Source organism: Anser cygnoides, chromosome 1 (genome assembly GCF_040182565.1).
Source record: "Anser cygnoides isolate HZ-2024a breed goose chromosome 1, Taihu_goose_T2T_genome, whole genome shotgun sequence".
Lineage (NCBI taxonomy): Eukaryota > Metazoa > Chordata > Aves > Anseriformes > Anatidae > Anser > Anser cygnoides.
The window spans coordinates 49,715,898-49,787,986 of record NC_089873.1 but is presented as its reverse complement, the minus strand read 5'-3'; the positions used below and the strand labels follow the sequence as shown (position 1 = coordinate 49,787,986).

Here is a 72,089-nt window from a genome sequence, read left to right as displayed (position 1 = left end):
GTTCCCCATTTTGGTTTCCTGAAGTAAGAAGTCTTTTATGCTTTTAAGCTGTCACTTCTGTGTTACCTGCTTCCATTCAGATCCTAAATTGAGGTGATTAGGGTTTTATTTTGCATGCCCAGTGCACACCTGGGAGTTGTAGAACTGAGCTTATTTTCAGGTACATGCAGATTACATTTTCTCCTCTTCTGGTCTGCAATCTTAGCACAGTTACATGAAGCACAGCACAACATGATCATTTCTGAGCATCCAGACCTTGGAAAAGTTCTCTCTCTATATATATTTTTGTTTTTTTTTTTTTTCCCCACAAAATGGAAGAAATACAGCCTCTGCATCATGAGAACTAAACGCACTTCAGCTGGAAGCTGGACCAGCTAGGTGGCACTAGAGATGGAGGAGCAGACACACAGGAGCACAGGTGCCTTACCACTGGGGAGGACAACCCTAGCACAGGAAACCTCTGTGAGGCTGAGAAGTAAATATTGGACGTGTCGGTTAGAAATCTCTTTACAGCTCTTTTCTGTACCTATCTCTGTGTTAGGGGTGCACTGGGAACCTAGTTTGCGTAAACAGCCATTGGGAAGAATTAGTGTGGGGGGGAAAAAAAAAAAAAAGCTTTGTATCCACTACTTCATTGACGTGGATTAAATAAATAAATAAATAAATAAAAAGGATTGTTTCCCTCAAACACTGTTTTGCAGATACCTGAGCCCATGTTCACTTCCGCTAACTCCAGGGTCTTATAGAAGTTGAATCAGGTTTTAAGTACTATCTTATTTCTGTTGGCTGCAGAAAGAGCTAAAGTCAATTATGTTTTACATTTAGGTGCCATGTTTGGTGCCCCTGCCCAGATGTCCTGCTCAATGCAGCGGGAGGCTGTATTGCTACCAGCACCTCAAATGGCTAGAAAGTAAGAGAGAACAAGAATATTTTGAAATAGTTGTAAGTGTGAAATTAATATGAAACTGCGACCTAAAGATATATATACATATATTTTGTAACTGTTAAATGCACTCAGAACAGGTCTAGAATAGTTCCTACTATAACATTTCTCTGCTATTTTTATATATATATGTATATTGTAGTGGAAAATCTGAAGTATTATGTAGAAAATAGCAGTAAAAACAATAATCTCATGAATCTGTGCAATAACATACTACAGCATGGAGCTTATCAGTGACTTTAAGTCTGGGTATGCTGGGAATTCTCTTTTTTGTATGCTTAGGAATTAAAAAAAAATAAAATAAGAAAAAATGAAAACAGAAGATGTTTTAACTGCAAATATGCAAACTGTCAATTGCATAACATGGATTGTAATCATGATGGAGGTCTTATTTCACTGAGCAATGAAAAGATCATGATATTTTAACTTTAGGTACCTCGCAGAGACTCTGGATATAGAGATTTTTTAAAAGCACTACAACTAAATACTTTAAAATAAATCTGGTGTTCTCTTACTCTTGTGAATGTGATTAACTTCACATATTTGGTTGTGACTGAGATCAGGCTTTTCTAGCTCTGACCGCTCACGGAAGACATCAGTAGGAATTACTGATATTTTGCTGGCTGTTAAATATGATTTCTTAAGGGAGAGGGGCAATACTGTGGGAATGATCCTCAGCTAATTGAAGTTCACCTTCATTATGTGCAAAGACATTAGGAAGAGAAACACCTCTTTGGGGAAGGATCAGTGGCTTAACTGGTTAGCAGGGAGGTTCAGTACCACAGGTTCCTGCACTGAGTCCAAGTCTGCTCCGCTGTCACTACTTACCTCCAGCTCCAGGAAGATAGCGGGTTCATCTCCTAAGATTATTGTTCTCCATGTGAAGATGCATGAGACTTTGCAAGCCTTCAAATGCTTATTTTATATGTGCATCACTGAACTTACTGTTCTTCAGGACCAAAACTTCTGGTGTCATATATTCACCTGGAGACTCACCTGGATGAAATTTGTACTGTTATTCTTAAGCAGTAAATATCTGGCACTAGAGAAGATTCCTTCTGGGATATCTGATAGCCCTTTGCCAGAGCACTGGACCACTTTGAAAAAAGATGAGAAAAATGAAACTGCCATTGTTATCAGCAAAATAAGAGCTTCATAACTATGTGTGTAAATTCCTTTCTAATATCCACATTAGCTGTAACAGATATATTGTCATTTTCTTCTCTGTACCAGTAGTACATACATAAAATTTCTACTATTTACAGCTAGAGCACCAGCCATTTCTCCAAAAATATCTTTTGTGGACAAGGTTCTCTGGGGTTACATTTTTTTTTTTTTTCTGAAGCTGATTTTCTCCTCTTTTTAGAGCAGATATTATGTATGTTCTGAAACAGATATCCCTCTTTAATGCTCTTTCTGAGCAACTGGATACTACATTTTTGCAATTTTTTTGAAGAAAGGGAAAATTATTATACCATGTTTTGACATATGATGCGTATCTGATTTGTTCATTTGGTAATCGCATGCATGCGATGTATAACCACACAGGAACTTCATACTAACGTGGCTTTGATAATTTATATCCTATGGAACAACCATTACTTTGACTTTCCACCATACATCATCAACGTGTGTAGTCACATTCCTTATGACAACTATTTTTAAACAGCTTACTATCAGAATGTAACTAGGCTGTTTTATCTGGAGGGCTCAACTGCCAGAGCAAGCACACTCTGGACAGCAGAAGTGGTCCTCAAAAACTGTTGATAATCTGATTGTTTTATCTTCCACTTCCATATAACATGATTACTTTTCTTTATAATCTTCTGCCTTTCACTCCCTTTGGTAGCTTGCTTCTAGTTTCTAACCTAATTCTCTTTGCTTTTCCTGTTTTAATTATTAGTTCTTGAATCATAACTCCTTTCCCCCTTCCCTTCCCTTCCCTTCCCTTCCCTTCCCCCTTCCCTTCCCTTCCCCCTTCCCTTCCCTTCCCTTCCCTTCCCTTCCCTTCCCTTCCCTTCCCTTCCCTTCCCTTCCCTTCCCTTCCCCCTTCCCTTCCCTTCCCTTCCCTTCCCTTCCCCCTTCCCTTCCCTTCCCTTCCCTTCCCTTCCCTTCCCTTCCCTTCCCTTCCCTTCCCTTCCCTTCCCTTCCCTTCCCTTCCCTTCCCTTCCCTTCCCTTCCCTTCCCTTCCCTTCCCTCCTTTCCTTTTGCCTTCTTTCATTTTCCCTTCTTTTCCCTTCTGTTCCCTTCTGTTCCCTTCTTTTCCTTTCCTTTCTTTTCCCTTCCTTTCCCTTCTTTTCTTTTTTTTTTTTCCTTCTTTTCTTTTCCCTTTTCTCTTCCCTTTTCCCTTTGGTAGGAGGAACGTTAATGACCCTTCTCCTGCCATTTCTCTCTGGACTAAAAGCCTGACTCTCTGGCATGAAAACATGCATCTTGACTTCGTTTGTGACTTACGCCTCTGACAGACTGGAAGGAACCTCCTTCTGTCCATGGGGGTGCTGGGAGAGAAGGCCTGCTCGGCTGTGCTTGGATGTCGGTAACCCCAAGGGGCTGTCCTTGATCTCTGCAGGGGCACGAGGCAGCAAACAGATCACTCAGCCACGCACACTCTGTATCCTTGCATTCTCCCACAGCTGCTGTGTCACTCGTGCATTTGAAGACTGAGCTAGCGCTATTGTGTTTCAAAGGCAAAACTGTTTTTAAATTTCTCGTTGAACTTATGAACTGATTGGAATGTCTTCGATGTCCTTTTTTCCTGTTTTCAGGATTTTTCCCATTCCTTCTCCAGTTGTCTCTATTAAGGAAAAGAAACAAACAGTTCTGGAAAAGACAGGAACAGATAAAACCATACAGCCTATTAACATAAAAGCCTGTGGATTAAATTTTTAAATTGTATAAATTAAGAAAAAAATTGCTTGGTGTCTCTGGGTCTTTTCTAATTTATACCAGCTATGGGACCTGGAACCTCTGGTAATGGAGAATGCAATTTCTCTTCCATGATAAATGCTAGTGGATTCTTAAGCTAGTAAATATATTTGTATTTCAACATGGATCAGAATAACATGGCTCTTTAAATTGCAAATTGTATTTAATCCACCTTTTAACATAGCTTCAAATCATTTCAAGAGCTTTGGATATATTGCACGTGACTTCTTGAGTGACAGATTTCCAGGGGAGGTGTAGAATTAATAAAACCTTGTCAGACCAAAATAGTTTATCCATACCTGCTGGAACTCTGTTTTTTTTTTTTTTAATATATATATATATATATACACACACACACATATTTATATTCTGCCTACCTCAGAAAATTAAAAAGATTAACTTATGACAGCTAATTATTTACATAAATATGATTATAGTTAAGAAATTAATTTCTGGAATTGACCCATTATTTCCTATCTCTATTTGTCTAACCATCCATCCACCCATGATTCACCAACACAGTTGGTGAATGACAGTTCACTAGGTTATACTTACCTTTAGCATTCTGCATGTCTAACAAAAGTTACTTTGCTTTAACACCTTGTCCCCTTGTAATTTCTGAAAGCACCCTCAACCCAGGTATTCAGACAGAAAATCTAAGCTTAATTACATTTAAAAACACAGTCTTGTGTGCAGCTGAGAGAAAGAGGTGTGAGATAGCCATAACGATCATTGATGTCTTTGTCCACAGTAGGTCAAGGAAAGTACCTACTTTTTGCTGAAGTGGATAGTCAAGAAAAGAGTTAATATATCTTAGAATAAAATTTGAAAACGGAACGACAAATTTTCTTACAACCTTTTCCTTTAGTTTTATTCTTATATCCTGTGAGTATAATCTCCCTCAGGCTTTCACTTGAACATGGAAGTCAGCCAAATCCATGCTGAAGACTGCTGCCTGGCACTGCCCCTTGTCCCACATGCAGGCAGCAAAGGCCTGTTGCATGTTACCCTGGGCTACCCTGCTCACATGGGGTGTTCGCCTGGAATTGTCTCACGTTGATGTTGACTCGTGTCCTGGTTTTGGCTGGGATAGAGTTAATTCTCTTTCTAATAGCTGGATTGGCACTGTGGTTTAGATTTAGGAGAAATATAATGCTGATAACACAGGGAAGGTTTCAGTTGTTGCGGAGCAGTGCTCGCACAGAGCCAAGGCCGTTCCTGCTCCTCGCGCTGCCCTGCCAGCGAGGGGCTGGGGGTGCACCAGGAGCTGGGAGGGGACACAGCCAGGACAGCTGGCCCAGGCTGACCAGAGGGATGTCCCATATTTTATGCTCAGCAATAAAATTTGGGGAGAGTTGTCCAGGATGAGGGAGAGGAGAAGACTGCCACTGCATGGGGACTGGTTGGGCATTGGTCATCAGGTGGTGAGAAACTGCACTGCATCACTTGTTTTGTATATTCTTTTATCATTATGATTATTATTATTTTCCATTCCTTTTCTGTCCTATTACACTGTCTTTATCTCAACCCATGAGTTTTTACTTTGTTTTTCCCAATTCTCTCCCACATCCCACTGGGGGTTTGGGGCAGGGAGTGAGCGATGGTGCTTAGCCGCCTGCTGGGTTAAAACACAATAACTTAAATTTAGAAGTCAGTTCAAGAAGGGTTAGAGACCGAATAAAGGGACGTGGCTGATGATGCCACCACCTCTGTAAGGGATATGTTTGATGCAGTGGTTTCCATTGCGGCAACAAGGCAGTAGTTACTGCAGACTCAGAAAAGAATTAAAAAAACAAAACAAAACAAAACAAAAACCACCACCACAATTGTCTATGCAATTTTATCATGAATGGAGAAAATCAAATTCTTCTAAGTACATTAATTAACCTTCGCAAACACACACACACACACACAAAAAAGGTATTTAAAACAGATCAGGACATAGGATTTCCAACCAAACAGAGCATGAACTGTAAAATTTTCCTCTTGGAACCCATGATTTTGTTTTGAAAACTCTTTTCCCTAACTACAGTTAAGGTATGGTTAGGTTTTCTCACACCTTATAATGTTACTAAGTTATATTGATTCCAAGGAAATTCAAGATTACTCAAAGAACTTATTGGGAAAAAAAAAAAAAAAGAAAAGAAAAAAAAAGAAAAAACAACTTTCTGAATGGATTGATTGTAATATCCTTATTTGTAAGTAAGGAGGGTGTTCATTTTGTTAGTCAGTATGAAGGTTAGAAGGATTTTCACAGATTGTTTTCACTCTTTTAGTCTAACAAACCCATTGCTGGGTACACAGTAACTGCCTAATGGTTATGACAAATACATATGGTTGCATTTCATAGAGATATTTCCCCAGCCTGCACCAAAGTGCAGCTCTGCTTCATGTATCAAACTCCTGCAGCATCCCACAGTACTGCCAGAGCCCATGCCCATTGCATACCCCAGCAGCCTCCCGTCTGTGCTGCCAAGAACGTGGAAGAGAAAAATGATAATTCTTGTGGCGGGGACAAGAGCACAGAGAAGCACTCCAGGTTGTCTCTGTACCATCCCCAGAGTACCCCATCTCTAACAGGGAGTCAGTGGGGGATGGGTCTTGATTTGACATCTCTCTCCAGCTTTTACAGGATTTCAGTAAGTCTGTTAAGGGCAATGTTTTGTCAGGGAGGCTACCACTTACATTCAACATCTTCATGTTTGTATTAAGAGGGGGCGAAGGTGGTTTTGTGGCAAAAATAGCAGCTGAGGAGCAAGGCCAAGATGCTGTTACAACCCTGACAGGGACTTTCTGTGTTACAGGACACTGTAACATGAGCATCCTGGCCTGGAGCAAGACCTCTGCAAATGGCTGTGGGCAGTGCTACAGACGTACAGACAGCAGTGCGGCTGGGTATGGGAGCAAAATCCCATGGGGTTTTGGCCAGCTGCAAACCAAGGGTCAACAGCATGTGATTTGGCACTTAGCGCCCTTAACCCTAAAACAGAATTTTCTTTAGTACTTGTAAGCTGTTCTGGGATCACTGCTCTGAAGGTCTGTGTAAGTGGAAAATACTACAGATTTTATCTGTACAAGGGCTTTGATTTCGGAGCCTTCTTTGCACATGCTGTCATTGAATTTAAGAAAGGAAAGTTCATATTTTTATCAGTTGCGTGTCTCCATTAAAAAAAAAAAAAGATTGACTGAAATAATTTTAAAGTAATTATATCTCTGCCTAAACAATTTTGATTTCAGGCAGGTAAAATGAAAATCCAGCAGTCATTTTCCTCCTGAATGCTTGAAATAGGAAGGATTGCCTCAAGGCTTTACACTGCAATTATTCCACTGGGTATTACTTTCATAATCATTTCCACTCCAACTATGTGCTGACATTTACATATTATGTTATAGGTTTCAGCATGTTCTGAGCTCTGCCTGTGTTTTGCACTGTAGGCTAAATTCTTCTGTTATTACTGGTGTTATTTTTCTAATGTCTCCGCCTCAGCTGTCCACATGGAAGATGTTCTGGTCTGATTATATGTTTTGTTGGGATTAAAACTGCCTCAAGTAAGAATATTTAGTGATCAGAAACACCTCTCAGTTAGGTGGCATAGTTTAGCATGACAGCACAATTCTTCTTCTGTCTTTAACACATCACCTGTCCCCAAAATAACATATATAAATGATATTATTAGAGGAAATAAATAAATATATATTTTGATAATGGTACCATTAAGTAAACATACTTAAATCCCACTAGAGTCTTATCTATTACCTCACACAATAGCACATTAATGTCTGAAGAAGTGCCAGATGTGAAAAACAGAGTGGAAATTAAATGACCACCCTTTAGCGTATTAAAAAAGAATATCCCACTTAGTATTCCCCTATGGCTGAAATATGCGTTTTTACAGTACCATTTTCACACGGGGCTCTGTGAAATGCTATTGATCTATGCATCATGGGATGCTCACACATCTATGCTCTTTCTCAGAAAAGTTTCTGCTAAGGTACAGATTCTCAAGCCACCATGTCTACAGAAACATATGTTAAGCTAGAATAGGACCAAATTTGGAAGCCTCTTCAGAGCTCACTTGCAGATGGATGGAAATTTTGGTGCATCGTCAGGGTACATCAGAAGTCTGACTTCATATTTAATAGCACTGGAGGATCTTCAGTGTTATTCATCATAAAACTCTGTATTTCAGTGCTTGAAGTCTTTCCTTTTAAGGTCTCTTTCTCTGAGATCAGTATCATTTTAGCTTCCATTGTAGATCTTCTGAATCACAGAGAAAATGGGCTATGTTACTAGGTTTGGGGGCTAAGGTTAGTTTTGTAGTGGGTAATAAGCCTACTAAAGAAATGTTGTATACAGAGCTGATATTCACATGTCAAGGCGGGGATTTGAAAGCTAGAGAAGTCTGAGAAAACTTGAGAGAATAAATGAAGGATTTGAATATGTTTTTTTATGGTAACAAAAGGGTCAATCTGGTGAGACATATTTTGTTACATGATCACAAATGAGTCATAGAGATGGAGCAAAAAAAATGTGCTAAAAGAACATTTTACCATCTAGCAAACAAGGTCAGACAAGGTTAAATGGCCCAAAGTTACTAACTTTTACTAACTCTTAATTTTCACTGACTTAGTTTTGCAAGTAATTATGTATTTTTTCTCATTCCAAGTTTTCCCATGCATATTTTATGAAAGCGGAGTGGAAAGATCTTTGCCTTAGAAGATGGCACAGCCTGTTAACATCAATACAGAGATCAGCAGAGTGATTGATGGGTCTACAATGAAGTTTTGTCTATTTGGTGTATTCGCTAAGGTTGTTCACACAGCTGGATTAAGCAATAGCACTTTCCTATCACATGTGAAAAGCTGTTTCTTTAAATGTAGAGGTAGAGCTGCAGAGAGGATCTTGAGTTGCTGGTCCATGCCCGTACAAAGCATGACTGAGTTTGGCACACATGGAAGGTGCTGTGTCACTTGAGGAACACTGCCAACAAACAGTGCCAGAGCAAGATATTCTACTCTTACTTGCAAATGCACTCTCTTGCTGCATCTCCCAAGGCTCATGACCATATTCTCTAATAAGGTTTCCTTGTTTAGATTGCCTTAGTCAACCCTTATAATTGGTAAATATGCCCAAGAGTGCCCATGATTATCAGGCCAACAGTCGTGGAAAGCACCCACACTATTTACATTTTCTTATCTTTCAAAACAGGTAAGACACCCTTCTCCAACTAGATTGCCTGGAGGGAATGGGTCCTGGACCCAGCAATTGCCAGGGCTGGGAATCATAGGATACAGTGTGAGTTGGCCTTGGCCAAAACTGTGCCAGGAACTGCTCGCATTATTTACAAATATAGTTTACAGTCTAATTTAATCTGAGAATTCAGAAAAGAAAAGCAATGAGGCTGAAGATGAAAAAAAAAATATCTCAGAAAGGTGAGGAAATTAGGTAACTAATGTTTTGGGAGCTTTTGCACAGCTTAGGAGGGGGCCTGCTATATGCTGGGAATGGAGGAAGGAGGCCAAGGATCAGCAACCAGCAACCATGATAAGTTCATCTTGAGCCAGGCTCTGTATCAGGAAGCTTTAGGAGGATGCCTCCCATAAAACACATAAGAAAGCTTAGCAAAATTTACATGAACTGAACTATACTACTGAAAAGGGACTCAGAAAAAATATTTCTGACCCAGTAGTTCCTGTGTATGTATGGAGCATCGTGTTTCCAGCGAGACTAGTGTGGTGGGAGGCACAGATTTTCTATTGATTTTCCCCAAAACTTAATTTTTGGCTCAGGTCAAAATGCAGTTGAATGAATCAAAGATTAGTCATCATGTGTATCTCGGTGTTGTCATTTCTAGAGCATTCCTTCTAAAAACAGCTTTTCATAAATTTGTTTATTTGGATAAAGTGCCAAGGTAGCTTATATAGTTAAAAATTAAGCCAACCATTTGAGGCTTACTGGTTGAATAAAAGGTTGGAAAAATAGCCAAAACCTAACACTTACTTGCTCAGTTGTTCTTGTGTCAGCCATTTGTTGCCTCAAAAATCTGAATCATTTACCCTTAATAGTTAAAGCACGTCTATATTAAATACCCAGTGCATGCATAGACCCAGAGGTGACTTCTCACAAAATGAACAGATGCTGCTCTGAAGGTGTTACAAGTGTGTGGGAGAGCTGCGAAGGTGATTTTGCCTGGAGAGATAATGAACATTTTGGGGAGTTAGAGATGCTAACAGTAGTAGGGCAGTGCTACTGAAGGCTGGCAGTCGCTTGTGATACCTAAAGTACACTCAGCTGCTAGAAGCTCTTGTGCCTGAGTCTCTACTTCAGGTCACCAAGGAGGTGTGGGAGGCCACGAGTCATTACAAAGGGCAGGCTCTCATGTCACCACCAAAGCACTCTGTTCATCAGGCTAATAGTGCTTCCAGTCCCCAGATAACAAATGCCTGCTGTTTTACCACCCAGCAACACAGAGGTTTTTGTGGTGCTCTTTCTCAGCCAAAGATGGGCCTGGGAGTCAGACAGTCATCATCCAAAGCATGGGAGTGTTGAGTAAAGCTCTGATTGCAGCCCACTTGTTGCTGTATCAATTAGGGAAAATCTCCCCATGTTCTCAGACCTGATCCAAATGCACTAACAGAGCCACAGTGAAAAGCAACGATTTCTGTTCAAAAGCAGTTGCAAAGTTTCCACCCTGCCTGCCAGGAAGATAGTACTGCACTGTAAAGGGGGAGTGCTGTAAGATTTTCTAAGCTGTGAAAAAAAAGTTCAAGTTTCCAAAAAGGACATGACTTTCCTATTACTTGGGTGAACTTTTAAGCACAGCTATATACCTTCTTGAGTATGAAAAATAAAGCAAAAATATTAAGATCCCCAGAGTGTTCATTCCCTGAGCTAAGGGGCATTACTATTCCCATGTGTCTTGTTATCAGTCTTACTACAGTGACAGTAAGAAGTTCCATTTCCAGCCATGTCTTTTTATCTTTTGAAGCTTTTTACGCCTATCCACAAAGAACAGAGAGGTAAGGAACCCCACGGTTTCCATCCCTTTCCCCATGTCAGTACACAGCGGTCTTTCTCACATGCTGCCTTTGGACTCTCTGCTGCCAACTCAAGTTCATCTCATTTGAAATTCTCTCCTCCCCTTATAAATCCTTCTCCTTATTTCTTCACTGCTGTTGATGACTGCACCCTTTCCTCTCTCTCAGACTCACATTTCTTTTAATCTTTGATCCTGCTTCCCCCAGCTTCTATCCTACATATAAATTCTGGCAAAATATTTATCAGATGCCATTGGGCTTTTGTTGTGCTGCATTATTTTTGTTGTTGTTGTTGTTGTTGCTGTTGTTGCTGTTGTTTGTTTTGTTTTGTTTTTAACATTACAAAAAAAAAAAAGTGACTCTTCTTTGAAATCTTAGGATAATAAAATGCTTGCATTTTGACAGCTCTGGCTCTACATATTGCAACTTTCACCAGTTTTGTTTTGACTATATTGATGCCACAGCCCTCCAAATAGTGCAGGAGGTCAAACTTCAATCTTATCCTTTCAAACAGGTGAAGTTACCCTGCCCAGTAGCCTCTGTAGCCAGTCTTTTATGTTACTCCATGCAATAAGTTTAAATTTCTTAAACTTGAAGTTTGTTTTTTTTTTTTTTTATAAGTACATTACAGATCAGCTGCAGAGAATGTAACCAGTTCCTTCAGTTCACTCATGCTAGCTCCAAATCTTCTCTTAGTTTCTAAGCATGGAATTCGTTTTCACCTTGTTTTCCAGGAGATGGTAAGGGCTCACAGTAAAATCATATCTTACTATTTACTTACAACGCACAGAATTCTCTCTGACTTTTAAAATGGGACCTCTGAGACAGATGCAAGTCTTCTGCTTTTGCACACTGTGAATAGTTGTGAATAGCTTTAGATTGCATAGAAAAGATTTAAGACCAAAACTAGGAGAGAAACCCATCTGCCAGCCTAGAGGCTCCAAAACCCTGGAGAGATCTAGCTGAAGTCATCAGCACTCAGACCCAGCTCCCCCACTGACCAGTCCACAGAGAAGAAATTTTAAGCCTTTGCTTGCTCACTTTCCTCTCAACACTGACTACATCATCCTTGTGGGTCACTCATGGAAATGAAAATAAATAGAGTCCATGGCAACTCCTCCTATATCATTCTGTGTCTGCGTTCTGCATTGCAAATGGTGTGTTATACAGCTGTCTTGCCATAGCTGTCTTTTCCAGCTCCGAATGCTTTATCACTGCATCTATTCTTTCCCACTCGACCAAAATTTACTTCCAACTGATAAATCTCAAAAAAGATTTTCTGGGATTTAACACCTCCTCAAGAGCGAGCTTTGGAGAGATCTACTGCTGACAGAAAGACAGAGATACCCCAGTGCAATTTCATGGGGACATTTGAGCAGACCACCACCTGTATTCCATGTTTGGTTACTCACTCTCCTCTTTTTTTGAGCCAAAGAATTGTGTAATCATGCACATCTGTGCAAATATAGCATGCAAATAGCTCACAGTAGTCTGTGTCAGCTCTCTCTCTCCTCCTTGTGGTTTTGGCTGGAATGGAGTCTGATGAAGGACAGATCCAGCTTCAGATAGAAGAGGTCTATCTGACAGTTTTGCATGGAAAGTCTACGCTGTCCGTGGGCTTTCAACCATCCAGCTGGATACACACCTCATTTTGTTTTCACTTCCAAACCAAAAATAGTTGTGGAGGTCACACAAGTGTCTTCCATTCTTTTTTTCACAGCCGCAAAGACACGGTGGACAAAAAAAAATATTATGGATGTCTCAATGACTCATTATGAAGAAGTACAGAAACCTATCCAAAAAACTTAGGATTAGTTTACTTTAACTATTTCTCTTCTAGGGCTTATGCATCTGTAAGCAGTCATGTGTGATGGGGAATAGGGAGGAGGAGGACAGTATAATGTTCATGAATGAGTGAATCTACCAGGAGGTACCTGTAGAAAGTTATTTTTCCAATATGGAAAGAAAATTCCTGGAAAATTCCATTCATAGTACATGCAGGTGACTGTGGGCAGAAGTGATGCAGAAGTATATTCTCATAACTTGTGATGCTGGTATTTGTAAGGGAAGATGAACTTCCAGAAGCTGTGTGTGTTTGTTTTTTGTTTGTTTGTTTGTTTGTTTTTGTTGTTTCGTTGGTTGGTTGGTTGGTTTGGTTTGGTTATTTTTTTGTTTTCTGGGGACTGGAAATGTTCTTTCTTCTGCAGTCTGAAGGTCCAGGAAGACTTCTGGGGTGTTTGTGTAGGAATGGATTATCCCTAGGACCTCTGTAGGACTGTGACAGGTGACTCATAAACCACAAATCTCCAAACATCAACTACAAGCATTGGGTGAGTTTGACAAAAGTTCATACAACCACCCACATTCTTAAATCAGGAGACACTTGATTGCTTTAAACATTAAATCTGAGTAGTTCAAATGAATTAATCAAGCTGTTTTTTCTCTTGAAGCCCCTAATGGCTTATCTCCATTCAATCCAAACCTTTGCCACTTCATCATTCTTTCATTTCGGTCAATATCCACTACCCTGCTTGAAATTTTTCAAGCCAGAATTTTCAGTTTTCTCCTATCCTGATCCTCATCCTTGGGAAGAGTGTCCAGTAATTACACATAAATCTACATCATTTTCCTTCCTCCTCAAAGCCTGCCTCTGCTTCAAAACCAGTTCAGGTATTGTGAATGGTTGCTTGTGTGCTGAGGCCACTACATATCACATTACCAGGCAAGGTAACCTTATTTCATTCCTATAAAAGAATTTATATTTTTATCTTGACTATAAATGTATTAGTGCAGGGACTTTCTTTTTGCTCAGTGTGTGCTGTGCTCATTGCCTGGTCCAGGACCAGGCTTTCAGGCAACAGAGAAACAGAAATAACTATAAAGAAAAGTGTGAGTGTGCATGTGTGAGAGTAGGGGAGCACACTTCCCCACATTTGTTGAGTGAAGAGCAGTAAAATATATCAATATAGCAAAATATGCTAATTTAAATTTAATTTAGTTTTGTTTTTATCTGTCAGATAAAGAAACTATCTGGAGTTCAAATTTATTCCATTTTCCCAGTGTCTGTCAATGCCTTGCAAACAGTAGAAAAAATGATAAAGATTTTATTTTTCCTCTTTCAGGTATAATAAAATTGCTCTCCAACAAGTAAGAACCTAGAATTTACTTCAGTTTCTTCCATAGAAGGCAGCTCATTAAGCTTCCTGACAGCAGAAAGCAGTCTGTTAAATGTTGCTCAACAGCATGCCAGAGCTTCAAAGAGATAGCACTTTCCTTCTCAGAGGGGCCTTATTCTTAAAGTATGCACTCATAAAAAATGAGGATTTAACACAATGAACTGCTGAAGCTTTAGAGTTGATTTGAGCTACAAAATGTAAATAAAACCTATCTGCTAGACTTTGCAATCAGTTGATCAGTACACTCACCATTGAGATCATGTTTAAAGCTTCTCTTTTTATCAGGCAAACAGTGATCAGAGATACCCTGTTTGCTGAAGTTAGAAAACAATAATCCTATAATGGGTTTCCTTGCATCTATTAACTTCAAAGTAAAAATAAATAAAAAATAAATAAATAAATAAACAAATAAACAACAAAACAACCTGCATCATGAACAAAAACACAAACTCCAGGTTGACTAACGAATGGATGCATAGAAACTCATCTGTTAACAGCATTAGCTTAAAAATCAACAGGTTCAGTGCATGTGAAAACATGTAGGAAGGATCATACACCAGCAGAGCTATTAAGATTAGAAAAAACCTTGTGCTTCTAACAGAGGAGTTTTTGATCTATGACAAAATATATATATATATATATAGGCTATAATAGAACTTCCTCTGCTATCAGATCTCATCTCTGCTGACACATTATATCATCTCTCTTGTACGTATTAGACATGGAGCAAAACCAGCCCCAAAGCGTTAATCCAAACTTTGAGAAACTTAGTTGGAGATGCAGACCTTTCAATTTCATCACTTCTAACTGTTCGTTTTCAGGTTCTGGCTTTAGTTTTTACTATCTGTAACAAGAAAGTCTGATTTCTACTAAGTCCATGACCTGGGCTATTAAGCCTGTCCTAGAGCAGTGATTGAGGACCACTAAGCTAATTCACTCTGCCTTCCCCTTCAACCTTCTGCTTGATCTGACGTACTCTCATTTTCCTTCACTTGTTTTATTCTCCTCTGCTTCTTACCACAGGAAAAGATTTGTGGTTGTCTTACAGAGCTGTATTTACATGACCAGTGCAACTTTTGTGGTGACATCCTGAAGCTTCCCTCTAGGCAGTAAATTCAGGTATGAGTCATTATGTACAATCTGAAGGGCCATCCTAACTCATCCCTCCATTTCTCTTCCTTTTTCATGTCTGTCAGCTGAACAGTACAAACGGTCCATCAAATCATTCCCTTGTTTTCGTCTACTCTTTGCAAATATCAGAGCATAACTTTGGATTGTGCCTACAGTTCCAAAGTTGTCCAAATCTTTTCCCATACAATAACTAGAGAAGACTTTTAAGCAGACCTGCCTGAAACTGCCTTTGAACTACTCACATGTTCATGGATTTGCCAGACATCTTTCTTTCTTTGGCCATACCTGTTCTGAAAGCTGAACAAAACACCACAGCTTTCCAAACATGCCTGGAATGGCACCTCCTTCATACTCAAATACCTGAACCAGCTTCTGCAACTGGAACTGCAATAAAACGCTACCGAGGGGGTTGTGTCAGTAAGGCATTTTGACTCTCAGAAGCACCGTGCTATTTTTCAGTCAAGGTCAAGCAAAGAAATTAAGGAATCTATAGAAAAATTGATAAAAACCCCATCTTTCTGGAGAATACCATGAGAAGTTATGGGGAAGCTGTAGGAAAGTCATTTCAACTAGTCATTTTGTTTAGGTCAGCGCCTTTATTCTCTTTTTCAGTGACATTTTCTAAGAGCTATGGTTGGATTTGTAATGCCATACATTGTTGTTCTTTTCTTTGAAGTTTGGGTAAAAACTTTCAGCAGTTTTCCATCACTCTGGTTTTAACCTTATATTGTCTTTTCTTGAACAAAACATTAATTTTGCAGAACATGATTCATTTTTCCCTTTTGCAAGAGTAAGTAGTGTGTTAGTGCCAAACAAAAGGTGATGAAAGGTCTGCCTCCAGATGGCATTGTAAAAGCTATAAGCGTTGCTTTCTTGAAGACAAGCTCAGTTTGCTAAATCCAGCAGCTGTACCTGATGAAGTGCTGTTGTACCAGTCTTCTGGAACTGGTAGAATGTTCCATGGTGGGAAGGATATATTTATATAGACTGTTTCAGTCTGTTTTTCTGTTCATCCAACTAATGAAAGCACGCATCGTATTTTTCATGAAAAGTATCATAAATACAACACTTCTCTGGCCCAGAGAAGCATCATGTGCTTTTTTTTGTGTATTATATTCTACCAAATCTTCACATTATACCCTTTTTGGAGACTGGTAAGTTCAGGACCCTCTTTGAACATGGCTGACACCATCACATACTTGTGCATGCCATATCCTTTTTCAGTGTTTGTGATCCAACTTTTAGGAGGCTGTTTCTAATGAACCACACAAAAGTAAGTTAAAGAATATGTAACTCCTGCTTATGTTAAGAGAGCCAGAGGCTACCTGTTTCCCTGGACTATTTTCATGGCCTCTGTCTGTATGTCAGAGCAAGGTAGCTTTGTTCTAAATCTCTTAAGAAATCAGTTACCTCTCTTCCCAGGTCAATTTTAGATGTGATGTTCTTGTATGTCTTGATACAAATTGTTCCAACCTGTTCAGGTGCGAAATCTGGGTTGGACAATAACCTGAATCTTTAGTACAGAAACTTCAGGTAACAAGACAAGCAAATGTAAGAAATATGACAGATCATTTTTCTGGTCTGGCAAATATATTTAAAAGGTTTTTTTTTTCTTCTATTTCTTCTATATGCTTCTGTTAGACTTAGACTTTCTCAGTTGTCCACAGTAGCTTCAGCTTCTCAAGCGATAACTACTGTGGAAGAATTTCTGTAAGTACATTCATCTTTTAACAATACCTGTGCAAATTTGCTTTGAGCAGCACTGCTTAAAGGTAAAGCCATCAAGTAAGAAATTGGTTCCACTGTGTCTTGGTTCATATAACAGGCTGTAAAGAATAGAAGAGAGGGAGCTGGTGTTAGATGGAGATTCCACTGATTTCCTTGCCAATGTTTTGGTCTTGTCAGTTACACTGCACCGCAGGTGTATAAAATGATAGCCAAAGTGTGGAGCCACTTCAGTGTTACCAGATCCATCACTACACCCTTGGAAATGTGAAGATGTCACTAAAATATGTAAATATATATCAGTGGAAAATTACCTACAATATCCATCCAACTCTGACAAGAGAATTCAAATGTTTTTGTATTAAAGGTATATAATGAACTGAACATACCCAATACAGACAGATGGAAAATTAATGAATAACAAAGCATACATATTCTTAAGGTGGTCTTGAAGTCTCTCCAACATAAAATGAACTTCCCAGGAGTGAACTCTATCTTTTTGTCGTCTGTGAATAGCATACCCAGGTACTAAATCAAGTCCAAGTTTCCAGTTTGTGATGGTCAGAGCTTTAAAGAATTTGACTTCAACTGTTTTTGTTTCTGTTCTAAGCTTGGGGGCAACATTTCAGTCATTATGAATTTGGACTTAATTTCTATCTTGTTTTCAATAAATTGATTTCCAAGAATTGTATTATGGCTGCAGTGCACAGGTATGACTCCTGTGTGGTAAAGATACTTGTAAAATTCTTGAGCAAGAAATTCAAGGTCAGGGTTACTGATCCAGTAGGAAATCCCCTCTTCAACAGTTTTCTTCCTCCTAATGCTTTCCAATAATGTCATTTTACAGATATACAAGCAAACTACAGACAATATGGAAACCAAGTCCTCTGCGGGATACTTTTCACATGGAAAATTATTCCTATGTATAAGTTTAAAATATTCCTTGAAAACGATAAAGTAATTATTTTGACTTTCATATACATGGTATGTCACAATTCAAAAGATGATTCTCATCTTTAGCTCAGTGACAGATACACCTTTAGCGGACTCTAAGAACTGGAAATGGAATTAAAACAAACAAACAAAAACAACAACAGCAACAAACATATCGTCTGTATTTAAGTGCTCTTGTGGCTCTCAGAATAAAATACTGTATTTTCTTTTCAGCTGGTGAATCCTATCTTCTCCTGATTTAAAGAGTATAATTTTCTTACTATGCCATACAATTTGCTTCAGCTTCTGTGCACAAGTCACAGTTCTTCTTCACATCATTCCAGGCCAAATGCAATGGTTGGTCAGTGGTAGAGCTACACAAATTAAATGAACTATAAGAAACGTGTTGTGATGTGGGGAACACAGAACAGGGGAAAGGAAAGCAGGGGATCAAGGAAATGCTATTTTTGGTGAAGTGTAGCATGTAGAGGAATGTTATGTCATGGATCTAATTTCAGAAGGAACAGGGGATGTAGAAGTTCAGTTGAAGTATGTCAACATTTGAGACGTTCATGTTAAGTAACTTTCCTAAGCCAATGGATTCGTTTACACACTACAGGATGGATATTCTAGAAGACAGTTAATTGGTGGCCTTCACTTACTGAGTCCCATCCTCCCTTTCCAATGGCACAGAATATTAATTCCACTGTGACTTTCCTTTCTGCATCTTCCTTCTCTTCTTAATGTTTTACCTTTAATTAATTGTGTTGATTTTTCAATTCACTCACATACCATTTTCACAGCATCTTGCAATTCTAGGGAGTACAACAAAGACTTTGCACAGATAGCATGTGGGCTATGATATTTCCCATTGCATCATGCATGCAGGAACATGCAGCTGGTCATGCCCCATGGATTGTCTTTCCTCTTGCAGATGTCATATCTCTTCCATTTCCCCAAGGCAGTGATGATTCACGATGATTTATTTTGACTCCTAAATTTCACTTTTCCCCTGTCTCCCACTGCTGCTTAAACCCCCTCAGTTCCATGGCTTGAAATTCATTGACATCCATTATGATTAAGATTTATGGAAGCAGCTTTCATTCCTTCATATATAACTTTTCTCTAACCAAGAACAGAGGGTAAGCTTTAGTAACGATGGCTTAGACTTTCTTCTCTAGAGAACAAATCTGGCTTCTTTTATGCTATTCTCTAAAAAAAATATATGCAGAAATGGACACACAGTCTAAAGGCATGGGGATTTGGGGGTAAAAAAGACAATGTTTAAGACCAATATAAAAATCAAATCTTTACTTACTTCTTCACATTATCAATTAAATATGTCCAGGTATTCATATTAAATTTAGATTATTTGAAATCTCTAGTCACAAAATAACATGGTTATACTGATATGGCCAATGAATGATATTTACAAATAGAATGTTCTTCCAGTTGTAGAAAAGTTAAGATCGCCGAGTCTTTTGTGATTTATAGGTGAATTTTGAAGAAGAAGCTGTTTGCAGCCAAAACGGTTTAACTGTGATCTGCTATATGGAGTTAGCAACAACAGGGCCTACTTGCAAATGCTTCTGTTTGTCTGAAATATTTCTATTTCATTTTAAGGTCTGGCACCAATATCTCTTTGGCTAACCATGGATGTTGCTACAGAAACTGATGTAAAACTAGTAGAGCTAAAGTGAATTTATGCTGCTGCAGCTAAAAAATATAATGGAGTCCTTGATGCCTGTGACCTGGACTGAAATGATGAAACAAAGCCACCCTGTAATTTCAGCCTTGAAAGGTGGATTTAAAGCTGGTACTACCATCTAGTGGGCAAAGGAAGAATTTGATATTATAAATACTTGTAAATTGTCAGAATCCTGAGAAACAAAGTACTATATTGAAACTTAGGAAATATAAGGGAAATATGCACCAGTTATATGATTATAAGATTTATAATATTTCAAATTAATGTGAAAAATATACTTAATGGAAGAAATTTAGGAAAAAAATAAAAGAATTTTGAACAATTATTTTCATTACTGGTAACACACCAGTTAAATATGATTGCTCTATAGCCTCTTTCTCACAATTTGTCAAGACCTATGTTCCAGCCCTTTAACTCTGTTGGGTTTGGACTGTCCTGTACCTTTGCATAGACTCATTTAACTTTGGTTTACACTCCTCCTTCTCCTTCTTTTCCGTAATCTGCATCATAGTTAATATTACCTCATTCTTACATCAAGAAGAAGCACAGCAGGTTTGAGTTTTCAAATTTGTATTGAATATTTTGTCTATCAACTTCTGGTTTACCTATTTTATATTGCCTCACTTTGGGGCACCTTGGGGCTCTTGGATATGTATGGTATGTTAGTTTTAAGATCTACCCTAAGTCCTTACAGTATGGACTGCTCAGTACACTAGGTACTGTAAAATGGGATGGTAAAATGTTATTTCCAATTCTTTATCTCCCTCCTCTGTAACTTTGGGTGATTAAATTTATCAGATTGTCCTTTCCTTTCCCTGTCTGTAAAAACTGATTAATTTTTGTCTTTCCTGAAAAATCAAGAGTTTTGATAAAAATTTTGCAAAGTAACTTCCATTTCCAATTACTTCTGCTTTTGTTTCTTTGTAAAATACATTTATGTTTATGCATACAAATCACTACATAAAAATAACATTATTCAATAACTAGAATGATGCTACCATAACTTGTTCTTCACTTCTAAAAGTGTCTCTCAAGCAAAGGTGATTGCAATGTTTCATGAACATTTCTGTGTGCCAGCCAATATTCTCTGATCTTTCATTTCTGTCTTGCTGATGGTGAGTCATCAAATTACAGTTATCTCAAGGGGACTGTAATATTTTTGCAGGATGATTTATGAGTGATAAGTAGTGATATATGAGTGATAAACTTCCTTGGCCAAATTCTTAGCTCCTATGTTCAACTCAGAAAAAACTAGGACAATCTACAAGGTCTATGGATCATCCTCTTCTCTGTTCCTCCAGAGAGCTTCTGCAGTGTGTTGTTAGTAATGAACACACAGCATATGCTCCTCTGGTTTATGGCACTTCTCTTGGCAGTTCTGAAATATAGTCAGTTATGATCAATGGCACACAGGACTGACAAGAGCAAAATTATTTGACAGGATGCTGCTGCAGAAGTTGCTGAAACAACTGGGATTGCCTGTATTGTTGCTATTACATAGTATTTGGCAACAACAAGAAGGCCAACACAGTTTGCCCTATAACAAGCTTACAAGCTATTCACCTCCTTTTACCTAATGGTAACTCCAGCTTGACTTATACAAAATGTAAAAGTTTAATAAAAGACAAAATCACCGGGTGGCAACTCTCCATGCTGAATTGCAAATTTTATTTCATTTAGAGTAGATTCTGCAGGCTCCAACTTTACTATGCCACTTTGGCAGGGACTGTAGAAATAAATCAATAAACAGCAGTCTTGGCCTCAAATAATTCTTCATTTAAAAGGTAATATAAGGCCTTAATAGAAGACTTTTCACACATTGTGTATAAACTATCCTAGAAAATCTATATTCTGGTAATAACCTGTTATTTACCTTCTCATGGCACATCCAGGACTTTAAAATTACATTCTTTTTCTTTTATTGCTGTGTGTTTCTTTCAGGGGAGAGCAAGGGTGACATCAAGTGGTCTATTAAGTTCTCTGTACCAATGGACTTAGCTTTCACTCAAGTGAGATCTCTCTGACACCTTGGAAACATATCATGATGTCTATTGAAGCTGAGATCACATTGAGACTGCATGATTTCTCACATTGGTCTCTCACACTGTATCTTTTAATAAATCATTTCTATTTCCCCATAGACTTGGATTCAGAATTAGCAAACAGAGAGAGTTTGTAAACAACAGAAGGCTAAAGGAATATTCTGAAAACTGGCTTTTGCTCAGAATAATAATGCTCCTTCCCAAATGCAGTAGCTTCCCTAGGGAGGATGTTCAAGATAGAACCGTCAATGATCAAAGGTATTTGTGGATGTGTATATTACTACATTACCCTATATTAGTAGGGTTTCCCCTCCCAGCTTTGCAACTTAGAAAAAAAAAAAAAAAAGTATTGTTTTCTTTCTTCAGTTTCCTGCTGTTTTTTTGTATTTTGATATCAGAGCAAGTATTATGTATAAGTATGAAATACACGGTGAATCTTTGGGAACTTATATCAGCCTAAATCACTTAATTTATGTCTTCCTAACAATACATAATATTGTATTATAGAAGGGAACTTCCTCAGTCATTCCATATTCACAGAACTGCTAGAACTGGAGGCACTTTACTGGCAAGTGAATATATATTTGAAACTCATTAGCTATATCTATCCAGCATTTAATTTGGGGAACAGAAGTAAGCTTAACATTTCTCCTGACCTGCCTGCCTTCCAGCCTTGTTCGTGCCTCAGGGGTAGCCCACAGCATCCCAAAGACTGTTCAGACTTATATTACGGCATAGAAGACTGCCATACGTGTGGGGTCTTGTCTGTCTGCAGGGCATCTTCCAGCTACCTGTCGGGCTGTGTTTGGGAGTGCTCCAGCTGTATGTCTTAATGATCCACAAAAGACAGGGTAGGTAACACACAGGGAGGCAGACTGCTCAGCATTAAGTAACTTTCAAAAATGAAACAGGCTTCAAATCTGGGGGTTAAATGGGAGCTTGCTATCAATGAGATCTAATACAGCCCCATCCAAACATTACAACTACCAAAACTACTGCTGTTACTTTCACCCTTAGGGGAAGAATAAATAAGAAAAAAATGGCTTTTATTTCTTGTAAACTGTAAACGCTCAGGTGCATTCTTCTCTGGAAGAAGGTGTTACCTGGGGTTGTCAGGAGGTGCCTGTCTCGAGCTGATGATTTAGAGCACTGACCTCGTCTTTGCCCTGCACACAAAGATGAGGAATGAGCACGCCTCCTCTGTTTGCACAGCATTTCATTGCCTGGCTCTTCTGGTCAGCAGGATGGAGACCTGGGCTGCACTCCTTTTTGGTGCCCGTGGAGACCTGAAGGTCCATCTCAAAAGCAGCAGATGGACACTGTAGAAAAAGGATATTCTGAGTTACAGAGAAGAGACAGGGCAGCTGCCTCTGCTCACAAAGGTTTCACATTTAGTGCTCAATAGAGCTTGGGCAGAAGTCATCACCCCCATCCTTGTCCCCAGGCGATAGACTCATGCTTTCTCTGCCCTAATAATTACTTAATTATTGCCACATGGAAAAGTTTCAACAGATGGTCTGGAGCTGAATAAATTGTATTCCTGCAGGCCAAGGATTCAGCAAAATTTGGACCCCACACCCGAGTGGGCCCTCTAGCAGCTGAGCCTACGGAGCTGGCAGCAAGCCCTGAGCTTTTCACCAGATAATGCATCCTGTCAGTGTTTTCTGTGCGTGCCTGTCAAGAGCATAGATAAAGAAGCACGTGGACCTGGGCAGCAGCTGAGCAAGCAGTTTTAGGATGTAAGTTGTAGACCTAGCAATGAGGTAAGATGTTGGCACTTGTGTTCTTTTCTTGACCTAATTGGTTATGGCTAAGGCATGGACCTAGTTATAGCTTAATTGATAGCATCTGCATAACTTCATTACAACAATTAATATGAAAGGCTTGTTGCATATCTGAGCCTGTGATTATTTTTCCCCCATCCTACCCATGCTGTTCCCTTGCTTTCTTCTTCCCCCCCAAGATTTGTTTGTGGTTGTTCACAGCCTTGCTGCCCCTTTCCTGAGTCCTGGGTTTGCAACAATATTCTGGACTGCGGAACAATGATGTCTACTGAGGTAATTTTTTTTTGCTTTGTTTGTTTTTAACAGAACTCTCTGAACAAAGCAGGAAGTTAATTATAATTAATAGCTTTTAAATCCTGAGAGGCTACTGTGATCAATTGGCTGTATTGAATGTGTCAAAGACTGACTCTCACCTGATGCTTTCTATCAAGAAATGCACAAGCAAGGGTACATCATGTCCTCAGCAGTGATGCAGGAATACCACATAAAGATCCAACGGGGCAAACGAGGCTATGGAATGGCAGCCCAAGCTGTCAGAATAATACCACATGGCAATTCAGATAGGACTGACTTAAATATCACAGATCAAAAGCAATTTCCGAGAACAGAAATGAAATTAATCTTACATGCAGTGATAGTGATCACATTAAAAAAAGATTGAGTGCCCATTGTGCTTCTTAAATATGCTTGATTTCAGCAGTGAGCTTGGGGAAGATTGGGGAGAAAAATTTGATATGAAAACTTGTTGGACAAAACAATCGGTGTGTTCTGTCTCTGTTGGAGCCGTAAAAGTTACACAAGATACAAGTGAAATCAACTCAGCATCACTGGGTAAGCACTATCGAATGGCTAGGGACTGAATTTATATAACACATCCAAGGGAAAAGAAGCTTATTTTTAGCTGACTGTGTGTAGCAAATAGGCCCAGGAGCTGAGACTGAAATATGACAAAACAGCATTTAATTTATTACTTTAAAAATAGAAATGTAATAAATTAAAAAATAAATTAAAATATATATTAAGCAATGAGAAGAAACTCAGGACCAACTATACAGAGCAGGAAGTCTTGATGCTTTCCAAACAGGGAAGAGGAAAGAAGGGGGGGGGGGGGGGGGGGGGGGGGGGAACCTTGTATTTGGTGTTTCTGTTTTTACAGATCAATTAAAGAGGCATGTGCAATGGCTTCACACTGCACTGCCTTGAGATTTTCACCTTGACTGGGATTACCTCTTGTTTCTGCTGAAACGTTCAATCAGTTCTATCTGTAATTCCTTGTATGTGCTCAACACCCAGCCAGGTCTGAGGATTTGGGGCACTGATATTTGGACTGCAAGCTATATGCTTGGGTTGACCAAGGACAATGACATTTCCTGGCAACTTTGAAAGTTTCAGCACACGATTTTTTTCCACCAATTTATTAAAAATGGATTCAGTCAGTGACATGCAAATGCAGTGGTAAAGTGAAATGTTCTCTCTTGCAGAGCAGGTGCACACTCTGCTAAAGCCCCTCCCAGAACTGCAGTGCACAAGTGGGATGTTTGACTCCATCAAACAGTCTTTTGCAAATTCCACCTCCACAAGGTATGCACAGTGCTGCACCTGGCGGAGGACGAGCACTGCACTGCAGGGGGCAGCTTGCTGGATGGCAGGAGAAGCTTCCCCAGGTACCTTGTCCTCACCTTCACAAGCTTCTGTCTGGTATGTGGTGTTCAGTGTTTCACTGCTTAACGTTATTTAAAGTACAACTTTGAGCCAGACCTGTAGGATGAAGCAAGGCCAACTATTTATACCTGCTTTGTCATGTGGGGTCTGGTCAGACATGGGGACCAAAAGCAGCCTGTGCTGCCTCCTCCCTGGTCCCCACCACCCCAGTCCTGAGCTCCCCCAGAGACCTACTGGCCCCAGCAGGGACAGCAGAATGCAAACGTGTCTGCACCAAAAGGCCCACTTCTACCAACATCCTCCCTCCACAGGAAATTAATGAACCATAAACTTCCAGGAGCTGTTATCAGTTCAAACACTCATGTTAATAAGAAACTCAGTTTTGGTGGTTGTTTCTGTGTACCCTTTCCAAACAGCCATAGCTTAAGGAGAGAGAAATCATCCAGATGCTCTTGTGTAGCAAAATAAAACATGAGACACTTCTGACTTTATAAATCCTGCAACAACAACAAAGTTGACAGACGAACTTAAGAATCACAAAGTTTTTAAAAGCTAGAAAATAAATCCAGTAGGGTCAGCCCAACATATTTCAAGTCTAAAGCAATCATGTGAGATGTGCTTTTTCACATTATAGATTTTCGCTGGAACTTCTTTCCACATTCTGCTTAGATCTACCCACTAAGTAATGCATGCATTAATTAGCTAAAGATTCATATATATATCATTGCCTATGTATTCTATGTAAATTGTCTATGGCATACAGCTTGACTCTTGTCTTTGATCTGCTGATAATCTCAAAGTGTGTGGATTTCAGCAGGCCAAATAATTTTTATCTCTGCTGGGAGTACTTCTGGCAAGTTTTCCATCAGTAGGAAATGAGCTGGAAAACTGTGGTGAAACTTCAAAGCAGCAGCTTAAGGTGATCATTCACTTCATGAATTTCTGACTGTCTGCTGTTTAACAACATACTGAGTTTTTCCTCCCTCGTATAGTTTGAATAGGAAACTATGAATAGGATGAAAGATTCTGTCAGTTTGGAACATGGAGTATTTTCCAAATTATAAATATAGTAAGGGAAGCTTTAGAGACTCAAAAGCAGTCTTACCAGTGTATTTGTACAAATAAATGGACTGTAAATCTTTTTACACCTCAAAGTCATATTACCTGGGGTGGGAGGTGTGTTTTTCATTTGTTTCTTTGCTTTTCTTTTTTATCCCTGTTTTGTTATACATACCATTCTTCTCCGTATCACATGCTCTGGTAATGCCCTTAGGTATCATAGACTGGTTTGGGTTGGAAGGGACCTTAAGGATCAATCACCCGGTTCCAACTGCCCTGCCATGGGAAGGGACACCTCCCACCAGACCAGGCTGCCCAAAGCCCCATCCAGCCTGGCCTTGAACACCTCCAGGGATGGGGCATCCCCATTTCTCTGGCTATATGCCTTACATGGTTACAATAAATTAAGGACACTGAAATCTTCTGAAACTCCCATCAGGAAGGGGAACATTCTAGCAAGAAGTCCAAAGGACACAAAGGCAATTTTTTCCAGGGTTTAAATTCAAAAGTAAGGCAAGACACGAGTAGACAGATTGAGGGAGAATGATAAGAAGTCTTAATAGTCATCTCTTCAAAAATACCATGAAAAGTCACCTGGATTCAGATATGAATGTGTGGGGAGAATTTAACTGTGTCTTCTCTTGGAGTAACTGGTCCAGTTATTAATTGTTGAGTCATTAAGTGGGGTTCTGCAAACAGTTTCACATGCCAATCATGGCCACGACATACTTGACTTTTTGGACATTTTTTGCAATTACATTTCTCTTTCTTTTAGTGTAATAATTATTCTTAAAATAGGTTGCTTCCTTCCCAGAAATAAGAGTCACTTCACAGCAAAACACTACTGAAAGTCACAGAAAGAAGACTGCATTTACATAATTATTGTTTCAATTTTTGTCTAAACACCTACAAAGCAACACAGCAGGGTCTGAACTAATTGGTTGCCACAGAATATGTAATGTACAATCTATCTCGAGTGAGAGTAGAAACTAAAGCAAGCTTTGAAAATTACTAGTTTAGGAAAAATACGATATCAATTTGAACAGTTCTAACATTTGTTCACTTGATGATGGCAATCTTGAAAGAATAACAAAGAGATGACTACAACTCTGGGAGAGCATTTATTTTTTTCAGAGCCATGGAAGAACGTGGGATCTATTGACCTGGAACAGCAGCAAAAACAACAAACAAGTCCAATGACAGTGCCCCTGGCAGTGGCTAAAAGCTGATGTTTCAGGGGCAGGGGGGAGGACAGAAGCTTGCCAGACCCACAGCGCCGATGGCGATAAGGGATGGATTTGGGCTCCAGCTCAGATGTTACCTTGCTGTACAGCTGCTTCTTCCATATGGTACAGCACGGTATCTCACAACCTACATCAGGTTGTGTGCCCTGCTTCTGTCTACTACAGATGGAAGAAGCATACAGCCGGGGATCTGATCACCCTCCTCTTCCTTTCATAAAAGGATGCATGAAAGCATTGAGGAAGCAGGGAATAGATGCAAAACAGGTTAGTTATTCTCTGGTTGAAAGAAGTATTGGCAAGAAAGAAAGAGAGGTAAGATCAGATTTCCAAAGCAGAATCCACTTCTGCATGCCCTAAGCAAAGGAGGACAGAGTGGGTATGCAGCAGATATCCTGTAGGTATCCTCTGTAATGGAAAAAAGTTCTCCAAAACCACAAACAAGAACCTGTCCAAATATCATTCCCAGTCCTTAAGGTAGTGCACATTATTACACACTCTAAAACAGGGAGAGTTAGATGCTGACCAGATTGGCTGCTGTGGCCAAATCTGTGGGCTGTGAATCAGAGATCAGGATTGAACATGGATCTTTAGATTTCCTCAGATGCCCTCCCTTGCCCTCCTCCCCCTGCCCCCCAAACATTTTTTTTTTCTGGTTCAAATGTGGCACAGAATAGAGGAAAATAACTTCCCTATTACTATTGCTCCGTTTCTAGTACCAAAATGACTGAATGATCCTGAACATCCATCCTTTCTTTTGTTACATGCTTATCAGTAATGCTTCTACCATTTGGATCTGTGCATAAGCTTGGACAACCTGCAAGACGATGCTGAAAATGAGCCCGATTTGGTCACAACAAAGCCCAAATACCACTTCCCTGCTGAATATGCACTTTAAAAAAAAAAAAAAAAAAGGGAAAAGTAAAGTTATATTATCTTCTTCCAAGGCCTAGGGCATGGCTACTAACAAGGTCTCATGCTGAGTTGTGATGGCTCAGGACATGGACAAGGAGTAATTGAATTACTGGTTTGAAACTCCATCTTACTAGGGATTCCATTAGAGAAACCACTTTCATCTACTGGCATTTTAAAGACAAAGCATTGTGGGCTTGTACAAAATATATATATATATATATATATATACACACACAAAGGTAGGTCGGGGTTACTCATCTCTTATTGCTCAACCAGGAACACCAATTAGGTGAGTTTGTCCTTAGATGACTGAAAAAATGCATTTTTGCCTGTGAAACCAGTTGCTATACTTCCATGGCAAAAATAAAACAAGCACAGAGTGTCACATTAGTTTAAAAATTTTATGACACATTAATGTTTAAGTGAACTTGAATTCCTTTTAAAAATGGCTTGGGAAAAAAAAAAAAAAGGAAGAAAAACAGCTTCCAGAACATTCAGTAGCACATTAAGTTGTGTATTCTATGTCCTGGAGGTGAAACGTTTTTAGCATTTATGGCACCTCTGGGGTTCCAGTCCTCATACTGAGCCAGCTATTAATATGCGACAGAAAGCATCTGTGATCTATTGCTCAGAGGGTTCAAGCCCCAAAGCATCCAGAAAGCCTGTGCGTAATCCCTCACTCATGGCTGATCGACCACACCACGCATAAGTCAACATAATGTACACACTCTGATGTGACAGGTCCAAAATATACTGCACTCTATGTATGAGTTGATCTTAATTAGAAGAATGAGGTTCTTTCACATGGCAATTTTCTTTTAGAAGAAGGCATAGGGCATGGAAAGACATTAATGTTACCATCAGTCATCATAAAACACAGAGGCAAGATCTACTTTAAGGCTAGTGGATATGAAGTTCACATTAGAAACAGGATTACGCTACTGCTAATGGGAACATGATTGCTGTTCTAACTTCCCCCTAAACCAGACTAAGGCATCATTATGAATTTAACTATTTACAACAAGAATAACAGCCCAAGCTTCTGTTGGAAAATGCCTGCCCCATTCCTTCAATGTCCATCCAGGCTTCCGAGTATCCATGCGAGCCCATAGGCTAATACGGCGGTACGGGACCGGGGCCAAGCAGCTGGCCCCAAGTCAGGCTGTAACAGACCATTCTGAATCACACAGCCACCATCACGCCCATGGATGTTTCTCCACCCTGCTTTGATGTTTAGTTTGATTTGGTTTGGTTTGGTTTTCTGGACAATTGGATCAAAGCTGTCTAACTGGAAAGAAATTTAATTCACTTCAGCCATCATTCGAATATGTCTGGTTTAAACTTGATTTTGAGGAGAGCATATTTTCACCACTTTAGTCTTCTTTGAGTAATATGATTATTGATTTTTTACCTGTTGTGGCGTTGGTGCCTGCTATTTAGCAGCTTCCTTCTGTTGGTGCAGTTTCTGCAATTAAGATGTCAAGCTGATAAGCAGGGAAAATTATGCAAATGGTGTCTAGGAGAGCTCTAACTGGATGGAAAAAAGGGAAAGATAAAAGGTGTTATGACAATACCTGGCAGAAGTAAGCACCTTTTAAGAAGAAAAGCGCGTCTCCCTTTGCAAGCTTGTCTCAGCTCTGCATGGGAGAACAGGCTGTGCTGTGACGCTCTGCCCAAGGAAAGCCTGGGCAAGGTCTGCAGCACAGCCCATGAAGCAGCTCCTCACGCTCTCCCTTGGTATCAAAGGAGCCCTCAAGTCTCACTCCTTGCTTCCACAAAAACACATCACATGGTTTCTGCTATTTTCACCAGTTCCAGTCCGCCTCAATGCACAAGCAGAGCATTTGGGGTGTAGAGTATTAGAAACTGCACGAAAACAGTTTATGATATAACTCAAAACATATTGGAATTAAAAGAGAAAAAACTCATAATCTTGATTCTGAGTGATCAGAAAGGAAATTGGGGTGCTGCCACCTATGTGTTCGGTCTGGCCTCTGAGCCTGAAGCAATGGCATTTTCAAAGAAACATGCAGAGCAATTCCAAATAGTATAGTAGATCATTTTAATGTCCACAGCTGTACACTGCACCAGGCTGCATCTTGTCCTAGTGACAATCCACAGGAGTCCAGTTCTGATATTATAGTCTTGCAAATGCCTTTTTCTCCAAATGGATTGCTCAGCAGTAACGATTATTCAGAGAAAAGTGGCAGACAGGGTCAGGCAGCAGCAGAATGAAAAGTGAAAACTTGAAAGATGCTAGATGAATATTTATGCAGAGCAATCTTCACTCTCACATTATGGTGCGTAATGGGATCAGCAAAGCTAACGGAATTCACGCTGCGTGCACTTCCTCTGTGAGAACTTAGTTTAATCTGCACATAAGACTGACAACCCGTGAACACAGAGAAAATGTTCAATGGCATGTAAAAACTTCACTGAAATAATGTTTCTAACTATATCAATGTTCTGGCAATGACAGAATAAACATTTTTTTTTTTTCCAGGCAGATTTTAAATCCACGGGCCACTTTTTTGAAATTACATCCAAACATTGTCGCAGCAGACTTTGTTCTTTTGTTTCCCTGCTGGTTTGGTATGTCCTACTGGCAACTGAAAAGCATCCATGGGGATGGTGTAATGAGGACCAGGATTTCAGAACAGCCTGACACTGACCATTACTTTAGGGCTGATGACTACGAGGAGCAGCCGGGCCAATTTCTGCTCTGACATTGCAAGGTTTGTGAGGGAATACTTCCCACTGCAAAATGAACGGCTGTTGGCTGACTTTCTACAGTCTGTATTATTTTGCAAGATTTTCCTCTCAAGGTGTCCAAAATTTGATCTCAGCGCACACTGTCAGTGAAACCCTTTCCTGAACTGTAGGGCCAGCACAAGACCTGTGGCTCAGTTTACTCCTGAGGCCTGCAGGTTCAGTGCACACACACGTCTGCATTTCACCCCTTCTTTGTACTTTTGTGAGCAGGATGCTACAAAGCTCAAGCAGCCATTTCAATCCATAGTTATGCAAGGACCCCCAAAATAATTTGTCACCTGCGGCTACATACCCAAATATTTAGAAGGCCAACTAACCTCTTAACATTTGTATCAGGGTCTTAAAAACTTGCTTAGCAGGACGTGTTTTTTCCTGGGTATTTCTGGAATACATTGACTTACTCTTTTAAGTCTCTGCCTAAATATTGGAAGAACGGTTTTCTTTATCATATTTTAGGCTTTCCTCTTCTAACCTAGGGGTGCTGCTTTACCCCTGCACGCTGTAGCTCATGCCTAATCCCACTGAATTAATGGGTAGATGAAAATGCTCAACAGAATTCCTGGAACTGTGTGAGAAATTGGAAAAAATACAATTCAAGTTATCTGGAATATTTGAACCTACCAAACTATTCAATGTATGTATTGTTTAAGAGTTTATGTCCAATCTTGTTTCTCAGTAAGTTCTAATTATTCAAGACCAACAACCTACCAGAAGTACATTAGGTACAGCCAGCTACACTATGCGACTTTATTAGACCAGTAGCTTTGAAATAAACCTAAAAAACAGAGTTTAGCCGACACTTGTAATCCCATTTTGCTCTTTTGCCGATTTGTTCGGGACGGTGCGACCCACCATGCAATGCATGCGGTAATTTCAAGCAGGCAGCAGTCAGTTTGTGCTCAGCACCTGCGCGGGGCGCTGGGAGGCAGCAGAAAGACAGGCTGGAAGGCCACAGCCCTTCCTGGGGCTCTGACTCCGATTCAAGTGACGGTTTTTAACCGAGTACTTCTTGTTTCAGCACCTGCTTCAGCCAGCACCGGGGTGCTGTTGTTCCTCCCCTCCCCACAGATGTTGTGTGGGGGCCTCCTCCGAGGCCGCCTCCGCCCCCCCCAACCCGGCCGCCGCGGCCCCGCTCTTTGTTCAAGCTAAAAATAGACGGCGGCGCCTGACAACGGCCTCCCGATTGGCTGCCGCCGGCGAGCCGCCAGCCAATGGGAGGCGAGCGGGCTCCGCCGCTTCTCGACGCTGCTCCCGCCGGCCTCTGGGGGCCGCTGCCCGCCCGCCCGGCACGAGGCGGCCGCTGCCGCCCGCCCTTCCCGCCAGGGGGCGCCCGCGCCTCGCTGCCTCGCGCCCTGAGGGGCGCCGCGCCTAAGGGGCCGCGCCTCCGCAGCCCCCTCAGAGCGCCCCCTTGGGCTGCCTAGAGCTGCCGCTCGGCTTCTGTAGCATTTCTTCCCCTACTCGTGTCTTTAAACAGCACAGCTCTGTGTGGCTTCGGCCCCTTCGCAGGAATCTTGGAGTGGTTTGGGTTGGAAGGGGCCCTAAAGATCACCGGGTCCATCCCCCTGCTGTGGGCAGGGACACCTCCCGCTAGGTCAGGCTGCCCACAGTCCCACCCCACCTGGCATTTCCAGCTGTTTTCATGCATTTTATAGATTCTAGAGGCGTTTCACGGAATTCTCTGTGTACGGTAGTACCCCAGGTGACAAATTCATGAACTGGGGAAACAGCAGGCAGCTGGAAGGACCAAAAGGGGGTAGAAATGTAATTTTTCTTTGGAATGATGAAGAACTAGTGTTAATTGCAATGGAGAATTGGGACGGTATCTCCAAATCTACTTACAGATAAAGTATATGTGCAACGTACAACAAATGCATCGAACCAGTCATTACCCTGGAAGGAAGCACCACTTTTGTATATAAATCATATAGGCATGTGTTATATTAAAAATAACGTTTGATGTTTGCTGATTCCCTATCGTCATAGAAAGAGTGCTGGGGGAATTTGGAAGGCAGAAGCAAGAACCGATTAGCAGGGTGCTGTGTCCTAATTTATGCAAGCGCTGTATAACACCTCTGGGACTGTTAAAAGATCTCACAGTCTCAAGGAGTGGTTTTGACTCTTTCATATCTCTTTTCCAGAACCTCTTTTTTTTTTTTTTTTTTCCCTCGGGTGCCACACAGACTGAGCATCACAGAGGTGCGAGTGCAAGTTTAGTAAAGGTAAAAACTGTAAGGAGGGGAAGTGAAAGAACACTTTCAAAGAAATTTGCATCTTCTGATTTTCACTGAGGCTGTGCCTTGATTCGTGATGGTAGAAGGAAGGAACCAGTTTTATGTTCTGATCCAATTAAACTAAAGCTTTGAAACTTCTAAAAATCATTATTTCCTGTGACTTTTACATTAAGCACATATAATCTTCAGTGCATGAGCAAGTCATTCTTTGTCTTGTCCTTATGAGATGTTGGTATCAACTTATAATTTACATGCTAATTGCCTGCAGTCTTTAGCAGGAGAAAAGTTAACTGTCCACAATGCAAAGGATATCTTAATTATAAAAAGAAAGAACCTCATGGCAAAGAGTGTAGCCAATAATTATCTACTGCCAAAACGCATGTGAAATGAATGTTAACTGCTGGGAACAGAATGAAGCTGATTTCCTTGTGTGGCAGTTTGAGGCTTCTAGCATGAAGAAACAAAAAATCATTGTTTACATTTTCTATTAACTTCAGATGAAATGGTGTTTTCTGTGTGCTGATTCCATTCAGGAGAAATAGCATAATAACTCTGGCACAGTTAATTCAAAGGTGGTGCAAGTTACATACAGAGTGACCATTCCCAATGTGGGTTTAGAGCACTTCTGAGGGCTTGTATCACCCCCTGCAGCTGATGGGACTTTTCCAGTGTGCACACAGCCACCCTTCCTGTCTCTGTGCAGCAGCAGAAATGTGGTTTTTAACTAGTCCAACCGTCTGATCATAAGCTAAACCTCTCCTGTGTCATCACCTCACAAAGCCAGAACGAAGGGGTTAAGGCTTTTTAGCAAGATAGATAGATGGTCATGTTTCTCCAGATGTAACTGAAGGATTTCTCATGTGAATCGTGAATGTGAAACTTCTTTAGATTTGCCCTTTTGCTATATAAAAGAGTCCAGCTGGTTTGGGTTTTGCTGTGTGCAGCTGCAGATATTTCTAAAGTTTAGGAAAGTGCAACAGCATGGAGATCCGTGTATAAAGAAGTTTACAGTGATGTTTAATATGACATCTCTACACTTTCTATATCACTTTTTCAGATTTATCACAACGTGAAATAACTTTTTAAATTTGTCCTTCAACAGGAAAATCTTCATCTTTTATTTTATACATTACTTAGTAAACTTTTAACTTTCATTTGCAGTTCAGTCCCACATATATTTCTATTTGCCTACTTAATCTTTGTATATTCTATTTTCATCTTCAGCCCTATTTCTTTTAATGTTATATACAGCTTCAGTCTCTTATCTTTTCTGACTTCTGAAAAGCCAATTTATGGTAGCATGTCTTGCTTCACATGCTCTGTTATGTAAATATGGTATTTCATGTTGATTAAGGTATACAGTTCTTAAGGGCATCTGTTCAGGGATGCATGTATAATTTCCTACAATATTTTATTTAGTCTTTTTCTGAGATGTCTGTGTTACATTTTCTTTACCTTTTTGCACAGCCAATGCCTCTGGGCTGCTTTTCTGAGGGCTTTAATTATCCTGCTGTCTCTAAGAAATTACATAATTAAGTGGTTTTCATTTTCATTCTGAATTTGGTAATTATAACTAAAACACTGAAAAGTGTATCAGCTGCAATATGAAGAAACTCAATCATTAGAAGAAAATCTAGAAGAGAAACATGCTTGAGAAGATTCTCCTAATAACCAAATAATGAACTGAAAATTAAATAGAATTAGGGAGAATTCAGCTTCCTGTAACTCCTCCAATCTGTTGCTTTAAATGTTAAACTTTTTTTTTTTTTTTAGCTTTGATGGTGACAAAAATGTGATGCTCTAAGGAAAAAATTATAAATAGAATTGGAGTAGTTAAAAGAAACATTTCCCTGATTATTGAGGAATAGTGCTGAAAGGACAGGTGTTTAATTGTTTCATAATTTTCCATGTTTTATTATTTAAAAGTAGATTTTCACTTGCTCTCCCTAGATGCACTGCCCCAATGTTGTTGGTGTTGTATTAATACATACTTTCCATTCTCTTTTCTTTTTTTAAAAAACAAACAAACAAACAAACAAACAATGATATATCTCCCTTTTCATGGTTCAGGCAAGGGGGATCATAGGAAATATGATTAAAATTATAAACAAGAAATATCTTTCTCATATCCTATTTCCTATACGCTTGTTTGTCTCTCAAGCAAGCAGTGACAGTAAACACTCAGAAATATGGAATGCATTTCTGTTGTGGTGTTCTGAAAACCCTGCCCAGTTCCTTGAGTGTTCTTTGATGCTTAGTTCCTATGACTACCTATTTTTCAAAAACAAGTCTAAGAGTTAGCAGCTGAACTCCACTGAGCTCAACAGTAATGCTCCTACCAAAAACAAATGGAGCAGATCAGGCTTTTTTTTTTTTTCCCAGCTCTTTTAGAAACCTCACCCCTAAATCCACCAGTCACCTAAGGCTCACTGCTTCTACAAATCAGGTCATTCCTGAAGGCACCTAAGCATGAGTTCAGAAGCCTATTTTTCAGCACTTTATTGCTAAAACCTTAGATGAGCTTAATTTCTGCTACAATACTACAGAGTTGAGGTTTCTAGAATTTAATATATGTACGTGTGCTCCAGGGAAGATTTGGAATGCTATGAGTAAAATGCATTTTTCTAGCCTCTGAGTACATCATACATATATGTATGAAACTTTATCCATGCAACCATACAGTGCAAGACTTGTGAGTGGAATGGTAGTGACGTCTCTGGAAGTCCAGATGAAAAAATGGCTTGAAGCAGTTAGAGGTCCTGATTCAGTCAGAAGTTTTACATATGGTTATGCCACCAACATCAGTGGGTATTTAGGCAAACATTTATGCTCTTTGATGAATTTCCATTCTGTCCTGCAGGAATGTCTGTTCAAATGCAAGCTTGAGATTCTTACATTTCTGTCAGAGTGGCAGCCATGAATATTTTGAATTTAACATTTATTTTAACTAGCTAAAGTAATAAAAGTTGCATAAAATGTACAAGATTCCTCATTCCTAACCTACTACTGGTGACACAGATTTCCTACAGCACGGGGAATTTTGTATTTGTGTCAGTATGCTTGTGGATCTGGTATAGAACTTGATCATAGAGGAAATGTGGAGGGTCATTCATTTAAAATGACCCTTTTTCCTCTATAGAATTGAGATTTTCTGAGCATGTTTTGAAATACGTTTTAAGAATGCAGTGATTCTAAAGCTTTAATTCAAATCCAAATTTATGATAAGAAAAATACAGAATGAGGAGCAAGGCCTAAGTCAATCTCTGAGTTAAACTGAAAATCATAGTGAATCCTGTCCTGGTGGTCATGAGTTCCTAGCTTCTTAGGTCTTCATGTTACCAGAAACAGGATTAAATGTGTCAGGGGTCTAATTTAGTAAAACAATTCCTGTTTTCCCAGAGTTTTCTGGGGACTTTCTTGATAAATACTGGGTTATTTGGATTGACAAAGCATTAGAAATTTGAGCTGGCAAAATGAAATGTGCACAGATTAGAGTTGCTCTTCTCTAGCTGCAAGTCCCATGGCTTTGATATGTGGCCCATGGCTAATTGATGGTGTTCTGTTAAACAAACAAACAAAAAGATAGTGTTTTCAGTTAAAGGTTTTGTGAGCAGGCTACATGGCTATCTGTAAGAAAATTGGAAAGACTGATGCTTATCCTTTGGCTCCAAAACTCGGAGAGTTGGTTTGAATGACTATGGTCCTTTCTGATTTTCAGGGCTCTCACCATACATGTATCGGGCTACATTTCATATCAGAAATCTAATAACTGCAGTCAAATATGTTTCTAAGTTTTTCCAATAGCCACATTTTACTTTTTTTTTTTTTTTTCCCTTGGTAAACCATACTTCAAATATCATATTTGTATTCAACTTTTACCAGCCCACATTTGCCACTCAACTTTCAGTAAGCAGCCGTTGCAGGCAGAGTGCCAGAAGGGTGTCAGTACTGATTCACAGTTGAGAAGGCAGAAGATCCCATAGACATGTTAAGATTCATTATTGATTGGGACTTTGTCTCCAGAAGCTGAGGTTATTATTTTCACTGGAGTCAGAAGTCATACTGCTTTGATGAGGAAGGCACTTGGACATTATCCAGCTATTGATATTTCTAAAGTGATGATCTGGCTCCAAATCTGGCCACAATGATGCATTGCTTCACCACACAGATCCTATTACATATGCCTGTCATTAGTAATGCTTCTGAGTTCGACTTTTGAATGCCTTGAACACAGATTCTAGTGGTTTTAGGTTTAATAGCTTTTGTGTGGAAGACTGTTCATCCTTTTACACTTATATAGTGTTGCCACTGGATTGCTCACCTTTCACAGTCATGTAAGAAAGTTGCTGGTTTTGCAAAATTTGCTGCCTGGGGAAAATGTGCAATAGTAGAATACTTTTATATAAAAGATAATCTGCACTGATTTTCTGCAGAAAAGTTCAGAATTTAATATTCAAATCAAAATGACATGGCATTCTAAAAAATACCAACCAACCAACCAAACAAAAAACAGACGTATTTTTCATATTCATAAAATTCTTTATATGACTCACTCAGCAGTGTTACAGGCCAGTAAGAAAATTTACTGCTGCACAGAGTAATCCTGAGTTGATGGTCCAAAATTTATTTTTAACTTTGTTAGAGCTCATATGAGTTGATGGCAATGTCACTGAGCTACGAAGTAGGTGATGAAACCTGGATTTGTTCTGGTGTTTTTGGCTGCTGAAGAGTGTCTCCCTCAGTATGCACTGTGTCAGCGTGCTTGAGAATATAGTGTGGATGTAGCACCCATGTAGCACTGAGAGAGCACCCATGTTTGAGCTGAGCTCTGGCAGAGAAGTTCCTGCAAATCCAGTCATGCCTTCTGCACTGTGAAACCAAAATGCAACCTGAGCAAGGCCGAAGTCATGCCGGTTAGGCAGTGGAGATGGTCTGAAATCCCTTTTTTAGACATGTGCACATGTACTACTGTCAAATTGGTGCTCTTATGTGACTGCTGAGTCAGCCTATACAATCAGATAAAATTGCAAGATAACACTTCTTTCAGGCTGTTTGTGCAACACTACGTCAAAACTTGACTAGTTGTCACTCTGTCACTTCAGTCACTTCAGTTGAGATTCTCCTCACCAGCTTTTATATATTTGCTTTCCAGAGTCCTAATCTAGGTCACAACCCTCTCATTTCAGTGTACACATCTAAGTTGAACAATGTCTGAACAATTGTAGACATTCGTATTAATAGTTTGAGTTCCATCTTCCAAACTAGTGGAAAATATTACTGCCGTACTCTTTGTATGCCACTTTACCAGGAGCACTTCATCTTTCCCAAGCCCTTTCCAAGGGCTTCATCTTCAAGCTCATCGGGAACAAGAGAAGCACATGCGATTCTAAAACTATAACAGTTGTCCAACATAACTTGCTTTACAGAGATCTTGTCAAAACTTTACACTGGAAGTAATCTTTTTTATGTCAGAATTAATTCTGTTGATGAAGTAGGTGAAAGTAGAAAATGGGTATTTATTCCTATTTCATTATTTAATGGTATACACAGGCGTTCTTCTGTATATTTGCAACCTTAGGATTTTTGTGTATTTTTCTTTTGTGTACATGTTTTTTTTTGTGGTAATAACAGTGTTCTGGAATGCCTTTTGCCATTAACCCCATGTTCATGCATATCTCATAAGTCAACTGGCAGAGTCATCAGTGCAAATATAGTCATTTTTGCTATTTTATTTTATTTGGAATAAGAAACAAAACCCCCAGACATATTTCTAGCTTTATATACTTTTCCTAATACATTTTGTGCCTAGTATATATTCAATATACCCTTTGGCCTGGTTGAAAAGATTTTCTTGTTTGTCTTTCTTTCCTTATTTCAAATTAAGGTAAATTAATCCAATTTAAAACTGCTCAGTAGGAACATTTATTAATGTGCATAATAATGAGGCTCCCCCCCTTCCCCTTTGGCTTTATTTTTATCTTTCTAATAGTACTGGAATATTCTTTACATGAAACCTGAGCAAAATCAATTCTAGCAATGCTTTACTTTGTGGAGTGTTGCATGTCACCCATTTCAGAAATTAGAATATGGAAAAAATAAAAATCTAATACCAATGAGATAAAACTAGCACAATGCAAAAGAAGTTAATTACATTGCTTAGCTGTCACGAGGCCAACATTAAAAAAACGAAGTGACTCATCTTCCTTCACATGCACAGCCTGCTCAGACATACACACATGATTATTTATTTGTATGGTTTTGATTCTTTAGCCAAATGTTGCTACTTTATAATGTGGTTTAACTACTTAAGGATTTTGTTCAAAGTGTTCGTTTATAGTTTTATCATTGAACCACAAAAAAGCGTTCTAGGCTCTAAACTAATTAAGTTGCATGCATGCAAGTGTTGTCTGTCATTAAATCTTACTTTGTATGAGTACATCAGTTCAAAGACAGCTCTCCAGCAAAGATAAGATACAATATGGAATGAACAAGGTCTGCTTTCTAGTGAAGACATATCGTATTATCAAAACAGTTCATCCAGCAGGAGTGTGGTCAAGACATAAATATCAAAAAAATCTTAATATAACATTGAAATTTTGACTTTAGAAGCAAATGGACAATTTACTTAGACCCCTTTTTTAAGAAAGGAACTAACACATCAGTGTGTTTTAGAAAATGTTACCTGTGATCTTAACATCATAGATCTATAAAAATCTGCAGTATACAAAAGTGTCTGACAGGGAGAACAGTATTATAAAATCTTTGACTAACAATTGTCATTGGTTTAAAGATTTTGGCAATAATCCATTACGTGGAGACTGAAATAAGTAAGAAAGATTTCTTGTTTTGGAGGTGTAAACATAATTTTATAGAGAGTTTTTATACAATCCTCAAGATGTACAAAATGTAATTGTTTTGCCTCATGTAACTTAGTGTAAATGATAAGGCAGAACAAACACTATTCATGCTAATTTAGCTTTTTATTTTTATTTTGGTTTTCTCCTGGCTGGGAGTTATTCCTGGTTGTTGGGCAATGTGTTAGTGGTTCATGTTTGCTGAAGTTTTAATTTTCAGCCAGTGAGTTGTCTAGAGATTGTTTACTTTGACTGTTCATCTTGCTCTATTAAATATTTGCTTCAGTTCAGCCTGTTGAACCTAGTTAATCAGCATCAATTCCAATACAACCAAAGCTTACCAGTGCAAATGAAAGGAAAATTTCTTTCTACTCTAACTGGCATCAGGAGGTGATTTGGCAAATCATACTGCACTGACACTCTTCAGCATCCTTCTCTTTGTTGAAACAAAAGTGAAGAGGTAAACAGATATTTTCATGGTGTTAATAGCAAACACAGAAAACTACTATTGAAATAGGAAATTTCCTGAGATGTATGAAAGTCAAACCAATGAAGGTGGTAGGATTACAGGGTGAAAGTAACTAAACAAAAAACTTGCCAACTGGTGTCATTTTCTTGTTGATCTTGGCAAATACCAAGCCAAGCATCATAAATAGTGACCCACTTCCTAGAACTGATTTTCCCTTCTTTTATTTTTTACTAATCTGTTGGAAAAAAAAAAAAAAAAAAAAAAAAGAGCTCAAATGAAATAAAAAGGTTGAACTTTCTTTAGTCTAACTTTAGCTGAGGAAATGGGGCTGTTTAATCTCAGTTCCTTCCCCAGATAAGGGAAGAATAAGCACTGTCAAAAATTGTGTTAGCCAGTAGAATAACAGGTCTTTGTGATAGGACCTTTGAGAAGAGTTTTTGTTTTGGTTTGTTTTGGTTTGTTTTTTCTTTTTCTTTTTTTTTTTCTGTGAGGAAGAGATGTAAAAAAGCTTACTGAGATATAGATCATGAAGTTTTATAAGACAGAGCTAATACCAAAATACAATGGGGAACTGATATAGCTTCAGCAAAGAACCACCGATAACCTCCAGAGCTGGAGCACCTGTCCTTTGGGGAGAGGCGGAAGGAACAGAGCTGGTTCAGCCTGGAGCAGAGATGGCTTTGGGGAGACCTAACAGCAGCTCCCAGTGTCTGAGGCAGTCATCAGGAAGGTGGAGTGAGGCTTTTCACTCCATGTTTCACTCCAATATGACTCCATGTTTTCATATTTTTCCATTATTTTCTCTATTTGTGTGTGTGTTTAAGATAATACTATGCCTATATCCACCAGATTTGATTGTGTGAGTTTTATGAAGTATTTAATACAAATGCAGAGTAAATAAAATCCTTTACCTGATTTTATTTAGTCCTTGTGCCTGTAGTAGTACCGTTGGTCTCTCAAAGGCCAGTTGAGGTAGCCCTTTAAACATAGGCATCATGACATCTCTTGTTCTTTGCCTTTTTTTTTTTTTCAGAATTCCCCAATTCCCCTATTCATCTCTGTAAAGTTTTGCCAATTTATTGGCATTTTTATATCCCACACTGGATATATCACAAATAAAACAAAGTTCTTGTTGTCTCTGTGAATCATATACCCCTAAAAAAATCCCCATGTTTCCATCCAAAATTCTTTGTTTCTCCACAATACAGAACTCATCCCATTACCACTAAAAAAAAATAAAATAAAATAAAAAAATACGTGAAGTTTAGAGGTTAGAAATGTGTCCAGAAACCCAAATCAGTCCACTAATGGTATTATTTTTCTGGAGCCTATTTTTGTCCAGATAGTGAAGCAAGACATATTATTTTTATGGCATCTCCTTAATTTCCATGTGAAAAACCTGGTATGGGCAGCTTAGCATACAAAGATGCTAGCAACACAAACAAGATGCAAGCATCAGACTTCAAAAGAAAGAACACAAAATGCACTCTGAAGGTCAAAATCAAAGCGAGAGCTCGACTAGGAATAGTCCATTCCCACTTGTGCTTGAAGTGAGAGTTTTCTGAGAGATACAGTGCACTCTTGACAGGCTCAGCTTCACGTATTTACTGACAGCTGAAGAGTAGCAAATATAGTCTGGGCAAAAAGTGATCTAAAGGTTTAATTCTACCTTTGTGTTCAAGCACAATGCACCTTGTTTTATGTTGGGGTTTGGGGGGGGGAGGGTAGAGCTTGGATGGGGAGAATGAAGACCTTCTCCTAGCTTTGCTTTTTTCAGAGATACGACTCCTGGGTTTTGGTACAAGGTACCAAGGTACTGAATGATGGTTCACAATCATGAGAACCAGGAGAGGGGAGACAAAGTCCTGTCTCTGAATAACCCTGAATATTATGCAGGACAATTAGGCATTTTACTTTGCCAATCTGTTGTCCCACCTTGACTTTTCTTGGCTAGTTTTACAGGAATACATTCAAGAAAGAGATGGAATCTGGTTATGTATTTACTGAGATCTTTTAAGATCCTCTAAAATGTTTAAAAATCATATTCTTGCTTTTCCCAAAGTGTAACTCAAGTCATTAAGACAACCACCGTTCTCCACAGATTGGTAGATTTTAACATCAGCAGTTCTTGATGTTGTTGGCTTAATTTCTAATCAGTGCACATGAGTTCTTGTCATAAGTGAGCTGTGCTGGTTTCACATTAAACAGAAATGAAGCACTTAAGAAAGTCTTCAAGATGGTTAAAATATTTTTTTGCATAATGACTCAACAGCTGAGTTTTGTAGTCAGTTCTCCTTTCAGTCTCTCCACAGGAACTGGTTTTGTTTATAGTCTCATCACAGTGCTTTATGTGGAACAAGGCTCTTCTGAAAGTTGCTTTTGCTAAATCTGCAGGGATTTGTTGAATTTCATGGAGAAGACATAGAAAAAGGCATATGGAAATGATGGTGAAGGTTACCTATTCCATATCTGATACTGAAAGCAAGTATAAACTCAAAACATGCTTTTCGTGGCATTTTATATATCCTCTGTGTGTGTCCTAAAATTAGCTGGCCAATTTTGGTCTCTTATTTCTCATTACTGCTATTAGTGGGAATTACTTGAGGCTTGGTGCAGCACCAACACATAACTGCTACATTAGGAATAGCTCCTTCAATAAAGTAACCACTGAAAGGTGACTTTAGGCCTCAAGGAGTACATCTGGTGGAGTGCCTGCTCCTGAATTAATCTTTTGGAGGGCATACTATTGATGCTACAGTGCCTTCAGGCTCAACGCCTGCTGCTTTCATGCTTATTTGGATGATTAGCATCTGAAGAGATTCTCAGGGACACGTGTTCCCTAACACATGCAGTGAAGTTAAAGAATGCCTCTGCTATGCTTCCTCTCCATGATCCAGTGGAGGTATTTACACTGGGCACCAGTTCTGCAAAGTTAGCAGGGAGAGGGGAAAGTTTCTCATGCCTGCTGGTATCTGCTATGCTCCAAAAACATGTCTCAAGACAGTATAGCTGGAGGCGCCCTGTCACATGCTCTGATTCCAGTCTCATCCAGAGCTCTCCTTTCAGGTGGAGTCCAAGGCAGCTGGGGTCCACGAAGCCCTGGGAGGCTGCCAGCAGGCAGATTGGTCGTGTTCAGATGTTGAAAGCAATTGATGTTGGGGCTTTCTGCGAATCTTGATCTGTAGTTGAGAGGGTGTAAGCCCTCATTTCTGGCAAAGAAAACACTTCACCTCACAAGAAAAAGGAACAACAACAACAAAAAAAAGTACTTTGAGCTGAGATATAGATCGTATTTCTCTCACATCTGGGTTATTCATCTAGATTTAGTACTTCTGACCCTTGGAAGTTAGGTTTTGCATAAAGTGCCTTCAGGGAATTTAGAAGTTTAAAAAATCAAATTGACAGAAATGCTTTGCATTTTCAATTCTCTTTTCTAAAGATTGCTTACAGCTAAGAGAGGAAAAGACATTTGAATCAAATGATGGAAAAAAAATTAAAAAAGGAATAAAAAAACACCTTGTTGATAAGATTCTTTTATGTTGTCCTTGTACCACATCAGAATTTTTGTTGTATTCCCAAAACCTCTTTAGTTACCTTCCTGTAATGAATTTAAGGTTACGACAGTGCCTTTAAATCAGTTTTGTCCTTCAAATCTGTTACAATAACATGTTTGAAAGTTCAATTTAATATCTATAGGGTTTCTGAAAAACAGAGAAACAAACGGGGAAAAAGAAAAAGGAAAAAGAAAAACAAGGGAAAAAAAAAAACGTTAATTGAAAAAAGTTGTGGAGTCATTATATGGGGAAACACGAGTGCAAAATGAAGTTAGGAAATATAAGAGAAGGAAAAGAATTGTAGAGAAAGAAAAAGGAATGTGTTAGTGTGCAGTGTCTATGTATGTTACATATGGGAGGTTTCCATAATGTAAGCAACACATTATCCAGATAACCAAGAGCTTCGTGTTACAAAATGCAGTATTCAGCACTTGGAATTAGCCAAGCAAACTGATGCTGAGTGTCTGCTGCAAGCTGAGGTTTCTCTTCTTTTCTTTAAATGGTTTAGCTGACTTTGTGAGAGTTTATTTTGCTTGGCCTTTAAAAATCCATACATACTTGACCGTACTGTAAACCTGGTAAAACTGTCTGCTTTGCTCAGCCCTGCCAGACATTAAAACTAAGTTAGCTAGAGGGTTAGTCTTAAGCATATTTCCTGTCCTTCCTTCTTTCTACTGTAAACCCCACAAATGAGAAGAAAGCCATTTAAGTTGGATGCTTGATGCCAGAGATATCTGGTGTAAACTGATTGGGGCAAAGAACTGGCGATAAAGAAGTTGAGACTAGGTGTTGGTGATGCTGGAAAGAGAGGCTGGCCATAAAGGTTGGCACTTCCTGAGGATGGAAAAAACAAAAAACAAACTGGAAATTGAGAAGGAAAGTAAATAGCACTGGAAATCAACAATGAGAGGAAACAAGTATCACACAGATGAACATGACCACCTTTTAAGGTGGTTAAGTGAGCATAACCCCGATACACACACTAAAAGAGTAATGTTTTGTGTTTTTCACCTATGTAAATGTGCACTGTATGTTAACTGTCCACTTCCAGCAGTCAAGCTGTAAATCATAGAATCATAGAATGGCTTGGGTTGGAAGAAACATTAAAGATCATCTAGTTCCAACCCTCCTACCATGGGCAGGGATGCCACCCACTAGATCAGGTTGTCCAAAGCCCCGTGAATTTGGCCTTCATCACTTCCAGGGATGGGGCATCCACAGCTTCTCTGGACAACCTTTTCCAGTGCCTTACAACCCTCTGAGGGAAGAATTTTCTCCTAACTTCTAATCTAAACCTCCCTTCTTTTAGTTTAAAACCATTCCCCCTTGTTATGTCACTATCTGTCTGAACAAAAAGTTGCTCTCCATTGTTTTATAAGCCCCCTTTGAGTACTGAAAAGCTGAAACATGAAGCAGTCTTCTCCTGGTATATCACACAGATGAGAGTAAAGAAAATACTCTTAAACAAGTGTTGGCAGTCATAAAGGCACTGTTGAATAGTGCTTTAACAAATACACCCTTTTTGTTTCCATTGTAGGTTTCTGTAGGAAGCTGGTAATACCTCCAGAAGTTGAATATAAATTAAAAAATAAAAATTAAAGAAAGATATATATATATATACACATTTATATAGAATCATTAGCATTACAATTTGAAAGGAAACATAAATTATTTAAAAAGAAGGGGGAAAAAAATTTCACTGCAGTATTTTAATAAGCCCAGATAAAATACAATGACTAATAGAGATACAAATGTCATGAACTCTTCTGGCTACAGAAATCTATAAGCAGCTCAGAAGTGGTTGATGTAATGTGTTTAGTCCCTTCATGTTAATAAAGACCTCATTTGTTTTACTACTAGGATTTTTTTCATGGGCTCAAATATACCATTTGTTCCTTTTTTTTTTTTTTTTTTTTTTTCACATGCTTTGATTGCCAAAGGGTATCTCAAATGTTTCATTCTTCCAGAAGGGGAAAAAGAATGTAGAAATAAATTCTGAATTCTTTCACTGACACTATTTGAAGAATCTAGGTGCACTGGAACTGGAAAGTGAAAACCCAAGACTTCACTCTACTTCTTTCACCTGAATTCAGTCATGTGTCATATGATGAGGGAGACCTGAAATCACAGAGTTGATAAAAGGCCAATTTGAGAAACTCTGGTTTACTGACCTACTTTCGAATGCTATCATCTCAAAAATAGTATAAATCTCTTTGTTTAGTGCATTATCCTTGAAATAAAGAGCTGAAGAATAAGTAATCCACTTCTGTACAAAAAATACTTAAAGTTCCTGTAGCTTTGCCTACAACACTCAATCATTCTAGTCTTTTGTTACTGTTCCCTACTCTTTATTTCATAATTTAATTCAGACATCATCAGAATTCACCAATAAAATGTCTTTTTTTAAAGACAACAACATCGAATACCTGGAAATGTTTATGCCACTAAGGGCAATCTAAAAGACTTCCTATGCCCCAGCATCTCCGCAAAGCGCCGGCAGGAGCAGGCCCGGCGGTGGGCCCGTAGCCGTGCGATGACTGCCAGCAGGGCTGCGGCTATGTGAGACATGGCCACCAGCTCCCTCTTTGCTACAGTTGCTTGGGTGGTCCCATGCAGGGAAGCTGGTGGCACAGGGAAATGAAGCATTTCTTGCAAGTGGTAATTCCTAAGCCACAGCTGATCCTGGAGCTGTGGACTGCAGCCCCTGTGTCCTGCTGGACACTCACAACACCGAGTGTCAGCCTTTGTCTCCAGGTGCATGCGGTGCTGCACTTCTTCCACCGCCTTCTCTACCCAAACCTCAGAGGGTTTCTCCCAAAACTACTTATGACCCAGTGGTTCAAGCACAGGGCTAGCAAACTCTGCCTGTTTTATGGTAACTGCCTCACTAGTGTTCATTTTGCGTGATGACATTGCTGATGCAAGAATTTCCACGGTTTTAAAGCGCATACAATACAAAACCCTTGTAAAAGTAATCCATGCTCTCCACCTCGGTCTCCTGCACAGCTTTGTGGTTGAAGTGTCAGGCAGGAGTCATGTACAGGTGCTATGTTCAGCTCCGCTGTGGGCTTCCTGATGCCTTCCCACTGAGCCCTTTGTCCTGTTTCAATACTCACTGTTTTATGTGTGCAAAGGAAAGGGCAGCCTATCTGTCCCTTTGCTTCTTGAGTCCTTTGTCTTCTCTGGTTATACCAAGGGCTCTTTCTGGCAGAAAGCACTCATAATAGATGTCTGACATTAGATCTCATAAATGTCCCTGATTTTAATGCAGGGCTATGTTTTTGTTTTTGTTTGTTTGTTTTAGTGATTTAGAGCTAGAAACATCATATTTAGTATTTCTGAATAAACACATAATGTGCTTAGCTCAGAGATGCAGGATATCATCAACAGCAAAACTATGCTTCCAGATGGCAAATGGTCAGTCATTTGAGCTAAAAATGTATTTTTTAGCAATCCCATCCTTTGCTTTTAAGAAATCAATATGTGTGTCCTCCGTGACCCACTGACATTTTTTTGTCTCTTTCATATTGAGCCTAGGGTATATGAAATATGAACAGTATCTTTTTTCAGTCTTGAAAGGTCTTTTAAAACATCTAGAGACAAAAATCATATTATTCACAGTGGCATTGGTCCTTGTTAGTGTGAGGGAAAAAATCTGTGTAATTCCAGCTATCAACACTACTTCAAGAAAATAAGAGAAAGGCAATGTTGTGTATGAAGCTTATTGAATTGCAAACTGCTTTCTCAGCAATCAGAGCTGCACGCTGATGCAAATCAGATGCTTACATAATGCTATTATGAAAGGAGTGTGACAAAGAGCTGGAGTGATTAAGATACTCTTTGTGTGTTCATACTGTGTTGTCCTTTCACTCAGAAAAAAAAAAACACTGACAAATTAACTGCTTGAAATGGACCGTTCTGAAGCCACTCAGTGTCAAATGCATCTGTGCTCTGCTGACTTTTCACCCAATTCTTTTTTTTTTCTTCTTTTTTTTTTTTCTTTTTTTCCCTGAGGTGCATCACAGAGCCCAGTAATGATCAACAACCCCTTTGCAATGTCGCATCTTGGGACAGCTCTCTCATCTCAGATGCACACACATGTGCTGTGCAGAGTGTCACATGGCTACGATTAGGATGTGGTCTTCTGTTTACATGCTGATGAAAAGGCAGCTCCTAATTTAAGACACATACTGTGCTTCCCTACATATTCTAACTGATACAAATTATAACATTTGTGTATGGTCTAGATGTAGCTGTTTTCCAATAGAGCCATATCAGGAATTAGATTAGAATCTAGTCTATATTATTTTAGTTAGTTAGTATTGTAGTAAGTGTACATATATATACTAAACTGATCTAATATTTGTTTAAATATCTAAGTAGATTTATTTCCTTGTGTTCTTCCACTGTTATCCCTTTGCAAAAGTTCTCTGGAAGTTTTGCTGAAAAGCATATTGAATAGGAAAGGCTGCTTATTGAAAGTCAGTTTATTTAAAACTGATAAATGTGATATCCATAGTGGAAACTGCAGGATTTTGTGTGTCTGTAAATACAGTGTAAATATACAATGTGATTTTTTTACATTACTGCTATTGAATGGTATCAATTAACAGAACCAAAAGAACAAGGATTGATGGCAGAGATGATAGGACTAGTATAATCAAGGAATTGAAGATATAAATATATCTCTTAGTACCTTCTTTTCAGTTCTAGATGACATGCATAAGCATCAAAGCTAACTCAAACAGCCATAATCATTTTTAATTAATGATTTTCTCCATGTTTATTATAAGATTAACCTTGCTGAAGTATAAGATAAAGCAAGTAATATATAGTAGGGAATGAATTCAGATGGAGTTAATAGAGAATTGAAATTAAGGCTTATTTGCTGCTTTGTGCTAATAGCAGAAATATAAAATGGAATATACTGAGCTTTGGGGGAAAACATTCAGAGCACTTTTCTTTTTTGATAAAAAGTATGTTTGTAAGGATATTTATTTGTAGATTTTTTTTAACTTCTTTTAGCATACTTCTTTAAAAAAATACCTCACAGTGCTGTGAAGTTTCTACACGTTAAATTGTGATAGATAAGGCCGATTCACAAGTAAGAGAGATGGTAAAGAAGTAAAAATATCAGTAATTTTGATGACCTCCTTTTCCTTCCTCCATGTTTCTCCTGGGGTTGCCAAAAACAAGAGTGCAGAGTCCTTTTGATGCAAAGAATGATGGATGAAGCACTGGCAGTGACCCAAACAAGGAAAGGAAATGGGAGGAAGAGGAGAAAATAGAAAACAATGGTTGAAAGAGCAACATATATTTCTCCAACTGTTTATATTATGCATTTGACCAATGTAGCCTGGAAAAGAGAAGACTGAGGGGAGACCCCATCAATGTATATAAATATCTGAGGGGAGGGTGTCAAGAGGATGGAGCTAAGTCTCTTCTCACTTGTGCCCAGTGAGAGGATGAGAGGCAACAAGCACAAAATGAAGCACAGGAGGTTCTGGCTTAATGTGAGGGGGCACTTCTTCACTGTGAGGGTGATGGAGCACTGGAACAGGTTGCCCAGAGAGGTTGTGGAGTCTCCTTCTCTGGAGACATTCAAAACCCACCTGGATGCCATCCTGTGTAACATGCTCTAGGTGATTCTGCCTGACAGGGGGTTGGACTGGGTGATCTTCAGAGGTCCCTTCCAGCCTTGGTTGTTCTCTGATCTGTGATTCTGTAAGGTACAGTATTACTATTATTTGCTTCGTGCTGGTAAGTTTCATCTGAGATCCTGCAGTTGGCTGATATAAAAGCACATATTTAGAAATGAGAATGTTTATCTAAAACGTTCTGAGCATCTAAGATAAATGGGTTTAGAAATAAAAGCAGGTGTCTTAACATACCTTAGATTCTGTTTTTGATTGTGGTACCAATCTGGTTTTGATTGTGGTCTGACTGCAGGCCAGCAACAATAATTTTAAATGTCTATTTATATATAAAATGGCTCACCCAACATCAGAATTCAGACCTATAGCAGAGCCAGAAATAGCATCCAGGTCACCTGGGAAACTAAGTTATTTCCTTATCCTGAGGTTAACATATTATGTATAATGTGCTGATAAATTAGCTGAATGAAATCCTCTTCCACCTCCCTTCTTTGTAACTACTTGGTGATATTAATTATATTTTCACATTATGTTACCTCCCAAATTTATTCCAGTATGTTAACAGTCTTTCCAGAGAATTTAATCTCTGCCCCACATGAGAGGTCCATGTAAAAAAAAAATAATATATATATATATATATAAAGAAATGGCAAATAGAAATAACCAGGTACTAGGTACCAGTTGTTTCCTCTTATGTCAGATACATCTTCTAACTCATAATGTTAGCTATTGTAAGTGACACTTAGATTGAAGACAGTCCAAGTCAAAAGTATAGGCATTCCACCCTTTTCTGAGCTTTATTCTAGTAAAATCACAGAACCAAATGAATCAAAACATTTTAATGTAACATTTGTCTCTTTTTACATTTAATAAAATATGAGTGATTTTCTTTGTTTATGTGAAATAGACAATATGTTCAATAGCGGGTGACTTTTAACATAAGGTACTACTGTGTGTAGCTGCTTCTTTTGGTATACTACTGCCAGGTATTATAAATATTTTTTGTGTCCAGGGCATGGATGAAAACTCAGTCCCTGACTACCTGGAATATATTGGAAAATGAGTAAACACACAGTGTTTCTATGTAAGTTGTCTAGAAGTGGGAGGTAGTAAAGTAGCAAGGGCGTAGCAAAAATGATATATCTGCATTTCTTTTGCAATGCTGCTTTCTTCCCAATTGGGAAAAGAGGGATTGCCTTGAGAGAAGGCCCACAGGGATAAACCTCAAAGAGTGGAGTCCAGCTCTGCTGTTTTACAGAGCCAAACAAGTCAAATACGTGGCCTGAGCTCCTGCTTCATAAATGAGAAAGATAATTTGGTACATAGATGAGCAACAAACTTAAATCCTATTTGTCATCACTTATTCAAACTGAGTTTCTCTGACAGAGTTGAGCTGTGGGCAGGAAGGGAGATATCATGACTAAAGCTTTTGACATGTGGTTTGTATGGAAATTTCTGACCTTTCCAGTCCTCCTTCTCCTTTCCATGTGAAAAACCAAGATACAGTATTTTTCTTGGGATTTCATTTTGCCAGATCAAATTGAACACACACAAAAAAGCTTTTGCTTCAAACTCAGTCTGTGTCTGCATAATCTGTTTCAGTATTGGACTTTGTGAGCCAAGGATTTACCACATACACTGGGATTAAGGAAGAAATTTTGCAGTGGTCTGTAGAAACAATACTTCCTGAGCTTGTTTGTTTGCAGAATATAGACTGTCATTTACGTATTTGTCATGAAGCTGCTGTTATTGATATAACAATGATTGGTAGGAATTTTTGTCTGGTGTTAGGATAATTTTAACCCTAAAACTGGATCCTTATTCTTTTTTTCTCCTTTTTTTTTTCCTTTCTCTTTCCCTAACAACTTTAAGAATGTCATGAAATGGGCTATATTTTTTAATGTGCTTTTCTTTTCTTATTACTATCTCTGTCCCCTAAATGAGTCTATAACGAGAGTCGGCTGCCATTGTAGTGCTGCTATAACTCAGTATCCAAAGACAGAAATAAGAACTGACAGTGGCACAAGATGAGTCCGTTCCCATCCCAGCACCTCCAATTGTAATGGGAATGAAAGATGGCACCACGTTTATCTGTTCAGCCTGTGACAGAAATGAGAATGGGACAAGGGTAGCTCCATTTTCTTCTAGCGTTTTGCTTCTAAATGTTTTAAGTCCTGAAAATCTCCAGCAGATGGTTTATAATGCTTTCTCAGCTTGCTCCTCTTTTTAACCAAAACACTCCCTCTAAATACACTTTTTACTAGAGCTCAGTCCTACACAAAACTAGCTAAATTCTTGAAAAAATAGTGTAGGTGACAGACGATATACAGAGAGGACACCCAAGACATAGGTGCCATTTAGAAACAATGTGTAAAACTTCCCCATCTTCTTGCCAATGTAATTTTGAAAAAAAAAAATAAATAAAAAATAAAAAAAAAGCCCGTTAATCTTTTTCATGCTAAGAATAGTGAAAATTGGACTGAAATTAGCCCATTTGTGGTCCATTGTGTGAACAATTGTAAGGATTGTTGTGTGTCTGCATCATCTCCAAATCATTAAGTTCCAGTTAGAGAATTTTCCTGAGTGGGCACACCTTTGGAGCAAATTTATGGTGCTAATTTATAGATGGAGCTACTGCTAAAATGTTGTCTTAGATCTGTTTTTCCTTGACCATCATCGTAGCGTACGTCAATACTCGGTGACAGAGCCCTATCCCCATATTTCAGCTCTGTTCCCTTCATAGACTATGGTTTTCTGTATTCTTCTTTCAAAAGCATTACACTAAAAAGAAAAAAAAAAAAGGGGAAAAAAAAGGTTGATAAAAAGACATGATAATAACCATACATGCCTCAGGCATCATGGTTTTAAAATGTCATGCTTACACAGAGAGCATTGTTTGTTAGAAGTCAGCAGTCTCAATAACCCATTATAGCTTTATTTAGTCAAGGGCACACAATAAGCTCTAATTTCATGTCCCAGCCAAATACTCCTTTGCTTAAACCCACATTACCCTATAATTCACTCAGGCTGCCATTCACCTCACAGGCATTGTTTCTGCACACATTTTCTATAATATAAATTTACACCTCTTGCCAGCCGCAAACCAAATCCATTCTCTGAAACAAATGCACAATAATTTTATGACTTTGGCCTGCAGTTAATAAGCCTTTGAGTAACTTGTTTCTGTTGCTCTGGATCAAGAGAGAAAAGCAAATGTTGTGCCCCAAGATGTTGACAATGACAGTGAGACAGTGAAATAGCCACATTTTGTGAAATGCAGAAACTGTCCTTGTAACAACATGCTCTGAAGGACAGGAGAACCTCAGAAGTTGTTGTAGGTGGAGTGAATTGTGTGGAATAATTTTGGGGAAGAATTTGTGCATAGAAAGGTATTCTCACATCTGGGGAGGTGGGATGGTAAACCAGAACTTAGCCAAATAAGGTCCGTTCTTTCTTCCCTTTTCCTATTTTCAGGTTAAAATATACGGACCAGTAGTAGAAGACCAGATGAGAAAAAGTGCACTTTTGTGCCTTTTTAGACTCCACCATTTCCTTGCATGGGACTGTCTCTGTGCTGTGTGTTCTGATCATTCCTTCAATCAAGTCAAAAGTTGGATGGAATTTCAAAAAGTTTTGGCGGAAAACATTTTGTGTCATTCATATAAGTGCACTGAAACATGTTCCAGGACAGTTTTGGCACTCCTGCCTCTCATTCCAGGAACTGTAAAGAGGCATACGGCAATTAAAAAATTAGGAGAGTGATCTGAACTTGCTGAACCTCAGATGATGTTTAGTTTGGGTTCAGACCAAGTTTTGGGCAAACATACCAAGGACTCTTATTTAGTAAGAGCTCTTTTTAGGCTCCCTGTAATTTGGATCTTTGTGTGGAGCTGTTTTTCATTTGCATTACACTAAATGTGTATATTAAATAAATATCAGGTTATGAATTTTTGCCAACCTTGATCATGGCTTGCATTTGCAGATGATTTGTAGCTTCATCAGTTTCGTAACTACATTTTTATTTTGCTAACTGCTAGACGATTTTTTTATTCTTCTTAATTTAATTAAGCTACAAAAAGAGAATTCTTCTCCTTCCCTCTGAGAAAATTTGAAAGGCAGGGAAAAGTCTGTTCTCATTCTCAGCTGGATAGATGGATTCTGCAGTGAGAGAAGCAGTTATGGGACTGCACATGATGCTCCTTGAGGACACGACAGCTGGTCATTTAAATCATGGATGACCTCTTTCTTGGGTATGCTTCATCATTAAGTTTTAGGAACATGTTTGCCTATCATTGTATTTTAGGAGCAAATCTTTACCTCTTTTGGCCAGGCTTTTAGTTTCTTGATTCACTTCTGTACCTCTGGTACAAGTTTTCCTTCATAGTAGCTTCTATTCAGTGTTAAATTGAGCAAAGAGCATCTTGTAAAAATTTTGCAACTTTCAAGTAAAACAAAATCAAGCAGGTAATGGGTAACCCCATGCCAGAGTGTTTTCATAGGGCAGTAGTGGCACAGTGACCATCCTAACACACTGGGCATGCTATAATTGCTACTTGTGCATAGTTTACATCCTTCAATATGTTCTCTACTGATTTGCTCTGAAAGACAGTTCTGAAAGACCTTCTTCATTCCTACTCAACTCCTGGTCTTTTTTTTATGGGCTTTGATTGAAGCTGAGCCACGTTAACTAGTGCATTAATTTACCTACACTATTTTTTGATTAGAAAATATGGTTGTGGCTTTGCTGTTTGTTAGCTGAGTCTCCATGCCATTTCCCTGTGTGTTTTTTTTTTTCCTTTTATCATTTTCTTTCCTTTTTTTTTTTTTTTTTTTTTTTTTTTTTTCTTTCTAGTGAGAACTTGTGTTCTCATTAGAAGTTCTAAATAATGTCGAGGTCCCTGTGCACTGGTGGGGATCTACAAATAAACATTTGGAGTGGGACCCTTCCCCACTGAGCTTAGAATTTAATGCCCGTTTTGTAATGATGTTGAGTTTGGTGTTGTGCACATAAACATAGCAAATGACAGTGCCCGCCCCAGGAGCATACAGCATAAGAAGGCGTACAAAACAAAAGAGGTACAAAAGAGTGCACTTGCCTTCTGTTCTGGAGCACTCTCCCAGCTCCCAGTACTTTGCAGCCTGAGAGCTTTCCATGTCTTTTTAGTCTTATGACTTGCCACTGCCAACTAAGTGGCCAGGTGTTTCTGCTGTGGATTTAGATAGAGAACTTGGAGATGAATTTAATTGCCCTTGCAGTAAGGGCAATTGCCTTATTGAATTGCCCTTACCATTGGGAAAATGGCTCATGGGAACACTTGGTTCAGTGCAAAGATGGTCAGCTTAGGCAAACTTTTCAGTGAATATTCGTCTGAACATAATCAGCATGCAGCATTATTTCTCCTTTTTTTTTTTTTTTTTTTTTTTTTTTTTTTTTTTGTGACAGAAAGGCTTTTGGAAAATCACCTCACTTCCAGTCACTTCCAACCAGGGAAGCACTGAAAGTTGGTCTCTGTGGAATGCCTGAAGATTCCCTCTCCTCCTGAGCATATCCTTGGCAGTACTCTATTCCTGGGAGCTGATTGTAGGTAGTCCAGCAAGTGGGGTATGCTGAGGACAATATATCTTATTCCTCTGAGATTAAGCATGACGGGAATGTGTTTGCTCTCTTATGGGTGGGGTGGATAACCTTGCAGTCTCTTCTTGAGCTGGACTCTCTTATGAGCATCACAGAATGCTGAAGCAGGGCTTTATATACCAGGGTGTGAAAATAAACACAAGTTGGGAGGGCATGCATTTAATACACGCTGTCTTTTGAAAAGGTATTGCTTTTCTCATTGACTTTCTGGCAGATAAAATGTTAATCTGTCAATTTCAGGAAGAACACTGAGGACAAGAAGAGGTTAAGAAAGACTAAATCAGCACAATGCTGGGCTGATCTTAAATTTTTCCATACAACATAAACCTAATTCCTCTACCTGGTAGGGGGACCAAAGCATTGCTGTGTGTCGCAGCTCACTGGGTATGACATTATGAAAAAAGCATCTGCTCTGCTCCTGGCAATGATTTTCAAAAGCAATTTGCACTTTATCTCTGTGAAACCAAGAGATCACACATCAGCCAACACACTGTCAGGTATGAGGAGCAAATCAATGGCTGGCTTACCTCCCAAGGTCTGTCCCCAAGTTTTATTACTGCTGACAGGGGAGTCAGCAGTGTAAAGGGCAGTGTAGGATGACTGATTTGAAGATACAATAGGTTTTGCACATTAGCTGAGTCTGCCAGAGCATGGTTTTCTTTAGAGTGGTGATAGTATCAAACAACTTCTAACATAAGCTTTCAACGGGGTTATCCAGATTTGTGTGCCATTTGAAGCCCCACAAATGTTTTCTTAGACAGCAGGATAAAAGACAGAAACAAGAAGAATAACGAAACCAATAACTATATACAAAATATAGCAAGAAGCAGTGTCCCAATAAAACTTTATTTTTTTAGCAACTAGAAGCAAAAACCCAACATAAACACATGAAGTGGTTATAAGACATATGGTACTGGAATATAATACCACATTTTCCATCCTCTTTAGGGAAGGCCACATATATTGTCTGTGAAGGAGAAATAGCTAGGAAGTAATCTTTATCAGTCTGAAATGTATACTGGTAATCTTCAGAGCAAGCTATATTTTGCAAATTACAGCACTTGCACTGCCAAGTGGAAAGAGGTTTAATATGAAGAATTCAATAATGAAAGGATTTTAAAATAAAAATAAAACACATATTATTTGCTTACTGTTCCCTGATATAGGAATAGAAATACTTGTTAAGGATAGTTAATGACCATCCCTACTCAAAAAAAATGTAGCTGTGTGACCTTACCTGATACTACTGAAACCAGCAGCAAATCTGCTGATTTATGTCAGCTCTCTGCAGTTGTCCATCAGGTCATCTGAGTATAATATTCTGTCAAAACCTCTGCTATTCCATTTTGTAACGCTCTGTAGCTTGTGCTTATCTTCTCTTCCCACTTGTTCTTCAGGTCTCGTGTTGTTGGGGTTTTGTTTGTTTGTTTCTTTGCTCATTTGCTTTTAAAGATTTAAAATTATTTTGGAACCCTAATGCTAAATAAACCTGAACATGAGTAGGGAAAGAAGTCTCTAAAATATTCAGTGCAAAGTTATTTGGTCCTTTGCTGGTCATGACTTAAAAGCCTGTTTTTGTCCCACATGTTTTAGATGGATGAATAATGTGTATGGATTAACAGAGCTTGTGTTGGCTCTTTGTTGTAAATCAGATGAAGAATGTGCAGTCAGGATGAATAAATAAAATAAAGTCCTACAAAACCACTCAGCTTTCTAAAAATACCTTGGACCACGGTGCTATATTTTCAATAAGCTCTTCCCAGTTTGATATGAGTTTTGTCATTTGGAATTGAAGGAGAAATATGTCTTTGTATCTCAATGCAGCTGCTTTTCCTAAAAATGGAAATATGAAGGATCTAAGGTAAAAGAGACTGTTATTTATTTTTTTCTCCCTGAGCTCATTAAATGTTTATTATAACCTGTTTGTTGTTGTTGTTGTTGTTTGTTTCCGAAATCACTACTTTACCAAGCATGGCTTTAAAATAATGCTTGCAAACACACAGATAAATGCATGGTGGCCATGACTGCAGATGGCAGAGTCTGTGGGACTACATCGGGCTGGTGGACAGTCACCAGTGATGTTACTTGGGGCTCAGTTCTAGAGCCGGTCCAGTTCAACAACTTTATTAGTGATCTGAATGCAGGAGTGGAATGCATCCTCAGCAAATTTGCTGGTGACACTAAACCGGAAGGCACTGTTGATTCCCTGGAGGGATGTGAGCCTTGCAGAGGGATCTATTGGACAATCATCAGCGGCATGAATTTCAACAAAAGAAGATGCTGGTGCTGCACCTAGAATGGAGTAATGCTGGGCACAGGCACAAGGGACTGGGAGATGAGTGGCTGGAGAGCAGCTCAGCAGAAAGGGATCTGGGGGTATCTGAATGTGAGTCAGAACCCATCCAGAAATGCAGCTTACTTTCCATGTTGATAGCCTTGGGCTTTTGCTGAGTTTTTACTATCCATTGTACAGTATGTATATATATATATATATGTATATATTTTACAGCACTTTGTGGCTTTAAACAAATATTTGATCTAAAATCTAGGTCACCCTTCATAGTGAAGGGCAGATAAGAGGTTTGCTCATTTCCTGGTGAAAAATCATTTTTACTGTTTGACTTAATGATTTGAAAAGGAAAATAAGTTAAAATAGCAATAGTGTAGATAATTATGCAGTTTGAATTCAAGAGTGAGATCTCAGCATTATAGGGAGCATTGTTTAAATGTTGTGGATGACAATGATTAAGGTAAATAATTGATACCCTCTAGAGTGCTGTTTTTGTTGCCAAGTATCCTCCTAGGATACAGTCAGGAGTGTGATAATGAGGAATTACTAATAGTTTTCATATATTTGAGTGTATGGAAACCATGAAGGCAGAACTGAGTGCAGAAAATATTCTTTTGAGAAGCCTGTAACTGTTTTCAAATGTTAGACATGTCTGATTTTATATAAACTGAAATTTCCCAAGATACATTTATTTATTTATTTACTTATTTCATCATTTTGGTAGTAACTGGTCAAGTATTCAGCTTACTTTGTTTGTTAGGCATTTGTGTAATATTCAACCACTTCTTCACTGCTTAGTAGCCAATCTTTTGCGCTTACATATGTACTGTAGAATACACATACTTTTATACACGCATTTGTTCATAGTAGAAATACACATGGATATTTAAACTTTCTATGTTACGCATGCTGACATTACAAGAAGGCATCACATATTGTAAACTACTTTCTGTATTTTCTGTTTTTTAAATCAGTAAAACAAAGTTTCTTTCAACAACATTCATTTCAACAACAACATATCATGTGTATAGGACCAACTGAATTGCGAGCAAGTCAGAAATGTTTTAGCATAATCTGTTGCTGGATAACATAAATGTCTGTCACTCTAAAACCCTTAAACCCTTAAAAACGCATGTAGGAATGGGTCACAAAATGCCATTCTTGTCATCACTGCAGATGATGATTTTTCAGAAAGAAATTTCACTCTGTAAGGATCAGTGCAACATGCTCTTTTAGAGTAACAAAATTTGAAAGAACTCTGAAGCTGTTTAGCTGTTTTAAACTCAGTCCAAGTTATCTTCCAGATGCCCTTGAGAGTAAAAGAAGTAGAAACTGGGTAAGAATTTGCATGTTGGAGGGAAATTAAAAAAAAAAAAAAAAAAAAGGGCAGATGTAGCCACAGCCTAATTGAAAATTCAGTCAGACATATCAGAAGCTGCTATAAGTTCTGTGCATGCAGTCCCTAGAACTCTATTTTGTTGATACCTAGGATAAACTGGGAGTCAGTTTGAGGCCTCAGAATGGGCATCTCAAAGAGAAATTAGAGGTTGCTTTGCAGAGGCCACAAATGTAAGGTTCTGCATAATGCTCAGTGGAGAACAATTTGGCCAACAACCTGTTAGAGGAAGAAATGTAAAAAGCAGTGAAAAGATCTCTGTGCTGAATCCACATTTTAATTAACTCTGCAGAACAATAGTGACTGAAAAAAAACATTGCTGTATACTAATACTAAACCCTTGTTCACACAAATGCCTAAAGTATTCATGGAATCACATCCCAGAACTGAAAAGCCTGTTCTCAAAACGTTCAGAGCAAAGATCTTCTTTTCACCATACCTTGAACAATATGTCTGTGGCCAGGAAAGTTAGAATTCATCACCACAGCCCTTGAAGGGTATCTGTCAAAAGTCTAGACTCCCTTAACAATCAAAGGAAAGAAAAAGACATTTCTTACGCATGATTTCTCTCATCCTGAAGTGGGTACCTGTGATACGTCAGATTAGTCATTCCCTAGGAGTACCCATTTCTCTCAGTTTTCTATAAAAGGAGCTCAAAAGGAGACATCTGAATCATAGATAACTGAAGCTTTCATGAGATCAGTCTCACCCTGACTGTCTTGGCACAGTCACATAGCTTGTGGGAATGTTTGTAAATATATCTGAGGGGAAGTTTAGGATAACAGTACTGAAGATAGTGATATGCTGAGGTACTAAGTTAATAAAGTTCTTAATAGCTTTATGAATATTATTGAATTATTGAATGATTAGCTTGAAATTAATAGTTTGAATATATCTCATGACATAACCTAAAACATTAATTGAAAGGTCGAGATTGTTATTTTCAGTTACTTTCTCAAGCAAGAATACAAGGGTATGAGAAAGACTAACAGCATTTTCTAGTGTTGATGAAATTGGAAACTGAAAATTGGACAAATGGACAAATACAGAAAGAGGCAACTCAGCTTTCACACTTTCTTTTTCCCCTGGCTTGTGCTGTTGTAAAAATTAGTTAAATGTGCTAAGAAGGGGAAAAGGGGGGTGGGGGGTGGGGGTGGGGAGAGGGGAACAAAAGGAGAAAATGTCTTTGACCACAAAACTGAGATTTTTTATTTATAATCTGTAAGATCTATTTTTATAGGTAAAATTCATATGAAGAAGCCTCTGTTCTTTGAAGTTCCCTCCACACAGTGTATGAATTTAGGTTGTAACTTTGACAGGTAGTTCTCCAGCCTTCTTAATTTTGATATTCAAGTCTAATTTTCTAATTAAGATTCTGATTCTCTGATTCTTCCAGTCAGATTGTGATTCTGAACTACCTTATTGATAGAAAAAGACAAATCTGAGCTGAAAAATTGTCAGAAAGCCTTGTCCAAAGTAGTCTTTTCACTAAACTAATACAAAAGTGAACCCTCCCAAAAAACATCCAGGAATTATAGCCACAAGTGTGACTTTGCTGTCTCAGCTTGGTTTGATTTCAGATCCTTCATATTTCCTTAAGCTTTTCAAAGTTGGATTTCCTTTCTGCTGCCAAAAAAGAGAAAAAGAATCATGTTACCACATAAAGTCTTGTCCAGAGTATGTAATCTGAGGTTTGTTTAATTTATTACACCAACAGATATTCAAAAAGTTCCTTGTCCACAGATTTTTCATCTAAACCACTGAAAATACTGTTTTGTTGTGATCTTTCTGATTGAAAAATATTGAATTTTTGATTCCGTAGACCTGCATATACACAACTCCCATAATAGCGCAGAGTATAGTCTATATTTTGTTCTGAGACCTCAAGATTTCATAGCAACACCCACCTCTGGCATGACCTGAGTTATACCTTGTCCCTTGTCTCATGTATACACTGCTCTTGAGCCACGCCTTACACTGGTAGCAAGACACCCAGGGTGAGAGCTCTGAGTGACAGCTACATCACGGCATTGCTCTCCAGCTGGATGTTCAGCCTCTGGTGGAACCACAAATAAGTAAGGGTTGTGATGTGAAGTACATCTCACCTGTAACCTAGACATTGCCTAATCCTGCTGTATCTTTAAACATATGTATGATGTTTGAGATCACCCTGTGAATCTCTGCATAGAGGATGCAGAGCTACAGAAGATTCTATTCTACCTGTAATATGGGATAGTGGTTGCCCGAGGCTGTATTTCAAACATGCAGTGTGAACAGATATCAGGCTATGATGAATTCTGTATGTCTCAGAGGTTCTTCGGTTGAAGAATGATATTTCAGACACCAGCTGGTAAAATTAGTAGACTATAAATCCCATAATATAAATCACTTGTGAGAAGTGTTAAAAGATGTAGTTAGAAACGACAGTAATTCATCTGAGGTAATTGAATTAGTTCATAAATTTAAAAAATAAAAATAAAAAGGTGTGACCCATATTGATTTTTTTTTCTCTTTAGATATACTGGCTGCTGTTTCAATGAAAGAAAGAAAAAATAGCTTTTTATTGTAAAGTTATAGTGAGAGCACTACACAACAACAACAGCAAGGAACAAGATACTAGTGACCTAAATATAATATAGGCACTTGTAGAATTTGCTCACTAACTTACTGTGCTGAATGTTTAACAAGGTACCCATAACGTAAAGCCACAACTCTTCTGTTTTCAGTTAATCAGCACTAGTGAATTCATCCTATTGTTAGTTACAACATACTTAATCAGATTTTACTGGATTTTACCTGTACTGCAAAGTAGGTGCACTTTGAGCTGTGCCATGCGTTTCTGGTTGCTGATTTTGAAACCTCTTGGAGACTGTCAAAGCACTGTGAGCATCCAGATTTCCTGCTAAAGGACCGTGAGCATCCAGATTTCCTGCTAAATGACACTGGAGTGAGTGGGGTTATTCTGCCAGCAAATGTGCATAGAGAATAACAGAGATTCACATATTGTCCCATAGTTTATGCACAGCTACTCTGTCATGTAAAATAAACAATTTTCATGATGCTTTTGCTCATTCTTTCAACAATTTACAGTTTCAAACTGAGTGTGTACACTCAGTAATGAGATGAGAAAATTAAAATTATGCAAATATTTTTGGAAGTCACTCCATTCTCTAGTCAGAATTTGGAGAAATATGTATGCTCATGTAAATATTCAAACTATAACATGACCAGACCACTTGCTTTATGTTGATATGACAACCTATCCTGATGGAATTGTTAGTAATCTGAATTACTTCTTGTTAAAAGAAAGAACAGGCAACTTAACTGATTTCTTTAATGCAAGGAGTTCTCTGAACAACAGTCTGACTTTCAGTGGCAGACAGATCCCAGACTCTTTCTGCTAATAGATACTATTTATCATTGCAATTATTGAAGTAATGAAAACCTAGAATAGTAAAGAAAAAAAAATCTAGTGCTGATTTGATAAGAATTGTACACTGTGTTGGTTCCTTCTAAAATGTATTAAAAAAAAAAAAAAAAAAAAAAAACCTTACCTTGTCCTCCTTTCTTGTTAACTTTCTGTTTATCTTATTCATCATTAAAGCATTGTCTTTTCATACAGAACTCACCTAACTTTAGCCATTTGTAAGTCAACCATCTAGTCTAAACTAGAGGAAATGGAGAGTGACATAAAATTCCCGAGGGTGACTCACTCTATCTTAAAATAAGTAATGTAGCCAGATTGGAATGAATTTCCCTCTGGAAGTGGACCACCTAGTTACCTGCAGAGGGAATGCAGGCAAATAGCTTGGAGTAAATAAATCCTGTCTTTAGAGTTGAAGTTGTTTGGAGAAGAACTTCAGGCAGAGCCAAAATTTAACATTTCCAGTAGGTACCTGTGGTATTAAAAAAAGGCATTCCAAAGCAACAACAGAACAACAATAAAACCCCCAACCCACACAGACATGTTTAGCTTCTACCAGTATTCTACCAATAATTTTCAGTAGGCTTCTTCTTTACTTGTTTTGAGAACCTTGGGCCTTTATGTCTAGATGCCTGAACAGGACACAGAGATCTTGAGACTGTTTGAGGCATGATGGAACAACTCAGAAGTCCAAATCTTAAACTTCCAGTGGTATTGCACAATCCATGTTAACTAGAGCTCTTCCTACATTGACCTGCTGAAGCTTATGGTTTGCATACCTGAGTTTATAAATGTATGATTTCTGTATGAAAGTGAAATCAGAGACACTGCATCAACTTTTATTGTCCCTTCAAGCGGCTTCTTAAAAGAACAAAAAAAAAAATCATTAAAAAAAAAAGTTTTAATTCAAAAATCTATTCTTCTTTTCCTTGTCCTACCACTCAAAGACTTAAAATTCAGTTTTGTTGCAAAGTCAAAATTTTCAAGTGTAACACTGAATTTTTTATTTTTTATTTTTTTTTTCATTGTAAACTTTTTCAGTACATGTTCATCCTCAGCCTTATTACCCAAGCTGCTTAAGCCATCATTAGTAAAACACTTTGACTTTGCTGATTATGTAGCAACATAGAGCTTCTTTCTGGAAATGATTTTCTCCACTGGCTGTTTTTAGGCAGAACACAGCCCATTTTCACTGCCTCTGAGATCAGACACAGAGACAAACCAGGAATCTGCTTCCAAAACATAAACAACGTCTGCAAGAATTGTGATGAAAAATAGTGGTTTATCTGTGATTATTTTAGAATAATTATTCCAGAGTTATGAAGATGCTGTTCTGCAGTATTCTTGTAAATTATGTTTACTAATCATTCTTTTAGGACTTCTTCCTTCCAGATTCTATAAATAAGAATTAGTAATTAACAATCAATCTTCCCTGATTTTGTGCATTGAAACATTTTGCAATGAAAGAAATATTTTGATCCTCAAAAGTAAAAGAAATACTTGTTACGTCTTCGTTATTATGTAGAGAACATCATTTAATCCATCCTTAAACAGAAACTTATTCTGGAACCTAAAACATCTACCAAAGCCAAGAGTAGATAATAATAAACGTGTTTATGTCAGTCATTATGAGCTAGTATAACCCACCAATGTGTGCTTGTTTGATACTAACTGCTTTTACTCAGCCACAGACTCTGAGTGGTGAGACTCTTATCCAGCAAGACTGGGACATGCAAGCAGGGCTTGCTGAAGGTCTACCATCACCCCTCTGGAGAGGACTGGGGAGAATGTATGAGACGGGCATTTCCACTTGGGTTACACTTTTTCTCCAAGGTACTGCACCTTCCAAGCCTGGGAGCTAAAGATCTCTTTAAAATACTTCATTAAGGCAATTGAACACCAAAACCAGATCTGCAGTACACTTGAATATTACAATCCCAGCTCTCTTGCTCAGCTATTCACTACTCCTCTAGGTGCGCTATTCACTACTCCTCTAGGTGCCTCTCTGGGTAAAGAATAATAGAATCATAGACTATCCCAATTTGGAAGGGACCCACAAGCATCATCGAGTCCAACTCCTGACTCCACACAGGACCACCCAAAAATCAGACCATATGTATGAGCATTGTCCAAGCCATTCTTGAACTCCAACAGACTCAGTGCTGTTACCACTTCCCTGGGGAGCCTGTTCCAATACAAAATCACTCTCCTAGTGAAGAACCTTTTCCTAACATCCAGCCTGAACCTCCCCTGATGCAACTTCACGCTGTTCCCTTGGGTCCTGTTGCTGTCCCCAGAGAGCAGAGCTCAGCACCTGCCCCTCCGGTCCCTTTGTGAGGTGTAGGCTACCATGAGGCCTCCACTTGGCACCCTCTTCTCTCGGCTGAACAAACCAAGAGACTTCAACCACTGCTCATACATTTTCCCCTCTTGACACTTCACCATCTTTGTTGCTCTCTTTTGGACACTCGTTAATAGCTTTTTGTCTTTTTTATATTGCAGTGCCCAAAACTGCACACAGTACTCAAGGTGAGGCCGCACTACCACGTATCAGAGAGGGACAAACACTTCCTTCAACTGGCTAACAATGCCATGTTTAGTGTATCCCAGGGTAACTTTTAAGTTTCCCCAGCAGTTAAAATTGTGCTTTCTACAGGATCATGAATGTTATGGTTGGATGTTTCAACATCTATCTTCCATTCAGACTTGGAGAGAATTCAACAACATGGCACTTCTCAATGAGAATCCCCCCAAGGGAATAATCTGCTATGTATCCTGACAACATGTCCAAAGTAAATGAACAAGATATGACTCTTCATAAAAGGTAGTTGCAACAACTTATCACTACGAATTACTTCTAATGCTACAGCTTAGTGGCAAGGGCAGTTTCCTGGAATGTGTAGGGATCCTGGGCTGGTCATCTCCGCAGTCTAACAAAGTTCAAAGGCACAGTTCTTGCTGTTGAAATGGTGGCCTTGACCATCAGGTTTCAAGCATGTTTGGATAGGGCAAGCTCTCCACCTCTTCTGAAGACTTTACGTCCAAGACTTCAGGAAAGAATAAGCAAGCAATACAGAGAAACTAAGTCTGTGTCTTGGATATTGGGCATCTTCTTGTTAAGTGGGGCAGCCTGCATTCTGATCTCACATTTTAAAGTCAACAACTATTGATTAGGTAAAATAAAGAAGAAAAAAATAAATCCTAACATCTGGTCATAACCATATACATTAATCAGGTCAGATTAGTCAGATTACCACACAAGCTTTTATTCCATACTTTTTTTTTTTTTTGATTTATGCAGGGCTACCTAGCTTCAGCATAAGGGCAGAATAACATTTCCCTTACCACAGTTCATTTTCTGTTAGGTGGCTGAGGTGTTGTTCTGAGAGGAAAAGTGCTCCTGAGTGCTTCTGAATGCACGTCTTGGCCATTCGATTATTACATACAGGCAAATGGAATGCACTGGAGGTCCTTACCATTAGGAGAGGCTTCTGTTCCCTGGATCCCAAAGGATGGCAGCATCTCTCTAAAGCCTTGACTCAAACAGTGGCCAGGCACCTAAAAGTTAGAAGCTTCAGTCTAAAATCTGTGAAGAGTGAAATCCTTTGCTGCATGTAGTTCCTGAATTCTGATTCCAAAATCTGATCCACTCAAGGCAATGTAAAGACGTAACACCATGGAGCAGGATGAAGTTCTGGCCACATGGCTCATTCTAGCCGTGGAACCTTAGAGATTGCAGTACCTTTGTTTCTTGGAGTTTTCCACAAGAATGACACCTTTTCACAACACATTTTAAAAATGTTTCTTTCCTTAATTACAGTGGAATCATGCTTAAGGAAAGGAATAAATAACAATTTTAGAGTGGGGAAAGCATCTGACAAAATGTGAATGCTTTAGAAATAGAAATCCAGGTTGACTGCAAGCAAAATGAAGTGGATGAAGCCAGGAGCTGGAAAAACTTTCTTTCTCAACACGATTTTGCCAAAAGGTCCTGACAGAAGAAAAGACTGAAAGCTACAGTTAGTTAAAGCCAAAACTACCTTCAGAGAACAGCACTGTTATTTTCTATATGTATGTTTTGTTTTGAACTTTTTTTTATCTCAGAGTTACTGAGAGTCTCTTATAGTGTAGCACAAGTGAAATCCTGACAGTAAAATAATCAGTAAAACAATTAATGAGTGACAAGTCTAAACTCATTATATCGGACAATTTTTTGGCCTTTGTTACGTATCCATTCACTCACTGCAAAATTAAGGTTGATTTACATAGGATACAATCATCATTCCCCCACAATCCAGAAAAAATATGCATATTGTGATCCCACATACCACTCCCTCCTCACCCCTCCCCCCCCCTTCCCCCGAAAACGTCATTATTACTGCACCTTTGAGTAGAAATTGCACTTTTACGGTTAAGGTTGATTGAGACATTTTCTGAAATGATATCATGCCTACTTTTACTGGCATGGGGAGACCGTCATTTTTAAATAACACTGTTTAAAAGCAGAGCAATAAAATGATAAGAGCATAGCCAGGTTAAAAGTCTATAAAAATAAATAGAGTGAAATTGAGATTTGAGTGACTGGATAGTACATAAAGAATATCATTCATGAAAATATGATTTGCAAGTATTTGCTGTCACTTATCAATTTTGTGCTGAAAATTCTAAAATTATTTTTACCTTTTCAAACCCTGTGGTGTATTGAAAGCATTTTGGATACTTTGCCTATTGTCATGAATGTACAGACTTATCAAATCACTCATCTGTAGAATGTCATCTGCCTTCTTTCCCATTACCATATTTGTGCTATATTGTCCACACAGAAGCATCTCCCCTCCTCCTTTTCTACAATGAAACATAAATACCATACACGGTCTTCTCACACAGGCTGAGACAAACACATACTGTCAATGAAGGGATTTTTATACTAGGCAACCCCTAAAACTTATTTTCATTTAGCTGTTGCTAAATGAACGACCTGCACCATGCAAAACTTCCAGTTTCATTTCCCAAAGTAGTTATAGTCTTGAGCTCTTAGATAGATTTTTCATGTACCCCAATGTCTGTGTATACTCTTGTTAGTGGCATGAAGTTTAATCTAAATACATTTCTGAGGTTTCTGATGGAGACTTGATTTTGATTGAATTACTGGAATCTGCTCTTAAACAAGGTCTCCTGTTTTTGCAGCTGGCTAAAATACTCTTAGGTGAAATCCTTCAAGAATCCCATAGCTTATATTTGATAAGATTTAATTATTTTACAACTTATCTCTTTCGCGTTAGTGCTTTCCCTGCATGTAGCACATCCAAAGGAGAAATCCAAGTGTTGAATTATGAAAAGTAATTTTAGCATAGAAATATGGACAATATACACAAGGTCAAAAAACAGGCAAGAGTAATTTGCAACAACTAAATTGCTTGATGTAATACTTTAACTTGATAGTCTTTAAGAGGAGGCTTTACATAAGTCAAAGGTCTTTGGAGTAACATGCAAATCAAAATCCTACCACTCTCCTAAATCCTTTTAATCCACTCGTTAATCTCAATAATGACCTAGTTTTGGGAACCTTTACCATGTTCAGCCACTTAATCACATTACCTAGCTTGCCCTTTGCTAACTTTTAGAGGAGACATAAGTGCACGTAAATAACATCCTGCTAAAATGTAACCAAAGCCTTGCTGAACAAGTGTATTTATATAGAAAATCTCCTACCACATGCTGAAGCCTCGTGTCGTCTCTCACTTTACTGTAACACTACAATTTTTAGCAGGTAGCATAGCTTTGAATAATGTAAAGGGAAAAAAAAAAAAGAGGTGGATACTAAATTCTTATAATTATCTGAGGAATGTTAGAGAAACATCAAAGTGAAGAAGAAGCAGCCATTATATAATCTGGATTTTTTTCTGTTGTGGGTTGTACAATGATTTTCACTATCTGCAAAAATATGTAATGGACAAAATCACCAGATTCATGTGTCTTGAAATTGTAGAAAAAAATAATTACAAACCAATCAACCATGAAAAAAACACACAGTAGTTTTTTGTTTGTTTGTTTTTTTCACTGATTCTCTTATGGAGAGTAAGAACTTTTTTACCTTTAGGGGAGGACACATCATTTATTCAAACATTCCTCAACAAGAGAAGGCACTGACCACCTAAACCACAGCACATACAGTACTGAAATTCTCTCCACTACCAAGCACAGGTGCATATTAAAACGAGAAGTTCACTTACAGTGATTATTTTGCTAGCACATATAACAGATCTTTATATTGTCTGGGGAAACATGCCAGACAAGTTCTTCTACACAATCGGTGCATTTCAGTAATGTGAGGTCCTTTATAGAGAGATTTTATTTTAATACAAGTAGGTAAAAATCATGCAAAAAAATGACATGAAGAAAACGTGACACTGTTACTTTCATGATTACAAGACTGGGATTAGGTTTCAAAGTGTATGATTAGGTTTCTAAGTGTGCTGGTTGTGGCTGGGATAGAGTTAATTTTCTTTCTAGTAGCTGATATGGTGCTGTGTTTTGGATTTAGGATGAGAATCATGCTGATAACTCAGATGTTTTAGTTGTTGCAGAGTAGTATTTACACACAGCCAAGGACTTAGCTTCTCATGCTGCTGTGCCAGAGAGGAGTTTGGGGATGCATAAGGGAGCTGAGAGAGGACAGAATGAGGACAGCTTACCCAAAGTGGTCAAAGGGATGTCCCATACCATGTCATGTCATGTTGAACGATAAAAGGGGGGGGGGGGGGGGGGGGGGGGGGCAGGGGGATGGTGAGTTCTTGTTCAGGGGCTGAGCATCAGTAGGATGGTGGTAAACAATTCCATTGTGATTGTGCATCACTTGCTTTGCATATTCTTTTATCATCATCATTATTATTTTCCCTTCCTTTTCTGTCCTTTTAGACTGCTTCTACCTCAACCCATGAGATTGGTTTCAACTTCTTTTTTTTTTTTCCCCCCCCCCAATTCTCTCCCACATCCCACCTGGGGGGAAGTGAGTGAACAACTCTGTAGTGCTTAGCTGCCTGCCATGTTAAAACGCAACACCAGGTTTTCCACTGATGAAGTCTATGTAAAGGACAGATGTAAAAGAGACAGCAAAGAGACAATCACAGTGAGTGTATGATAGTCTACCTGTAGCTTTTTATAAGAAAGATCCAGACTAATCAGTCTAGTCACCTTCTACAGCTAGACACTGTTGGAGGTGATTTATCTCATCCTCATATAGACATATAAAATAGGTAGATGGACTTGAAATACAATCACTTTCATCCTCTGATTGACATGTAGGATATGTCAGAGCCTGAGAATGATGTGTTTTCTGTGTAATTCCATCAATGAGGTAATGACATACCTGCCTGATTGTCAAATATCTGACTGTCGGAAATATTAAGGACATTTTTAGATGATCTGGTAAAGAGAGTAGTATTTTATTTTATTATTTCACTTTAATGTACTTTACTTTTGAAAGAAACTTCTTAAGCTTAAGACAATCATATATTTTTTAAAAGTCTTCTATCTCTGATCTTTCCTAACCATTCTGCTGTATAAATGTTAAATCATTCCTGAAATTAAATAATGGTTTTAGCTGTTATTGCCTCAAAGAGAATAGTGGAAAGCTAAAAAGAACTTCACCCTCATTAAGTGGGTATGAAAACAGACAGTAATGTATGCACTTTCTATAAGGTGTCACAAAGGCTAAAAGCATTTGTTAGTTCTCTGAGGACTAAACGACCATGACAGGTACAATGTGTGCTCTAATAACTATACACAACAACTCTGAATTGAGTTTATCGTTATCAGAAAATCGCATTTTTTTTCTAGTGAAATTAAAAGAAAGCAAGGAATAATAACAATAGAATAAAAGAAACATTCACACTACTGTTGAGGATCTGAATGATGTGAGGAAGCCAAGACTCTTCTATAGAGAAGTAATATGCTTTAATGAAAATTATACTAAAAGTCTTTCAGATTTAATAGAAGGTGATAATCTTTCTCTAGATTTTCTGAAGTATATTATAGTATTCTATGAATATAATTCTCCATAAAATTGCATGGCCTAGTACAAAAAAAATTTTGAAAGGTTAACATTTTCTATCACATTACAATGCTTTCAGGAAATTTCTCTAAAGAATGGTTCCTTCAGCTGATAGGTTCCCTTCTTGTTGCATGTCTTTTTATCCTTAATATTATTTCAAAATAGTTGTCTGTATGTAATAAGTTTCCACATTTAATCACTTGAATGACTAGTTATGAAGTTTTGTGTGTTTTTGCTTTACCTTTCTTTTTAAGGTAACACGTGCTATTTTTAAGAAGTGTTAATCTGTTGCACTGGTCAGGTGAATCAAATTGTTTAATGAGCATGCTGAACTCACTGAAATTATCTAGACAATGGTCTTCAATTATTACTTATTAGTAAGTACCTAATTTACAAGACTTTAGATATTACAATTTCTTTATCATAGTGCTTGAGTTCATGACTAGACAAACCACTACTCTTGGATATATGTGAAATAAAGTACCAAAGAATGGTTGAGGTTGGCAGGGACCTCTGGAAGTCATCTAGTTGACCCACTCCTCAAAGTTGGACTGGCTAGAGCAAATTACTCAGGATTGTGTCCAGCTGGGTTTTAAATGTCTCCAAGAATGAATCACAGAATCACAGAACCACAGAATCGTTTAGGTTGGAAGAGACCTCCAAGATCACCTAGTCCAACCTCTGACCTAACATTAACAAGTCCTTCACTAAACCATATCAGTAAGCTCTACACCTAAACGTCTTTTAAACACCTCCAAGGATGGTGACTCAACCACTTCCCTGGGCAGCCCATTCCAATGCCTAACAACCCTTTCGGTAAAGAAGTTTTTCCTAATATCCAACCTAAACCTCCCCTGGTGCAACTTTAGCCCATTCCCCATCATCCTGTCACCAGGCACGTGGGAGAATAGACCAATCTCCACCTCTCTACAGCCTCCTTGAAGGTACCTATAGAGAGCGATAAGGTCGCCCCTGAGCCTCCTCTTCTCCAGGCTGAACAATCCCAGCTCCCTCAGCCGCTCCTCGTAAGACTTGTTCTCCAGACCCCTCATCAGCTTCGTTGCCCTTCTCTGGACTCTCTCGAGCACCTCCATGTCCTTCTTGTAGCGAGGGGCCCAAAACTGAACACAGTACTCGAGGTGCGGCCTCACCAGAGCCGAGTACAGGGGGACAATCACCTCCTTAGACCTGCTGGCGACACTGCTTCTTATGCAAGCCAGGATGCTGTTGGACTTCTTGGCCACCTGAGCACACTGCTGGCTCATATTCAGCCAACTATCAACCAATACTCCCAGGTCCTTCTCTGCCAGGCAGCTTTCCAACCACTCATCTCCCAGCCTGTAGCTCTGCTTGGGGTTGTTGTGCCCCAGGTGCAGGACCCGGCACTTGGCCTTGTTGAACTTCATACAGCTGGCCTCAGCCCATCGCTCCAGCTTATCCAGATCCTCCTGCAGAGCCTTCCTTCCCTCGAGCAG

The 72,089-nt window shown here is 38.8% G+C and overlaps 1 long non-coding RNA gene across 2 annotated transcripts; it reads left to right on the top strand.

Moving 5' to 3' along the window:
* The first annotated feature begins 23,591 nt into the window (after positions 1-23,591).
* Positions 23,592-28,540, top strand: LOC106036887 (uncharacterized). 2 transcript variants are annotated; one of them, XR_001207718.3, is made up of 4 exons: positions 23,592-23,678; positions 24,103-24,236; positions 24,887-25,069; positions 27,261-28,540. It is a non-coding gene; the product is annotated as an uncharacterized lncRNA (long non-coding RNA). The 2 variants fall into 2 exon arrangements; XR_001207719.3 differs by having other exon boundaries at positions 24,887-25,103.
* Positions 28,541-72,089: the final 43,549 nt, after the last annotated feature.